The 72,089-nt window shown below is 35.4% G+C and overlaps 8 non-coding genes across 8 annotated transcripts; all 8 read left to right on the plus strand.

Moving 5' to 3' along the window:
- Positions 1–40,966: 40,966 nt before the first annotated feature.
- Positions 40,967–41,040, plus strand: TRNAI-AAU (transfer RNA isoleucine (anticodon AAU)). The gene has a single exon. It is a non-coding gene; the product is annotated as a tRNA-Ile (tRNA).
- A 2,432-nt stretch (positions 41,041–43,472) lies between these two features.
- On the plus strand, positions 43,473–43,546 carry TRNAI-AAU (transfer RNA isoleucine (anticodon AAU)). The gene has a single exon. It is a non-coding gene; the product is annotated as a tRNA-Ile (tRNA).
- A 2,358-nt stretch (positions 43,547–45,904) lies between these two features.
- Positions 45,905–45,978, plus strand: TRNAI-AAU (transfer RNA isoleucine (anticodon AAU)). The gene has a single exon. It is a non-coding gene; the product is annotated as a tRNA-Ile (tRNA).
- Positions 45,979–48,336: 2,358 nt separating this feature from the next.
- On the plus strand, positions 48,337–48,410 carry TRNAI-AAU (transfer RNA isoleucine (anticodon AAU)). The gene has a single exon. It is a non-coding gene; the product is annotated as a tRNA-Ile (tRNA).
- Positions 48,411–59,726: 11,316 nt separating this feature from the next.
- TRNAI-AAU (transfer RNA isoleucine (anticodon AAU)) lies at positions 59,727–59,804 on the plus strand. The gene has a single exon. It is a non-coding gene; the product is annotated as a tRNA-Ile (tRNA).
- A 2,336-nt stretch (positions 59,805–62,140) lies between these two features.
- TRNAI-AAU (transfer RNA isoleucine (anticodon AAU)) lies at positions 62,141–62,218 on the plus strand. Its single transcript has one exon. It is a non-coding gene; the product is annotated as a tRNA-Ile (tRNA).
- Positions 62,219–66,937: 4,719 nt separating this feature from the next.
- On the plus strand, positions 66,938–67,011 carry TRNAI-AAU (transfer RNA isoleucine (anticodon AAU)). Its single transcript has one exon. It is a non-coding gene; the product is annotated as a tRNA-Ile (tRNA).
- Positions 67,012–69,348: 2,337 nt separating this feature from the next.
- On the plus strand, positions 69,349–69,422 carry TRNAI-AAU (transfer RNA isoleucine (anticodon AAU)). Its single transcript has one exon. It is a non-coding gene; the product is annotated as a tRNA-Ile (tRNA).
- The last annotated feature ends 2,667 nt before the right edge of the window (positions 69,423–72,089 follow it).

The raw sequence follows: 72,089 nt of genomic DNA on the forward strand, positions 1-72,089 counted from the left end.
TCTTCAGATACGTTGATGCGACTTTTAGCTTTCTTTGGAATTACTGGGGAATTAATTTCCTCAGAGTTCTGAGTGGCATTTGCTTCTGGAGCTTTATCAGATCCTGCAAGAGTGATTTCTAAATCTGCAAAATTTTCAACTAGCTTTGACTTTTCAGGGTCAAGCTTATCGTCAAATCTGACATGAATTGATTCTTCCACAATTTTGGTTTCTGTATTGTATACTATGTAGCCTTTAGAGCGTTCTGAGTATCCTAACATAATACCTTTTTGTGCTTTGGAATCAAACTTGTTCAGATGTTCTTTAGTGTTTAAAATAAAGCAAGAACATCCAAATGGATGGAAATATGAAATGTTTGGTTTTTTTCCTTTACACAGTTCATAGGGAGTCTTTTTCAGAATAGGTCTTATGGAGATTCTATTCTGAATATAACACGCTGTATTTACAGCTTCGGCCCAAAAGTGCTTAGCCACATTTGTTTCATTGATCATGGTTCTGGCCATCTCTTGGAGTGTCCTATTCTTCCTCTCTACAACTCCATTTTGTTGTGGAGTCCTAGGGCAGGAGAAATCATGGGATATTCCATTAGAGTCAAATAATTCCTCAAAATTTTTGTTTTCAAATTCCCCACCATGATCACTTCTGACTCTAATAATTTTAGAGTCAAATTCTTTTTGCACTTTGGAGCAGAAACTAGTGAATACATAGTGTGACTCACTCTTGTGCTTTAGGAATTTCACCCATGTCCAGCGACTGAAATCATCAACAATGACTAGTCCATACTTCTTTCCATTGACTGATGCTGTTTTCACAGGACCAGATAAATCAATGTGAAGAAGTTCCAGAGGCTTAGAGGTGGTAACAATAGTTTTCTTTTTGAAAGGGGTTTTTGAAAATTTTCCTTTCTGACATGCTTCACATAGAGCATCTGAAGAAAACTTCAGTTTAGGTAGGCCTCTTACTAACTCGAGTTTATTTAGTTGAGATAGTTTTCTCATGCTAATGTGGCCCAAGCGTCTATGCCATACCCATTGCTCTTCGTGAACAGACATCAGACATTTCACATTTTGTTCTTTTAAATCAGAAAGATTAATTTTATAAATATTGTTTTTCCTCTTGCCTGTGAATAGGACAGAACCATTGTTTTGATTTATGGCTTTACATGTTTTTTGATTAAAGATCACGTCATAACCGTTATCACTTAATTGACTTATGGATAACAAATTATGCATTAATCCTTCCACGTAAAGGACATCAGATATAGAGGGAAGAGTACCATTACCAATAGTTCCGGAGCCTCTGATCCTTCCTTTCTGATCTCCTCCGAAGCCTACGAATCCAGCGTCTTTAAGTTCCAGGCTTTGGAACATAGACTTTCTTCCCGTCATGTGTCGCGAGCATCCAGAGTCTAGGTACCATGACTGGTGTTTGAACTTTGCTGCATAGGATATCTACAACATAAACAATCTTATCTTTTGGTACCCAGAGTCTCTTGGGTCCTTTCTGATTAGTTTTCCCAGAGTTTTTTATAACTTTGGGTTTTCTAGCATTTTCAAATTTTTGTTCTTGTGTGTGTGTGTAGTGATATGAAAATGGAGATTTGAGTTGGTCACTAGTAGAAGTTTTATCTTCCTTAGGATCATACCCAATTCCCTTTTTATTGTTTTGACTGACTCCATAAATCATGGATGCCATAACACTCCTTCCTATCCCATTTTTCAGAAATTCTTGAAAGGCTTCTTCATATTTATAAATTATCGTATTTGAAGTCTGTGGAGCTTGAGATAACGCTTCTTCCAGTTCTAAACGATTTTTATTTACTGCATCTCTTTGTAATGTTAAAGATCTGATTTCATCTTCTCGTTTTAGAATTGTCATCTCAAGTTTGCCACATTCTTCAAATTTTTCTTCAAGACAGCCTTTTATTGCTTTAAACTTTTGTTTTAATTTCTGATATGAGTTAAGAGTTTCTGACAAGCATGATTCTAGATCAGATCGAGAGAGTTCAGAAAATACCTCTTCAGATTCTTCATCTGAACTGTTCCTGGATGTGGTAGCCATGAATGCCACATTGGCCTGTTCATCAGAATCAGATTCTGATGAGTCAGATTCGCTATCATCCCAGGTAGCCATTAATCCTTTCTTTGTTCTGAAGGTATTTTTCTTGAAACTTTCTTTTCTGGAACTATCTTTCTTTAGCTTGGGGCATTCATTCCTGTAGTGACCTGTTTCTTTACATTCATAACAAGTAATATCTTTGTTAGTTTTACCTTTTGAGGTTGATTCTGATCGATCCCCTCTGGGTTTTGGTCTTCTGAAGTTGTTGTTCCTCTTTTTCCAGAGTTGTTTAACTCTTCTGGTTAGGAGAGACAACTCTTCTTCCTCATCAGAATCTTCTTGTTCAGAGTCATCTGCATCTTCTGTCTCGGCCTGGAATGCTTTTGTTCTGTCAGATTTGCATCTTTCAGATCTGGACTTTAATGCTACAGACTTGTTCTTCTTCTGAGGTTCGTCTTCCTCTAGTTCTATCTCATGGCTTCTGAGAGAACTGACAAGCTCTTCAAGACTGATATTGTTCATATCCTTAGACAGCTTCAGAGCAGTGACCATGGGTCTCCACTTCTTTGGCAAGCTTCTGACTATCTTTTTGACGTGGTCTGCAGTTGTGTACCCTTTGTCTAGAACTTTGAGACCTGCAATAAGAGTTTGGAATCTGAAGAACATTACCTCTATGGCTTCGTCATCCTCCATTTTGAAGGCTTCATATTTCTGGATATGCGCCAGAGCCTTTGTCTCTTTGATCTGAGAGTTTCCTTCATGAGTCATCCTCAGAGAGTCAAGTATGTCTTTGGCTGTTTCTCTGTTGGTGATCTTTTCATACTCGTTGTAAGATATAGCGTTGAGAAGTATGGTTCTGGCCTTGTGATGATTTTTGAAAACTCGCTTCTGATCATCTGACATCATACTTCTGGGAACTTCAACTCCATCCTCTGTGACAGGAGGTTTGTATCCATCTGTGACAATGTCCCAGAGATCAGCATCATAGCCTAGAAAGAAGCTCTCAATCCTATCTTTCCAGTAGTCGAATTTTTCTCCATCAAAGACAGGAGGCTTAGCATTGTAACTGTCTCTTTCATTTGTGTGGGCCATGGTTTTTCTCATTCTGGATCTCTCTACATTGTTAAGTGTTTGATTAGAAAATCAATAACAGAGCCGAAGCTCTGATACCAATTGAAGGTGAGAAAAACAAGAAAGGGGGGGTTTGAATTGTTTTTGGAAAATAAGTGCTTTTTCAGACAAAGACCACACAAGGAATTTATACTGGTTCGCTTATAACACAAAGCTACTCCAGTCCACCCGGCCAAGGTGATTTCGCCTTCAATAAGGACTTAATCCACTAATCTTGAAAGATTATTACAACCAACGTCTAAGAGAAAGATCTCTTAGTCCTCTCAAGTATACAGACTGCGCAGAGTCACTTGAGGAAATAAAGTAATAGATAAAAAAGACTTTGTAATATAGAGTGCTTCTAGGATAAAGCAAATATTACAATAGTAAGAACAAAAGAATGTTTCACGTTCTAAGCAAAAGCTTCGTGAAAGATTGAGAGAGAGAGAAGAATGAGTTTATGCGTGTTGGTGTGTCTCTCAATGCTGATTGCTGTCCTTTATATAGAGGTGAAAGGAGCGTTGACATTGATGGCAGATAATTTAGTCTTGAATAGGAATTAATGCCATAACTTCTGTTGTTTCTTGCCAAAACAACTTTGTCTCCCTGAATAACTTCTTTCCAATAATAGTTCCTTTCCATTTAAATTCGAAGTTGACGTTACTCTTTCTGATTTAGGAAATCCATAATCAAGGTCTATGTGACTCTGTTAATCTGAGATCTTGTTATGTGGATTTGGAGCTTCTGATGTTTTGATCTCTTAGGGTTCTGATGATGTCTTTGGATGACGCTGAAAGCTTCTAGAATTTAGATATACCTTTGTTCAGAGTCAGAACTTCTAGAGCGAACTCCTTGTTCAGATGCCTCTGATGTTTTTGCTGTTTTGCTCAGAGTTAGAACATCTTGAGCGCGTTACTACTTCAGATGCTTCTGATAATTTGTATCTGATATGATTCTGTGTCTGATGACGTAATCAGATTCCTTTCTTTTTGTTTAGATTCCTGCACACTTAGAAACTTTATGTTAGAGTGCCATTTTTGGTTTCGTCTTTTGTTATCATCAAAATCTTGGAATCTGTTGTAGAACAATTTTTGTTCTTACAAGTATATGGCGTGCTCTTTTCGACCAGACTCGTCATGTTGCCCCAACACACACCCCATTGAACTTTCTAACACGGTCAAATACATGATTAGAGGTCTTCCTTCAACTGGTGGCATCAAAATCGGAGGTTCTTGGAGATACTTCTTGATTTTGTCAAAAGCTTCTTGACATTCATCATTCCATATCATCTCTTGATTCTTCCTCAGTAATTTGAAGATGGGTTTGCAGGTAGCAGTCAAATGGGAGATAAACCGGGCAATGTAATTCAAACGTCCCAAGAAACCTCTGACTTCTTTATCTGTACGAGGAACTGGCATTTCTTGAATAGCTCTCACCTTAGCCGGGTCAACCTCAATTCCTTTACTACTGACAACAAAGCCCAAGAGTTTACCGGATCTTACTCCAAAGGTGCATTTGTTCGGGTTCAATCTCAACTTGTATTTCTTCAACCTCTCAAACAGTTTGTATAAATGATCGAGATGTTCTTCTTCAGTATGAGGTCTGGCTATCATGTCATCCACATATACCTCTATTTCATGATGGATCATATCATGGAACAAAACCACCATAGCACGCTGGTACGTTGCCCCTGCATTCTTTAAACCGAATGGCATTACTTTGTAACAGAAAGTGCCCCATTGCATCACAAACGTAGTTTTCTCCATGTCCTCAGGCGCCATCTTAATCTGGTTATAACCTGAGAATCCATCCATGAATGAGAATACCTTGTGTTGAGCAGTGTTATCTACCAGAACATCAATGTGCGAAAGTGGAAAGTCATCTTTGGGACTCGCTTTATTCAAATCTCTGTAATCTACACACATTCACACCTTACCATCCTTCTTTGGCACTGGTACCACATTAGCAACCCATTAAGGATAAGAAGTAACAGCCAGAAAACCTGCATCAAATTGTTTCATAACCTCGGCTTTGATTTTCTCGGACATTTCAGGACGCATGCGACGAACCTTTTGCTTAACAGGATGACAATCTTCCTTCATTGGCAAACGATGCACTACTATATCAGTATCCAGTCCTGGCATGTCTTCATAAGACCAAGCAAAAATCTCTATACAGTCATGTAACATCTGAATCAATCTTTCTTTGACGCTGTTTTCCAAGCCTGCTCCTATTTTGACTTCTTTCTTGTCTACTTCGGTACCCAGATTTACAGTCTCAATTGATTCCTCATGCGGCTGTATAGTCTTTTCCTCTTGCAGTAACAGTCTGGCAAGCTCTCCAGGTACTTCACAATCTTCCTCACTTCCATCCTCGGCTTGGTAGATCGGATTTTCAATGTCATAATGAACAGTAGCAGAATTATTATCAACAGGATCCAGAGTGGATATGGATCTGCAATTTGTTACGTGAGTGTGTGTAAGAATACATAGCTTATTTAAAAGATGACAGGAAAGATAAAGAGCACAATATTTGAATGCAAAAAGTCCATTGATTCATTGAATGTGAATATGCTTATGAAAATGACAAAACCCTTAACAAATTAGCTATTGTGCCCCGGGCATAGACACAATGCTTTAAGAAGTTCAACTGTAAAAATTAAAAAATTTGCAACACTAGAATAGACAATAACAATTACTCCTGACTAAAGGAAATCGGGATAGTGTCTTCAGCCTTCCAATTATTGAGTCCGTCACCAATTGTTGGGAAAATCCAGCTATCCAGGTCGCAATCGCTATCAGCATCTTCTACAGCATTAATCTGATCTTTGACTATGTTTTCAGAGCTAAACCCCAGGCCAAATCTATCAGACTTGTACGGTACATTGATCAGTTGACCCCAGCCAGTACGACCACCATCTTCAACCACGGTTTGAGCGTCTTTCAGAGAAATCATAGCAGGAGGAGCACGAATGACCTTGGGCACACGGGAAGTTGGCTTAAGGACAGGACTAGTCGGAGGAACTACTTCAAATGACTGAGAAGGAATCTCAAAGAATTCAACGTCCATCTCGACGTATCTGAAGGTGTGCACACTACTGACAATATACTCTTCTTCCCCACACACAGTGACGATCTTACCCTCTATTGGATACCTCAGCTTTTGATGGAGAGATGACGCTACAACACTTGCCCCATGAATCCAAGGGCGTCCCAGCAAGCAGGAATAGGCAGGACGAATGTTCATTACGTGAAAGATAGTGTTGAAAACTTGAGGTCCTATCTTGATAGGTGTTGCACCCCAAAATTTGCCCTCTATTTTTAACTCTAACCAATTTTTTGTTTCACATTCATTTGCATCATCTTCATAGCATAACATTTTTTTTCTGTCTTAATATTAGCCGGAATAATTTCTCGGAATTTACAAACAGACTGGTCAAATTAACTTTTTAACTGTGCCTAAAATTAGTCAATGAAAAAATGTCAAGTTTAAGTTTGCAAATGTCGGTAACATTAATCTGCGGTTCACGTGGTTTAATTTGACATGCTAAAAATATTTTTACGACTATTTTTGGTTATATGTTGATCAGTCTGAGCAGTTTAAACGGTCATAATTTTTATTTCAAAATCCGACCAAACGCTGTATTTTTCCGAGTCATTTATTTCGCGCTGATTATTTTGACGTGTTCATTTTATTTTTTTTCGAGCTTTTTGGTGCCCGACTTTTATTTTTTTTGAGTCTATTTATTTTTATATTGGGTCTAGAATAAATAAATAGGTTAATTAGTTTTTATTTTAATTATTTAACTTTATTCAGTTTTTAATTTAATATTGGGTTTCAAAATAAACTTAGGCCCATTATCATTAACCTAATTTGTTCCTATATATATTTACTAGCATGACTGATAGAGGGAGGCCGAAAGACAGAACAAAAAAGAGAAACTGAGAGTGGCTGATCTATACTACCGTACACACAGTTTGGTAATAGTTTATATATGATATATATTTTATCTATTTTGTTGATATATTTGATTATGTTTTCGGATCGGATCGTGTCAATACGCTGTTTTCACATATACGTGTATGAGGCGTGACATTTGTGTTATCCGATCCAGTTGCGATGATCGCAATTTTGCGCTAGCAACGCCGTTGTTTTTTTTAATTCATATTTTTTTATATATATACATATATTTAGATCTGCACATTTTTTCATAACTAACTACCCTGATTTTTCCTAAACCCTGACAATTTCGCCACAAACTCTAAATTTCAAACCTAAAACTTTAACCGTGTTGTTTCCTCTAAACCATAAACCTTTTCTTAAACCTTAACAAACCTTATTATTATTTCCTATTTTCGCTCATATTTATGTTATTCATACACTGTAACTGCTTCGCCCTTGTAATATTTTAAGTTTTAACTTATAATATTTTCAGTTTTACTTTTCGCCATCTTTATTATGTAACTGCACCAAAGCGTTGTAATAATTAGGGTTTTATTTTCTGCCATTGATTTTCTGCCATTTTATTTTTCTGCCATTTATTTTTTCTGCCATTTAAATTCCTGTCATTGATCCTATATAAACTGCGTGGTTTAGTAATGTAGGGCGTGAAAACCTACTAAATTAATTATTTAATATTTTTCTATAACCTTTATATTTTTTGTAAATAAATAACAAATACTAACTATTTTAATAACTTTTTTTTCTTACTTACTTATAATAATAAATCCTTATATATTTTGTAAATAAAATCTAATTGACCATTTTTCTAATTGAATAATAATAATAAACCTATTAATCTAATAATTTGATATTTTCTATAATCTTTATTTATTTTGTAAATAACTAACTTAATATTTTTCATATAACTCTTTTACTTTATAATTTGTACATTAATGTATTTTAAATTCTTTTATTATTACTAATTTATTTTAAACTCATATTTTTCTAAGAACTTCTAAAAAAATCTAACTTATTTAACCTAAAATAATTTCTTTTATAATTCTAACCTTTTTATTATCACTTTATTATTATTGTTATTTTATTATTGCTTTATTACCATTGTTTATTTATTATTTTATTATTATTTGCTTTTATCTATTCTTTGCTTCATTATTTTCCTTATTTTAATTTTGTTTTATTTATAATATTAGGAACAAATGTATAGGTTGTAAATTTATTCTTTCTCGCCTGATTATTATGTATTTGTCCCATAGCCATGTAATAGTTTAGGAATTTATTTTTCTTGCTTTTATTTTTGTAAATATTTATTGCGTGGTTAGTAATTTAGGGAGTGCAAAAAACTAACTGTAAATAATTGAACTTAGAAAATTAAATTCAAGACAAATATCTGAAAAATAACACTCACACACGTAAGTCGATCTTTGATTGCCATCTGTACTTCCTAGGGTATTCCTCTTGGTTGCCTTCTTTAAATGGTCAAGTCCCTCGAAAATAGGGGTGTCTTAAGCAAAGTCCCTTCAAATAGAAAAATCATCAAGTCCCTATAAACTTAAAAGATCAAGTCCCTACGAGGTTGCCTACGATATAATGATCTTGTCCCTTCGGTAAATATGATGATAGTCCCTACGAGTTGCTAAAGACACCCCTTATGTTGCCTTCATTGACCATACGATGACCCTACGCCCGTCCCTTAAACACATCTAAGGTAATGACTACCTATTCCTTAATAATAGGGACAGTCTTACCATTGAAAGAATATACGAGAACACGAAAGAATTAATCTAGGGTAGGTATCTCATAGTTACTTGCTCACACTTTCCAAAATTACTTTTACACCTCACAATTTCTAAACTAGGCTTTGTATACACCCATACGAGGGTCATTACAAAGTACTTAAAGAAATTTTTCTAATCACACACTACACTCTTGCAAACAAACAAAGTGAGCTAAGTAACTAAGAGCCCATGGATAACCATGGATATAAAGGGTGCTAATACCTTCCCTTTGTGTAACCTACCCCCCGAACTCAAAATCTTTTTTAAGGTCTTTCCTGTTCTTTTATGTCCTTTCCTTTTGGATAAAATAAAAGTCGGTGGCGATTCTTGCTATCCGCAACATTTAACTAAAGTCAGTTCTCCCACCGTGTTACAGAACTGGCGACTCTGTTGGGGATTTAATAAAAGAGGGGTACCCTTAGGAATTAGATCACTTTAAAATTGTTTGCCTTGTTTGCTTTATACTTATCTGTTGGGTGCTCTTATGTGTGAAAGACCCTAACCCGGATCTAGTGTACCTTAGGTAAATGGCAATAGACCAAGGAAACTGTACGGCGTATATCGATATGGTTGATCTGGTGGCCATAGTTAGTGTGACTTCTTGGTTGGTGCTTATGTTCCTTAAGCAAGTTGAGGATAATATGAGGCTGCCATATGTTGTCAATACACTAACTGACTTTTAGAACCCTAGTCATCCCATCTTGGCCTTTAGAAAGTAGTGAGATAACCGGCTTTGGTGAAGACTGAAGTTGGTTGATACTCGATACTACACTCATTGAGATCCTAAACTTGGAGGGTTTTGGTTGGCAAGTAAGTTGCCTACTGAACAACCACCCTTGTGAAGGATCAATGATTTTGAGATCCCTTAGAACCTGGTTACTTTTGTAGAACAGGATGAATCAACTAAACTTCAGGGGAGGGTACTTACCTTTAAACCTCATGCAAGCCTTCAAACCTAGGGCTATTGTGTGACTTGTTTGTGTGTGCCACATGTTTGTGATTGAGCATAACATCATAGCATCATCATGCATCATAAGCATAGCATTTTCACTAACCATTTCAAGGACCAAAGGATTTATCTTTGTTCTTTGTTGCAGGTCATGGCTTCTACTCGTAGGAATACTATCCGGATCAACTTTGTAGGAATACCTCCTAAGCTTAAGGAATTGGTCTCTCAAGTTTCTGAAAACTCCCAGTTCATCAAGAGGCATGGTCACCTACTGGATCTAGTCACTTCAGGGTTCAATGAAGACATGATGAGTGTCCTGTTTCAGTTCTTTGACCCTAAACATCATTGCTTCACATTTCCCGACTATCAGCTGGTTCCTACAATGGAAGAGTTCTCCAAGCTTCTGGGTATACCTATTCTTGATCAGAAACCCTTCACAGGCTTGGAAAAAGAGCCTAAACCTGAAGTCATTGTTGCAGCCTTACATTTAAAGAAATCAGACATTGTCCTAGAAACAAGAAGTGGAGTTAAGGGTATTCTTGCTAAGGTATTGATGGAGAAAGCTCAAGTATTCCTGAAGGCTATGAGTTATGATGCTTTTGAGGAGATCTTAGTCCTATTGATTTATGGCTTAGTACTATTCCCCAATCCAGACCAGTTCATAGACATACACGCCATCAACATATTTCTGACTCGCAATCCAGTGCCTACATTACTTGGAGACATCTTACACTCTCTTCATACCCGTACTACGAAGGCACGAGGAACTTTGATGTGTTGCATACCTCTATTATCTAGGTGGTTTATTTCTCACCTTCCTCGATCAGTGATGAAGAATGAACAAGGGTTCAGGTGGTCCAAGAGGATTATGTCACTTTCTCATTCAGATATTCATTGGTGCTCTAGATCTATGGAGAATGTTACCATCATTGACCGTTGTGGGGAGTTCCCTAATGTGCCACTCCTTGGCATAAGAGGGGACATTACCTACAACCCTTCTTTAGCTCTACGTCAGTTTGGTTACGCTCGGACTGATGGTCCTCATGACATGCTTATTCAGGGTATTGTGTTCGACTACGACAACGATCTTCAAAGTTACCGTCAAAGGTTCATACGAGCATGGGGTAAAGTGAACAAGGTTGACAGCAAGACTCTGGAACCCAAGTACACTATTCCTATGGAACCATATCTCAGATGGGTACGATCTCGTGCTCAGACTCTTATGATGCCATATCCTGCTATCCTGCCAGTTACCATGGAGCCTGTTGCTGAAGGAGATACTTCTTACATCATTCTTCATCCAGACATGCCCACTAACATGGAAGAGTTACAGAGGTCCTGGATCCAGTTGAAGGAGCAAAGAGATACTTTTGAGACTCATTACAAGGCAAGTCAGGAAAGAATCCTGGAGCTAACAAAACAACTTCACGAGGAGCGGAATCTCAACTCATACCTCAACACAAAGAGGAAACGTCCATGGGAGACTTAAAACCCCATTTTTTGTATTCATTTCATTTTTATTGTAAGCCCAAGGGGCAAACAAGTTTATTACTAATAAAAGTTTACTTTTTGGTGGTTTAAACAAATTTAAATCCTACGGTCCTTGAAAACATTGCATAAGCATCTACATACCATATTATTGCATCACAGGTTTCTTATGAACAGGTATCTTATCTTCTCGCTGTTTATTTCAGCAGAAATGGCTCTTGAATAGACTGTCAAGATCACTTCCAAGGGTCCTATCAAAATTACTGCTGAAGGCCTGGTGAAGACTGTTGCTGAAGTTAGAGTGCCTCCCATGATTATTACCACTCCTGACCCTATTCCTTATACTTTTGATAAAGCTATACCCTGGAATTACGGTTCTGATGTTTATATCCATGGTGTTAAGCAGGAACCTTTGACTGATACACCTGTTACTGATGATAACCTTGATGTTGATAATATTGCTGGATCTAGTAAGATCACCAGAAGTGGAAGAATTTTCTCTCCTCCAGCTACCTCAAAAAATACAGTTCTTCCAACTACTACCTCCACTTCTGAGCCAAGTACTGATGCTCGAGGCAAAGGTCCTGTGGTTGAACCTGTGCAAGCTGAAGCACCGACTGCTGAAAATCTCTCTAAACGGATGGAAGAAGTGTTGAAGATCATTCGTAAGAGTGATTATGATATTGTTGACCAGTTGGGGCATACTCCCTCCAAAATTTCCATGTTGTCTTTGTTGCTGTGTTCTGAGGCTCATGCTAAAGCCTTGATCAAATTCTTAAGGACTGCTCATGTACCAAATGAAATTTCTATGGATCAATTTGAAAATTGTGTTGCACATCTGACTTATGATAATGGGTTAGGTTTTTCTGATGCTGACTTGACTCCTGCCAAAAGAAACCATAACAGAGCTTTACATATCTCCATTGAATGTAAGGGCAATACCTTGTCTCATGTGTTGATAGACAATGGCTCTTCATTGAATGTACTTCCCAAAGAGGTTCTGAACAAGCTCAGTCCTGAAGATGCTGTGTTAAGATCAAGTAATATAGTGGTGAGAGCCTTTGATGGTTCAAGAAGAGTGGTGCATGGAGAAATAGATATCCCGATCAAAGTAGGCTCTCAAGTCTTCGATTCTACCTTCTATGTAATGGATATTCGTCTTGCGTACTCTTGTTTGTTTGGGCGCCCCTGGATCCACGGGGCAGGTGCTGTGACCTCCACTCTACATCAGAAGTTGAGATATCCAGTGAAGGGAAAGATCGTAACTGTTTATGGAGAGGAAGAATATATGGTCAGTCATGTGAATACATTTAAGTATGTTGAAGCGGAAGGTGAATATGTTGAGACTCCTTGCCAGACATTTGAAGTAGTTCCTTGGGTCGTTCCCGCTACTGAAGCTCCTCCTGTGGTTAAAAGAGTTCCTGTGGTTACCAGAGTACCTCCTACAATGGCTTCCCTCAAAGATGCTAGAACTGTGGTTGAAGAAGGTGGTTTTACTATTTGGGGTCAGCTTCCCGACATTCCTTACAAGTCTGACAAGTTTGGTTTGGGTTTCACTGCAGAGTCCCAGAAGGCTGTTCGTCGTTCTCGTGCTGTTCGTATCACCAATCCAGGGAACATGAAAGATCAAATCAATGTTGTGGGTGACTATAATGAAGACTACAATCTGGATAACTGGATTTTTCCTACTATGGGTGATGGGCTCAACAATTGGAAGACTGAAGACGTTATTCCTATCTCCTTTAGTCAGGAGTAAATACTATTACTGAGTTGTTATTTTTAAGCCTTGTGCCTTACCCGGGGCACAATGGTATGCTTGTTTCGGGATGTCATTTCATTTGCATACTTCATTCAATAAAAATCAATGGACGTTTCGTTTTCGTAAATATTGGGCTCTTTATTTTTCTTTTATTTTATTTTCATCAGCTATGTGTTCTTACACACACCCACATCACTAAACTGCAGATCCTCATCCACTCTGGATCCTGTTGATAACAGTTCTACTATTGCCAATTATAATTTCGAGAATCCGATCTATCAAGCTGAAGATGGAAAGGATGAAGATTGTGAAGTACCTGTAGAGCTTGCTAGGTTATTACAACAAGAAGAGAAAGTTACACAGCCGCATGAGGAATCAATTGAGGTTGTAAATCTGGGTACTGAAGTAGACAAGAAAGAAGTCAAAATAGGAGCAGGCTTGGAAAACAGTGTCAAAGAAAGATTGAGTCGGATGTTACGTGACTATGTAGAGGTTTTCGCTGGAAAAATCAAGAGATGATATGGAATGATGAATGTCAAGAAGCTTTTGACAAAATCAAGAAGTATCTCCAAGAACCTATAAATCTGATGCCACCAGTTGAAGGAAGACCTCTAATCATGTATTTGACCGTGTTAGAAAATTCAATAGGGTGTGTGTTGGAGCAACATGACGAGTCTGGTCGAAAAGAGCATGCAATATACTACCTTAGCAAAAGGTACCGACTGTGAAACAAGATACTCCCAGCTCGAGAAAGCTTGCTATGCTTTGGCTTAGGCTGCTCGCCGACTAAGACAGTATATGTTGAATCATACCACTTTATTGATTTCTAAGATGGATCTTATCAAATATACATCTGAGAAACCTGCTCTCTCCGGAAGAACAACAAGATGATTGTTGAACTCTGCACGCAGTTCAAAATAAAACACCATAACTCTTCTCCGTACCGGCCAAAGATGAATGGCGCCGTGGAGGCTGCTAATAAGAATATTAAGAAGATCATACAGAAGATGACAGTAACATACAAAGGCTGGCATGAGATGTTACCATTTGCTCTTCATGGTTATCGTACTACAATACGTACTTCAACAGGGGCAACCCCATTCTCCTTAGTCTATGGTATGGAAGCAGTTCTGCCCATTGAAGTTCAGATCCCTTCCTTAAGAATCATGAAGGATGCAGGCTTGGATGAAGATGAATGGATTCAGACTCGACTCGACCAGATAAATTTGATTGATGAGAAGAGGTTGGCAGCTGTTTGTCATGGTCAGATGTACCAGAAACGGATGATCAAAGCTTTCAATAAGAAGGTTAAGCCAAAGGTATATCAGGCTGGTGACTTGGTAATCAAGCGTATCATACTACCACAGGGTGATCCTAGGGGCAAGTGGACTCCTACATATGAAGGACCATTTGTGGTCAAAAGAGTATTCTCAGGAGGTGCCATGATGCTTACTACTATGGATGGTGAAGACTTTCCAGAGCCTGTAAACGCAGACATAGTTAAAAAATACTACGCATAAAAAGAGACCCGCTAGGTTGACTGGCCTAGGCAAAAATAAGGGCATCCCGGCAAACCAAAAGGGTTCGGGAAAAAATTAGGGATATATATATAAAAAATGTACACCCGGCAAGTCGAAAACTTGAAAAGGCGGCTTGGGCCAAAAAGGGCATCCCGGTGGATTGAAAACCTGAAAGGGAAATCCAGGCAAAAGTTAGGGATTAAAGCGTATCTCGTTTGGATCACTCATGTAACTTCAACTGATGGTGCTACCTAAATCAAGTTCAAACAGATAAAGATCAATCCAATCGTTTCTGTCTCAACAGCAGAAGATGAGATATTTGAAGATAATGGCAATAGTAGAATTGAAACTCAATAGGATCATTTTTCACATAGCTGTTTTCTTTGTTTTATAAAAAATTTACGACGAATTCCTCTTACTAGGATTTCTGTCTCCTTGTACAAACTTGCCTATGTATAGGTCACTTTGTGATATAAATAAAATTTCATCTTTGAATCCAGATTTACTTTTACTCTATTTACATAAGCGAAAACGTCCATTGGTTGTGTTTGAATGTATGTATGCTTTTGAATACGATTGATGTCTACCAGAAATGCATAAAATGCAGTAATAGTATTTACTAAGGACGAACGAGGGTAGTAGTTCAACGAAGCTTCGCCGGTTCATCCCCACTACAAATCCCCAGTAGAGCAAATCTATCTTTATAGATGCTTCGAATTACGTCTCCCCTTGAATTTATGTCCATCTCGTTTATCCTCAGTCGGGATACTCAGGAACTTATTCCTTCAATAGAAGTACGACGAACGAATACGGGAAGTGACAAATACTATACTATCAAACAAGACGAGAACGAGTTCCTCATATTCTTCAGCAACGAATCGGGATTTATTTTCCCTAGCCAGCAGTTGTTATACAAAGATATCCGGACGCTTCAGGCCGCATGATTCATACATACATCATTTACATCATACCATGGCATATCCATAAGTGCATAATACATTTACTTAGATGCACCATGCCATGCATGCATACATATTGCATAAACTAACCTTTTCCTTGCAGGATGGTTATATACAGATAAAATACTATCAACAATTCACAACAGGTCAGAAACGATCTATACGAAGATCTAGTGCTGATACTTAATTATTACTCAAGGTGTCCTTGGATAGTAGGCAAACGGTCTATACGAAGATCTATTCCCTAGTCCAGGATGTTTTCAGGAGAGTTAATCCTGATACTCTTTTGTCCTCGGATAGTAGGCAAACGGTTTATACGAAGATCTATTCCCTAGTCCAGGATATTTTCAGAAGATTTAATCCTGATATTCTTTTGTTCTTGGATAGTAGGCAAACGGTCTATACGAAGATCTATTCCCTAATCCAGGATATTTCCAGAAGAGATAATCATCACGAAGATTTACTTCTACTGGTCTATTCAACAATTCAAAACAGTTCAGAGACGATCTATACGAAGGTCTAGTGTTGATACTTAATTCAGAAAGAAATCGCCACGAAGATTTGGTTCTGACACTTAAATTAAAAGTATGTTCTTAGATACGATTCAGAGACGGCCTATACGAAGACCTAGTACTGATATCCAGTATCAACATCAAGATATTATCACCTCCTGATATTATGGATGGCATCTATAAGCCCATCTCCAGTTCTTCCAAGTGGCATCTTCAAGCCCACTTAAGCATATACAACCAGTCATCAGTGTTACTTTACGCACCGGCGAGTGCAAATTTTTGGGCTTTTGTGTTCAATCCTCTTCAACCTTCCAAGTCACGAATGGCACACAAGCCAATCTAACTCCTCAGGTTTCAGAAAATTGAACAGGGGCAGCTGTTGCACCCCAAAATTTGCCCTCTATTTTTAACTCTAACCAATTTTTTGTTTCACATTCATTTGCATCATCTTCATAGCATAACATTTTTTTTCTGTCTTAATATTAGCCGGAATAATTTCTCGGAATTTACAAACAGACTGGTCAAATTAACTTTTTAACTGTGCCTAAAATTAGTCAACGAAAAAATGTCAAGTTTAAGTTTGCAAATGTCGGTAACATTAATCTGCGGTTCACGTGGTTTAATTTGACATGCTAAAAATATTTTTACGACTATTTTTGGTTATATGTTGATCAGTCTGAGCAGTTTAAACGGTCATAATTTTTATTTCAAAATCCGACCAAACGCTGTATTTTTCCGAGTCATTTATTTCGCGCTGATTATTTTGACGTGTTCATTTTATTTTTTTTCGAGCATTTTGGTGCCCGACTTTTATTTTTTTTTAGTCTATTTATTTTTATATTGGGTCTAGAATAAATAAATAGGTTAATTAGTTTTTATTTTAATTTTAACTATTTTAATTATTTAACTTTATTCAGTTTTTAATTTAATATTGGGTTTTAAAATAAACTTAGGCCCATTATCATTAACCTAATTTGTTCCTATATATATTTACTAGCATGACTGATAGAGGGAGGCCGAAAGACAGAACAAAAAAGAGAAACTGTGAGTGGTTGATCTATACTATCGTACACACAGTTTGGTAATAGTTTATATATGATATATACTTTATCTATTTTGTTGATATATTTGATTATGTTTTCGTCGGATCGTGTCAATACGCCGTTTTCACATATACGTGTATGAGGCGTGACATTTGTGTTATCCGATCCAGTTGCGATGATCGCAATTTTGCGCTAGCAACGCCATTGTTTTTTTTAATTCATATATTTTTTTATATATACATATATTTAGATCTGCACATTTTTTCATAACTAACTACCCTGATTTTTCCTAAACCCTGACAATTTCGCCACAAACTCTAAATTTCAAACCTAAAACTTTAACCGTGTTGTTTCCTCTAAACCATAAACCTTTTCTTAAACCTTAACAAACCTTATTATTATTTCCTATTTTCGCTCATATTTATGTTATTCATACACTGTAACTGCTTCGCCCTTGTAATATTTTAAGTTTTAACTTATAATATTTTCAGTTTTACTTTTCGCCATCTTTATTATGTAACTGCACCAAAGCGTTGTAATAATTAGGGTTTTATTTTCTGCCATTTTATTTTTCTGCCATTTATTTTTCTGCCATTTAAATTCCTGCCATTGATCCTATATTAACTGCGTGGTTTAGTAATGTAGGGCGTGAAAACCTACTAAATTAATTATTTAATATTTTTTTATAACCTTTATATTTTTTGTAAATAAATAATAAATACTAACTATTTTAATAACTTTTTCTTCTTACTTACTTATAATAATAAATCCTTATATATTTTGTAAATAAAATCTAATTGACCATTTTTCTAATTGAATAATAATAATAAACCTATTAATCTAATAATTTGATTGTTTCTATAATCTTTATTTATTTTGTAAATAACTAACTTAATATTTTTCATATAACTCTTTTATTTTATAATTTGTACATTAATGTATTTTAAATTCTTTTATTATTACTAATTTATTTTAAACTCATATTTTTCTAATAACTTCTAAAAAAATCTAACTTATTTAACCTAAAATAATTTCTTTTAAAATTCTAACCTTTTTATTATCACTTTATTATTATTGTTATTTTATTATTGCTTTATTACCATTGTTTATTTATTATTTTATTATTATTTGCTTTTATCTATTCTATTTTTGCTTCATTATTTTCCTTATTTTAATTTTGTTTTATTTATAATATTAGGAACAAATGTATAGGTTGTAAATTTATTCTTTCTCGCCTGATTATTATGTATCTGTCCTATAGCCATGTAATAGTTTAGGAATTTATTTTTCTTGCTTTTATTTTTGTAAATATTTATTGCGTGGTTAGTAATTTAGGGAGTGCAAAAAACTAACTGTAAATAATTGAACTTAGAAAATTAAATTCAAGACAAATATCTGAAAAATAACACTCACACACGTAAGTCGATCTTTGATCGCCATCTGTACTTCCTAGGGTATTCCTCTTGGTTGCCTTCTTTAAATGGTCAAGTCCCTCGAAAATAGGGGTGTCTTAAGCAAAGTCCCTTCAAACAAAAAAATCATCAAGTCCCTATAAACTTAAAAGATCAAGTCCCTACGAGGTTGCCTACGATATAATGATCTTGTCCCTTCGGTAAATATGATGATAGTCCCTACGAGTTACTAAAGACACCCCTTATGTTGCCTTCATTGACCATACGATGACCCTACGCCCGTCCCTTAAACACATCCAAGGTAATGACTACCTATTCCTTAATAATAGGGACAGTCTCACCATTGAAAGAATATACGAGAACACGAAAGACTTAATCTAGGGTAGGTATTTCATAGTTACTTGCTCACACTTTCCAAAATTACTTTTACACCTCACAATTTCTAAACTAGGCTTTGTATACACCCATACGAGGGTCATTACAAAGTACTTAAAGAAATTTTTCTAATCACACACTACACTCTTGCAAACAAACAAAGTGAGCTAAGTAACTAAGAGCCCATGGATAACCATGGATATAAAGGGTGTTAATACCTTCCCTTTGTATAACCTACCCCCCGAACTCAAAATCTTTTTTAAGGTCTTTCCTGTTCTTTTATGTCCTTTCCTTTTGGATAAAATAAAAGTCGGTGGCGACTCTTGTTATCCGCAACATTTAACTAAAGTCAGTTCTCCCACTGTGTTACAATAGGGAGAACAACTTCACCATGGACAACACTCTTCGCACCATCGTAAGCACGCACCACAACGTCACTAGGATTCAGTTCAATGCTTTTACAGTCAAGCTTATCGAGTACAGCTTTCGGTAGCACATTCAAAGAAGAGCCATTATCGATCAACACATGAGCTAAGGTGATCCCCTTACACTCAATGGAGATGTGCAGAGCTTTGTTATGATTCTTTCCTGCTGGTGTCAGGTCAGCATCGGAAAAGCCTAGGCCATTGTCAACAGCCAGGTTAGCAACATAGTTTTCGAACTGATCGACAGATGTCTCCTGAGGTACATGAGCGGTCTTCAGGAATTTTATCAATGCATTGGCATGAGATTCAGAAGATAACAACAAGGATAACATCGAAATTTTAGACGGAGTATGCCCCAAATGTTCTACCACATCAAAATCACTCTTGCGGATGATTTTCAGCATTTCTTCCATTTCCCGTTTGGCAACATCTTCGGTAGTAACTTCGACCGATGTCCTTGACTGAGAAGGATTGGTTACTGGTTCCTTTCCTCGAGTTTCAGGGGCGGGAGGTGAGATTTCTGGAGAGAAGATCCTTCCACTTCGAGTAATTTTACTAGTCCCAACAATGTCATTAGGATTAGCAGAATTATCAACTTGCTTTATGCCGTGGATGTAAACATCACCTCCATAATCCCATGGAATAGCTTTGCTTGAGGAATACGGTATTGGGCCAGGTGCAGTAATAATTAGGGGAGCTACCTTGGGATCAGCAGTAATCTTCACAGGCACTCTAGTAGCGGTAATCTTCACCGGAACTTTGGACCTAGCAATCACAGATATTTCTTCCATAGGGTTTTCCACCTTAGGAATCTTTTCGAAGAGAATTGTGCGATCATCCATCAGCCGTTGAATACCACTCCTCAACTTCAAGCAATCATTGGGTCGGGGTATACAGAGATCGCAATTTTCAGCACAACCTGGAAATAAACCAGCTTGCAACAACTTCTTCTTGATGGTCCGGAGAGGAGATGCTAAGTCAGCTACATTAGAAATGTGAGAATTGTCATCCACAGCATTAACAGTCTTGTCATGATTAGGCATAGGAGCAGTGATGACATTAAGAGTCTCTGGAGGATCAAATTCAATTTCTCCAGCGTCGATCATATCCTGAATCTTATTCTTCAACAACCAACAATCGTTTGTATCATGCCCGGGGCTATCGGAGTGATATGCACACCTGGCATTGGGATTATAACGAGGAGAAGTAGTGTTGGGATTTGCAGTAGGATCTCTGAGGGTAATCAAATTTGCTTTTAGCATACCCTGCAGTGCTTGTGCTAAAGTCATATTGATCTTGGTAAACTTCCTTCTTGGTTTGTCTTGTCTATGTTGGAAGTTTTGAGATGGCGGTGCTGCAATCGTAACTGCTCCAATAGTATGGTCACGATTTTTCTTGTTATGACCCCTTTGACCGTACACAGCATTTGACTCGTTCCTCCCCTGGTAGGACTTTTTGGTGCTTGCAGAGGTAGCCACCTGTATCTTTCCACTTCGAATGCCGCTTTCAACACGTTCACCCGTCAATATAAGTTCAGTGAAACCCGATGAGGAACTTCCCAATAGATGGCTGTAGAATGGGCCAGTCAGTGTACCCATGAACATGTCCACTAATTCTCGATCAGTCATAGGGGGTTTGACTCTGCCAGCCAAATCTCTCCATTTTTGAGCATATTATTTGAAGCCTTCTTTAGATCCCATAGTCATATTCTGCAACTATAGCCGAGTAGGTGCTAGTTCAAAATTATACTGGTAGTGCTTGTAGAAAGTTGTCGCTAAATCAGTCCAGGTGCGGATGTTAGAGCTCTCGAGCTGATAATACCATTCTAACTGTGTGCCAGACAGACTCTCTTGGAAGAAATGGATCCATAGCTTCCTATCAGTGGTATACGGCTGAATCTTTCTCACATAAGCTCTCAGATGCATCTGAGGACAAGACGCACCATCATACTTAGTGAAAGCGGGGACCTTGAATTTGCGGGGAATGACCACATCAGAGACCAGTCCTAAGCCTTCGAAATCCAGACCGGGCGCCTTCTGACCCTCCATGGCTAGCATGCGTTCTTCCAGCAACTTATACTTATCATCTTTTGGAGAGTACTGTTCATTCTCATAATCTTCATCATCGTTTTCAGGGTTGAAGGGATCAACATTCTCCTCTTCCGAATCATTCTCTGTCTCCTCTTCTTGATCCTTCGGAATTCTAATCTTGACTCCTGCGGCCTGTCCTTTAAGCCTTCTTCCCGGGTTAATGTAACTCACAGCTTTCTTGTCTTTCTTCTTCTCGAGCAAGAGAGCCTTCAGCTCCTCCTGCCCCTTGGATAAGTTCATGATCATCTCCTGGAATTGAGCATTTTGAGCCTGGAGATCTTTGACAGTTTGTTCGAGAGCCATCTTTCTGTTTAGAAGGAGGACCGTGAGAATATTGATCTTTTAGAATACCTGTTATGCAATGTTATGTTATGCTATGCAATGTATGAAATGTTTTCAAGGACCTTGGAATTTAATTTTGCGTAAACCACCGAGAAAGGAACTTTTATTAATAACTTTTTTTTTAATCAAAGTTTATTACAACAAAATAATAAAATACAATGAAAGCTCAAGTCTCCCAGGGACGGCTTCTTTTTGGGTGAAGATATGCATTGAGTCTTCGTTCCTCATTAAGCTGGCTGGTGAGCTCTAACACTTTCTTCCTTTCTGCACCGAACTGAGTTTCAAAAGTATCCCTTTCTTCTCTCAAATGGATCCAGGATTTCTTCAATTCTTCAACATTGGTAGGGATATCTGGATAAGGAATGATCTGAGGGGCACCTCCTTCAACTTCTGGTTCGACAATCAGAGGTCCGATTGCAAGATATGGCATGACAAGTTCAGGAGCTCTTGTGCGTACCCATCTGAGATAAGGTTCCATAGGAATAGAGTTTTTCTGTCCTAAAGTACTTCTTTTAACCATGCCCCAAGCTCGTACAAATCTTTGACGGAGACCTTGGGAATCGTTGTCATAGTCAAACACAGTGCCTTGGATAATTATTTCATGTGGACCATCTCTTCGAGCACAACCGAACTGACGTAGGGCTAAAGCAGGATTATAAGTAATACCTCCCCTCCTCCCCAGGAGTGGTACGTTAGAGAATTCTCCATAACGGTCAATGAGGATAACATTTTCTTTGATATGAGGACACCAACGGATGTCTGAATGGGAGAGCGACATTATCCTTTGAGACCATTTCAAATTCTGCTCGTTCTTCAAGACTGATTGAGGAAGGTGTGAAATAAACCACCTAGACAATAAAGGCACGCAACACATGAGAGTCCCTTGCCTCTTCATAGTACAAGTGTGAAGGGAATGCAAAATGTCTCCAAGCAAGGTAGGCACAGGGTTATGAGTGAGAAATATCTTAATAGCATTCATGTCTATGAATTGGTCTGGATTAGGAAATAACACCAAACCATAGATTAGTAATGCTATGACATCTTCGAAAGCATGGACATCCATAACTTTGAGGAATTCTCGGGCCTTATTTATCAAAAATTTGGCAAGTAAACCCTTCGTTCCACTTCTTGTTACCCAATTGGTTTCAATGTCGGACTTTGTCATGTGTAAAGCTGCGGCAACTTTTTCGGACTTCTGACTCTTTTCTAAACCACTGAAAGGTGTTTGATCAAGGATAGGTATCCCAAGCAGCCTGGAGAATTCTTCTAATGTGGGTACCAACTGATAATCTGGGAAGGTGAAGCAATGATGTTTAGGATCGAAGAACTGGAATAGAACTCTCATCATATCTTCTTTGAAACCAGTGGTAACCAAATTGAGGAGATAACCATGTTTCTTGATGAACTGAGCCTGATCGGGAAGTTCTAACACTAAATCCTTTAGTTGAGGAGAGATTGCTACAAAATTGATCCGGATGGTCTTCCTGGAAGCCATAGCCTTACAAAACAGAGCAAAGTTAAATCCCTAAGTCCTTGAAATGGTTAGTACAATGCCATGATGTTATGATGTTATGATGTTATGATGTTAAGTAAATAACAAGCACAAGCAAGTCACACAACAATCATTCCTAAGTTTTAAGGCTTGCATGAGTTCCATAGGTAAGTACCCTCCCCACTGAAGTTTGGTTGGTTCAACCTGTCCTAGAATAGTAACCGGGTTCTAAAAGGATCTCCAATCATTGACCTTCCCTTAAGTCCACTTCAGTGCAACACCAAGTGGTTGACCAAAGCTTCCCTAAAGTCCAATCTCAAAGAGTGTAGTATCGAGTCTCAACCAACCCCAGTCGGAACCGAAGTCAGTTATCTCACTACTTTCTAATGGCTAGGATGAGTCAATTAGGGTTCTAAAGGTCTGGTTAATGCTTTGATGACACCACGCAGACGCCAAATTTCTCCTCAAGTAAACATGAGGAACATCACGACATCCAAAGTGTCACATTAACCGTAGCCATCATTTTAACCATTCCAGTATACGCCGGATAGTCGCGATGATCTCTTGCTACTTACCTAAGGTACACTAGATCCGGGTGTAGGATCCTTCACTCAAGCATAAAATACCCAAGCAATCCCTTAAAAGTAAATCAGACAATTCAAATAAGTGATCTTTTTTTTTAAGGCAACCTCTCTTTTTAAGTTAGTCCCCAGCAGAGTCGCCAGTTCTGTCATACGGTGAACTGACTTTGTGTATTTTTGCTTTGGAAAGCAAATGTCACGGATAGCAAGAGTCGCCACCGACTTTTCTTTTATCCAATAAGGAAAGGCGGAAAAGAACAGGAAAGACCTTGATTAGATTTTGGGTTCGGGAGGTACATTATACAAAGGGAAGGTGTTAGAACCCTTTGTATCCATGGTTATCCATGGGCTCTTAATTGCTTAATCACTTATGTTTTTCTTGTCTGAAAAAGTGTTTGAGAATTGTTTAGAAAATGTTTTGAAAAGAGAGTTTAACTTTGTAATGATTCTTGTACGAATGTATACAAAGTATTTATCTCGTTTAATTTTGAAAGCTGTTTAGAAAAATATAACTTGGTAATGGTTCTAGTATGAGTGTATACCAAGTGGTGATTTTCTAATAGATGTTTTGCAAAGTGTGAGGTGTGAAAAGTATTTTAAGTTGTGAGTCAGCCTTTAAGAGTTATACCTACCCCAGGTCTTTATGGGTATTTCCTATCCTTATGAGGGTAAAACTGTCCTCACTATTGAGAAGTAAGTAGTCTTGTCCTTTGGATGTAAAGGGACATCGTAGGGTCGTCGATTGGTCATCGAAGGCAACATTTGTAAGGATACCTTAGCATTCGAAGGGACGATCATCATTTAACCGTAGGCTACAACGACGGGCCATCGAGGGACAAAATAATATATTCGTAGGCGACATCCGAGGGACTATGATTTATCTTATAGGGACATGATGATTTAATCGAAGGGTCTTTGCTAAGTGTATCCCCACATTCATGGGACATGACCGCAATACCGTAAGGCAACAAAGAGAGGGTCAAGATCATATATTCAAAGTCAACATTTGTAATCAGTTAGGTAATTAGGATGAATCTCCACAAGGGTATCCCACAAATAAAGTGGAATACCTAGAAAGCTACCTTCTTCGGGAGTATGTGAGCCCTCACAAAATTTGGCAAACAGGTCAGAATACCAAATGGGGTGCGGTCAATAGTTGCACCGAACAAAGGAATCGCAACAGTAATAATGTCAGGCAAATAATTCACAGCTATGATAGAACATGTCAGATAAGCACAGAACAGAACAGAACCAAAAAATCAGCGACTGTCATGTTCGCTACTGCCTCGCCTAGCGAAGGCTTGGCGAACGCTCGCTACATGTTCGCTTAGCGATGTGCTAGCGAACGACTGCAGGTTTTGAGTCTAATAACAGTACGATTTCAGCAAGCTCCAAACCCTATGGCATCCCTTACAGAAATTACATGGTTAAACATTCAAGACATCCATGCATACTTAAATCCACATGCAAAACCTAAGATATATTTATAAATTCAATCATAATATCACATGTAAATTGGGAGCATAAAGCGGTAGTGGTAGTGCACACCTGTTTGCAATTGAATTGCAACGTTGAATTGGCAGATCACTCTTAGGGTTGGTGTCGGGTTGAGTTGGGCGGAGGTAACCTTTGTGCAGATGAGTTTCCTTCAGGGTTTCCTTTAGGGTTGCTCTGAATTCTCTTGGTTAGCCTCCAGGGTTTGCTGTCTGTATTTGTGTTTCCTTGCTAGGGTTTCTGTCCATCGGTCCTCTTCCGTTTGTGAATGAAGCTCTGTTATTTATAATAATTGCGTCTTGGTGGGCTCAGAATGAAGCCCAAAATTTCTGGTATTCGCAAGCTTCGCTAGGCGAGTGGTGCAGCGAAGGGTTCGCTAGGCGAAGGATTTTGCTCGCCTAGCGAGAAAGCTATTTTAAGTCATTTGTTGGATTTGGCCACCTGTGTGCTGGGTCTTTGTTCTTTTAAGATCAATGTCTTAAAAAATGAGTTGGAGTGCCTTGAAAAATGTCTTGCAAGATTAACGGGCAAATTTTGGGGTATGACACAACCCTACCGCAAAATCCATTGAAATACTATCCCATTTTCAAACTGGAATTTCTAAAGGCTGTAATAACGCACCCAGTTATCGATGTCGCAATCACTATCTTCATTGTTGACCGCAGAGACTAATTTGACTTCTCCTTCAACCATGTTAGCATTGGCTCCACCATGCTGGGGCATGGGATTGTTGACGACATTAGGAGCTGGTGCAAAGTTAACGGCCTTTGAATCAATGAGGTCCTGAACTACGTGCTTAAAAGCTTTGCAGTTCTCAATATTATGGCCAGGTGCCCTAGAGTGGAAGCTACTCCTAGCGTTGGCGTCATAACCCACCGGAAGCCTACCAACGGGAGGAGCTAGAGTGCGCAACTGCACAAGTTGTAGTTGTTGAAGACTAGAAAGCAACTGAGCATACGACATTAGAAGAGTGTCGAAACGCCGGTCCATCGTCCTTGGCCTCGGTTGATAGGCGGGTCTGTTACCCGGTTGTTGTGGTTGGTACTGAGCTGGTTGACGCTGTGGTTGTTGTTGTTGTAGTGGTGCTGCAGCTAGAATGGTCACAGCCGCAACATACGGTTGCTGATGATAGTTCTGAAAGTTATTCCTCCGGTTATCCCTGTTCTGATAAGAAGATATGGCACTTGCATCCCCTTCTCTCCTCTTCTGTCCCTGAATGAACGGCTTCTTCACCCCTGATGAAGATCCATCTCCGCTCTGGGTCTTGTATGTCTTCAGGTAATTCTCCACCCTCTCTCCGGTAGAGACTACATTAGCAAAATTGGAGGCATTGCAACCCATCAGGCGCTCCAAATAAGGTCCTGGCAGAGTGTTCATGAACATGTTAGCCATTTCCTTCTCCAACATAGGAGGTTGAACACGGGAAGTTGTTTCTCTCCAGCGTTGAGCGTATTCTCTGAAGCACTCATTGCTTTTAAGAGACAGATTTTGAAGTTGAGTTCTGTCCGGAGCCATGTCTGCATTATACTGATACTACTTCACGAAAGCCTCAGCCAAATCCCTCCAGCAACGGATGTGGGCTCTGTCCAGCCTCATATACCATTCCAGGGATGCCCCAGCTAGGTTGTCTTGGAAAAAGTACATAAGAAACTTTTCGTCATCGGAGTATGCAACCATTTTACGGAAATAGGCTTGCACATGGGTCTTCGGGCAAGAGTTGCCATTGTATTTGTCAAATATCTGGACCTTGAATTTCGGTGGCACTCTCACACCTGGGACCAACCCCAAGTCAGCAACATCTACTCCCAGAGGATTCTGTCCTTCCACTGCCTTCAACCTCTCTTCCAATCTTCTAAACATGGGGTCCACACCATGACCCATACCAACGTCTTTCTGCAGCAGGGGGAACTGATCGTCCTGATCATCATGAACTGGCTGTTGACCGGAGGTGACATGTAGGATTGGGATAGGCCCCGGTCCATTGGGTCCATTATCCTCTCCCGCTGGAGGATCAGTCACCGTCTCTGGTTGAGTAGGGGGATTCCTCTGTATCATCTGCCTGAGCTCTTGTTATCCCTGAGCCACCCCTTGAACCACATCCATGAATTGATTCATGCGGATTTTCATCTCGGCGAACTCTTCCTGTAGGCTTTCCATTACTCTCTGTTGGTTTCTGCGGGTACCGTACCGGTGAATTCCTGGGTCAGTTATCCTGCTGATGGAACACTAAACAAAACTGAGAACACTGTGGCGGTACCTGTTATGCAAGACATGCTAATGAATATGTAAATGCAATGACATGTTTATCAATTCCAAAGGTATTCTACCCCCTTGATTACAGTCTCTCAATAGATAAACGATGTAAAAAAAAGACTAAGCCGTTGATGAGAACCAAGAAAATTCTGACTAGAATCAAGTAGAAGATATAAACCCCACAGAAATGGATAAACATGTGTGAATGATTATGAATGCAAAATGATGTGAATGCAGTGCAGTGGCATGGGAATCAGGATCGTTGTATCTGCTTGAACATCTGTCAGGTTGCACTGTCTGGAGAGAAATTAAGAGCACACCAAACAAAGGTCATGGGATGGATCATGTTATCCTTAATATCAACCACCCATTCTGGTGGATTATGGTTTACACCTTATCAACACCCAAGTTTCATTGATATTAAGGATACCTGATCGGATGAACCATGAATCAAGGGTTTGTTGCAAGTCACTGTAACACCTCAAAATTTGCCCTCCTCTCTTGGGACTAGCTTAGCATATTGCATTTCATCTTTAGGGCATTAGTCATTGCATATTGCATATCATGTGGAAACATAAGCAAGTCACCCTCCTAGGTCTTTCTCAGAAGTTGAAGAGGTTAGAAGATTCAAGCCTGAGGGTCCTATTGAATTGATCACTAGCCATCTGAGGGTTTGTGCTTCAATTAGGGTTTCTTGGTTCCTCAAGGAGATTGATCTTTATCTTGGTTGAAGTGGTACATCACCATCATCATTGGTCTTATCATCACCAAGAGGTTCATTATTCCTGTTTAGATTCCTTGGGATTAGGGTTTTGACCTCTAGTCAACCTTAATCAGTTGAATTATACCAGTCAGGGTTTCTTCAAGGAGATGGGGGTTTCATGGAGATGGGGATCATCATATGCTTTTAATGAGCTTGTATAAGCTAGGGTTTCATTTTGGAGCCATTTCATCAAGAGATTGAGGCTCAAATTCATCTGTGCATGACCAAGTCATCTATCAACTGAAAAAGTCAACCACAAGTCAACTGTTGGATTTGGAGGTGGGAAGTGGTTAGAAATACTTCATTCATGTTCAAACAAGTCTCATTTTACATTTCAAACATCAACATTGAAGAAAATAAAGTCAGGACAAAACTTTCCAAAAATAGAAAGTGACTTGTAATTTGAAATTGCCAAAAATGGAAAGGTTTTCTCCTCAAGATTACATCATCAAAAATGCTTCAAATGAAATTTTGTTGAACATGAAAGTTATAGATATTGTTCTCCCATTTCCAAAAAGTCCAAGATCATGAATTTCTCATGTGTGGTTGAAGAGATATGGTCAAATCTTGGTCAAATGAACATGGAACTTCAAAGGGGCATAACTTTCAAACCATAAGTCCAATTCATGTGGCTCTTTTTGCAACATTCTTGTTTCAACTTCTAGTTTCCAAAATTGGAATTACATGGCATGCATTCCATTCACATAAATATTTGAAAATTCAATTCATTTTGGAGGGAAAAAATCAAGTTCAAAAATAATGCATTGTTTTCACATTTTAACATTTCCATTGGTCTTAAAATGATATTTTGAGAGAAAATGAATGCAAAAACATGCACTATTCACATGCCATGCCATGCATAAGGTGAAAAAATAATTTTTGCAAAACACCTCCAAAATTAACCATTTTTCATTAGCATTTGATTAGAACTTAATTAATCATGATTAGTGAAGCATATAAATAGAAAATCATAACAGAATTTTCACAACTCCCAATTCTAGATCTAGAATTTCCAAAGTCTCTCAAAATTCTCTCACTTTTTCTCAAAATTTCTTCAAACACTTTGCATTTTTCTTGGTTGATTCATCATCTAGCATCATTGTGGAGCAAGATTGAAGCTAGAATCACAGCAATTCGTGTAGTTTGAAGCATATCCATAGCTTGAGGTCATCAATGGTGGAATCAAAATTTTGTTGAATCAAGTGCAATCAAGCATCAAGACTTCATCCATACACTTATACAAGCTTGCTAGAACACATTGGAAGCATTGCAAGGCGCTGGAACACGTGAATCCAAGAGTTGCACTTCAAGAGGTCAAAATTTCGATCTCTTTAATTCATGAAATTGTTGTGTGATTCTTGTAGATCTTTTAATGGTGATAATTCTGCAATTTGAATCGAGTGATTTGGTGGAATATTCATGAAGTTACATGTGTTTAAAGTTTCACTCATGAAACTTATTCCTTTCGATTCGTGTTTGTTTGTGTGTTAATTGATGAAATGTTGATTGATTCTTGATGTACTATGAAAGATCTACACGCTCATATGTTCAATTTTAAGTTCTGAGAAATTTGTTCTTGGAGTTCTTGGTGAGTACTGTTCATAACCGTGCGTGTTCTTGAAGAGGATGAAGTGTAGTACTTTTGGCCACGGTTTTTTCCATATGATTCCGTTCCCTTAGACTTCGCTCATGATGCGCTCTCATTGGCTGCATGGATATCCCATGCAGCGCGCCTAATGCTCATTCAAAATGGTGCTGGGTTCGATACTAGGCAGTGGAGATTTTCATGATTCATTTCAATTGTTCCTCATATGTTCATGTATATACCACATGCATTTTTTTATTTTTTTTCTCACTTCATAAAATCATAACAAATTAAATAATGGTCCAAAAAATATGGTTGTTTTTGCATTATGTCACACTTCTTATCTAGTTTTTTTGTATTATTTTTCCAGAAATTTTGCATGGATAGAAATTTATTTTGACTAGGGTTTGTGTACATGTGTGCATTTTGAACATTGCCTTGCTAAATCATTTGTGAAATGCTCAATTCTTATCCAATGCTCATGAAATTTTACATTCTTAAACTAGACATCTTGCTGGACATTTCGGTGTTAAGTTTGCATTTTTATCAATTGCCATTGCTGAGTTATGATTTTTTTAAGTTAGGTGTGACAATTTGTGTCACACCTTGTGATGTTCATCTTGTGCTATGTGTTTACCCTATCAAATGAATTCCAATTGCCATGATTTTTTGTATGATGTTCATCTTGTGCTATGTGTTTACCCTATCAAATGAATCATTTCTGATTTGATTGGGATTTTTCATTCTGGATGATCATTTGTGAACTTTTGAATAGTCATGATTTTCATTTGTTTGTGAAATGATGGTTGTTTATCCTATGGATGTGAAATTTTGCACATTGATTCTAGACATATTGAAGCTTGTTTTGGCTTTGGTTTGAAGTTTTTATCATTTTCCAATTCTGTTTTAGGCTTGTGCTAAGTTGATGTACCAAATTGTGCCCATTTGTGCTTGATTTTGCTTACCTTGACTTGATGAATTTGATTACCCTGCTTAATCATGTCCAAATGCCTTGATTTTTGGTGTGCTGATCATGTTATGTGTTCTGTTTAGCCATGATTTTTCTTGAAATTAATTGAATCATTTTTGATTTATTGTGAATTTGTTCATTCTGTTATCACAATGTGGTTTCAATGTGCATACCTTGTCATGTTTAGTTCATGAAATGAAATTGGTGAATGATATTGATGTGGGATCTTTTGGATGATGTTCTTAATTGATTGAAGTTGATTCATGTTAATTTTCAGCTTCTGTTTTGGATTTTTTCCTTATCTTTGACCCTAGGCTTTGACCTAGTGGTTTGCCTCTCATGTTTGAAGCTTTGTTTCAGGTTACACATTCAAGTTACACAATTGATGATGCCTCATCTTGAGAGCATTTGATATTTGCTTTTGATTACTAATGTGTGTTTTGTAGGATTGTTAACTCATTTGAGTTTGACTTGTTGGCTTATGCCTTTGCCCATTGGGTTTGACTGTTGATATTCATGTTGTCTCTTTGTATGTACAGTTGAACTGATTTGTTTGATGTTTTAACAGGTACATAAGTTGCTTAAGTTCAATTTGAACTTGCTTTTGCTTGGTTGCTTAACCACATAGGTATAACTCTCTGACTTCATGTAGTCTGGAAGACCTGTCCTGTTACTTGGGCAGGCACCTGTCTGAAGCCCTCCTTAAGAGGCAATGCTTGTGAATGTTTATCTTTGTGCCAAGCAGGGAAAGTCCTTTGACAAGGCAATTGGCAGATAAAAGAGATGTGCAATCCATCTCCTGCTATTCTGTGTGTCATCCACTTTGCTCACACACTTTGTGTTGATGCATTATGGATATTAACCCAAGATCTTTGTTGTGTCAGTCATATATGGAGAAGAGTTCTAACTTTCTGAACTCCCACTTTAATTTGTCTGAAGCTCTCCCAGGCCAGGGATAAGAGCTGTGAGGTCCTACCTGTCGCATCCGCGAAAAACAACCGGCGGGCTAAAACAAAACAACACAGAGCCGCCACCGTGCGTTATTTATCCCAAAAGAGGGAAAGGAAACGCTCGAAGTAAACCTGGAAAAACCATGGTCTCGCGACCAAAGAGAATGGGATCGGGAGTCGGTTATGCGAAGGGAAGGTATTAGCACCCCTACGCATCCGTCGTACTCGACGGGATCCACGCTCTAAAAGATAGGTTAAGGTTGCTAAAACAAACATCACACACACACACTGAAGACAACACAGGTGGGGGAAAAGAGATGAGGGCTCGCTAGGATATCGCATCCTATGCCTACGTATCTCGTCTGGAACGAGAATCAGAGCTGCCGTAGTTCGGCTCACGTACGCCGAAACAAAACACACACAAACACAGGCAAACTTGGAACCCGAACGCCAATCGCTGGACTTACATCGGCTTCCGAACCAAACAAACACAACCAGGATACGGACAGCCAATCGCTGGTCTTACATCCATATCCAGACACACAAGAAGAAACAAGCAACAAGTTACTAAGGAGTCAGGCACTCGAGCCTAGCAACTGTCAAGCAAACGCACACAAAAAGAAAAAAAGTGCCCGGAGAGACCTCGCACGGTCTCCTGCCTACGTACCTCATCTGGTATGAGGATCAGGGCGACGTAGTTCCCCTGAACGGAAAAGAATTTCTCACCTAACCAGATACAAAGGGAGACACACTACTAGGGAGCTGGACTCGAGCCTAGATGTTATCATGCATCATTGCCCTATGTTATGGTTTCTATCCTAACATGCACAAGCAGCAAGCTAATCCTAAACAGGCAAAGCAATCAAAGCAAACAATCACAAATAGCACACACTATATCCAAACAGAGGTGGCTCAAACAAGGGTTAGACTGCCAAAGCAAGTCAACTGTATCAGGGTGATGTTAGCTCTTAAACCTGACATTGAGAGTCAAGGTGAAGCCAGATGAAATGGGAGTGAGGGGTGTGCCTCACAGCTCTTATCCCTGGCCAGGGAGAGCTTCAGACAAAGGAAGTGTGGGTCCAGAAAGTGGGAACCCTTCTACACTTATGACACTGACTCAACTGTACAACTGTACATGGATCTTGGGTTAGGATCCACAAGGCATCAACATGTAATGTGAGCCAAGGGACGACTCAACAGATTAGCAGGAGGTGGACTACACACCTCTTGTGTCTGCCAATTGCCTTAACAAAGGTCTTTTCCTGCTTGGGGACAAAAATAAACAAGCACAAACATCGCCTCTTAAGAAGGACTTCAGACAGGTGTCTGGCCAAGTAACAGGCCAGGTCTTCCAGACTACATGGAGAAAAGAAATTCTACCTCAATTGGTTTACACAACCAAGCAGCAACACAAGCAAGTTCAAAATGAACTAGAGCAACTAAGGTACCTGAAATCAATCTAGCATGATCAATACACAGCTCAAACAGTCGAACAAACAATTACAAGTTAAACAATTAACTGTACACGGGCAATGCATCAAGCAAAGCATAAGCCAATGCTCAACACAAATGAATTATAAACCACCTAAAAAACAAAATTAATGTTAATCAACATCATTCAAATGAGCAACTTAAGCCAAGTGCATTAATTCCTCCATGCCATTTGCCTTTTGTCCGGAAAACACACTTCAAACATGAGAAGCAAAACCCTAGGACAAAGCCTAGGGTCCAATAGGGATCAAAAACCCAAAACAGAACATGAAAATTATCAAAAATCAAGTTCAATCAATTTAGAATCAAATCCAATTGGTCTCATGTTCATATCATCAACCATTATCATTTCATGAGGCAAAGAGTACAAAACATGCAATTTAGAACCTCAAAGGACCAAACAGAAAGATCCAATCCAAACTCAATCCAAAACAATTCAATAAATCCTCAAATAAATCACAGCTAAATAGCATTCACTACATGTCAATGACACCAAATTTCAAGCCAATTGGTCAATGGGAAGCAAGTCAATTAAATTCATCAAGTTAAGTCATGCTCATACAAGTCCAAACAAGGCACACTATCATGTATCAACTTCAAGCAAGCATAAAACAGTGTAGGAACAGGATAAATGCACCAAACCAAAACCATGACAAACTTTAATGTGTCTATAATCACTCCACAAAATTTCAAGTCCATCCAATGCATATCCAGAATTTCACAAATCAATTAAAAACATGTCTCACAAGAAGTCAACAATTGGTCAAACAGAAAGGAAATTCTCAATCAAATTGGAAACACATCTAAAAATTCTACAAACATTCACATGTGAACCTAACATCCAGACGTATCAACATGCAAAATTTCAGCTCATTTCAAATTCATATGGCATGGTAACAAAATTCATGAAGTCAAGCAAGAAATGGTGTGACACAAATTGTCACACCTCTAAAGATCATGTCATATCTCTCAATCCAGGAACTCAAAAATCACATATCATATACCAAAATGACCAGGAATGAGTCTAGATTAAGCATGCAAAATTTCAAGAATTTCTAATTAAGCATCATCATTTTATGAGCAAAATATCAAGCAAGGTGCAAGCAAACACATGTTCATACAAACCCTAGGCCATTCCAAAAATTACACGTGCACAATTTCCACAAAAATCACCAAAAAAACTAGAGATTACAAGGATCATGGTGAAAAAAAATTTCATGCAATTTGGACAATTATTGAATGAGTTATGAATTTATTAACATGGAGAAAATTAAAAAAATGATGAACAAGGCAAGGTGAAACAAGTAAGCATGTGGAAATTAAATGGAAAAGCAAAAAGCGGAACTGCCATCACACGGAATCGAGCCTGGCTCCTTTTTGAACAGTGGCGCGCAAAAACACAACCAGGATGAACAGTAACACGGAATTTGGATCAAAACACTTTCTGAAAAAAAAATTTGAATGTTCATCAATGTTCTTCACACATTCATAGGTCCAAGAACAAATCTCCACCAAATTGGACAAACTTTATATCAATGGAAAGGTCTTTCAACGTACATCATGAATCCATAATTATTTTGTCCTAATTCTTACTAATTAAAAAGATTCGATAGCAAACATAAACATGCATGAAACTTCAAATCATCATAACTTCCTTATTTCTCAACCAAATTTAGTGGTTCAAAGTGCAGAATTCTCTACTAAACAAGATCTATCCAAAGCATCAAACAATTTCAAGAATCATTGAAGTCGAAAACTCACCTTAATTTGATGACAGTTGTTAAATCGTGCGTATCAAGCTTTGTAACGCCAAAACAGATGCTCCTTGATGTTTGTAGAAGTGAATGGAACAAGTCTTGGATGTTAATTGTACACGATTTTGATGAAATCTCAAATTGCCATGGATGCACCTCACTTGAACAGTTCCAAAATCAGCTTCAATTCCACTGGTTCTTGCTCCAATTAGCTTCCTCAATGCTCAAGAATGAAGGATTGATGAAGAACAATGCTAGGTTTGTGAAGAAAATTGCAAAAAAGTGAAGATGAAAAGTTGAGAGAATTGTGCAATTTTGGATCTAGATCTGAAATTCTGTTATGATTATTGTGAAAACAGTTACAATTATCCTTTTATATGTTATGTTAATGATGTTAGTAATCACAATTAGTGCTAATGTGATGGATTAGTGAAAATGCAATTTCATGCTAAATGGCAATTTGGTCAATTCACCCACACTTATGCAAAACCAATGTAACAGTGGAATTTTCTGGTTTGAGCAAGTTTCAAGTGGCATTTGTGAGCTAGTGCAAAAGGAATGGAGTGAAAATAATGAATATTTCTCAAAAACACCTTTTTCCCTCCACTTTTTAAAATTGGTCCACTTGAAAAATGGACTTTTTATGTGATGAGTTTTGATGAAATGTAATGATGGATCATGATAGCTCATGTCAAATGAATTTTGCTCAAAGAAACTTCACTCAATTTGGCCTTGTGAATCAAAAGTTATGCCACTTTGAAATTCAACTTTTTTGGACAATGATCAATCCATATCTTGCCAACCACAAATGAGAAATTCATGTTCTTGGACTTTTCGGAAAGGTGAGAGCAAGATATACAAATTTCATGTTGAACAAATTTTCATTTGAAGCATTTTTGGACACGTAATTTTGAGGAGAAAAACTTTCCATTTTTGGCAATTTTCAATTACAAGTCACTTTCTATTTTTGGAAAGTTTCCATCTGACTTTATTTTCTTCATTCTTGATGTTTGAAATGTCAAATGAAACTTGTTTGGACATGAATGAAGTGTCTCTCACCCTCTCCCTCTTCCAAATCCATGAATTCAGGCACAGTTGACCACAGTTGACTTTTTCTGACTGGTAGATGAATTTCAGCTTGACTGATCAAATTGAGCTTCAAACTCCTGATGAAATGGCTCAATGATGAAACCCTAGCTTCCATAAGCTCAATATAACCATATGATGATCCCCATATCCACTGAAAACCTCATCCCCTTGCTAAGCCCTGATTGGCCCAATACAACTGATTAAGGTTGACCAGTGGTCAAAACCCTAATTTGAATCACACATCCTCAGATGATTAATGATCAGTCCATGAAACCTTAGCTTGCATCTTAACCTCTTTATCTTCTGATCAAGACTTAGGAGGATGACTTGCTCCATGTAACCACATGATATGCAAATATGCAATGCCTAATGACCTAAAAAATGATATGCAATATGTTAAGCTAGTCCCCAGAGAGGAGGGCAAATTTTGAGGTGTTACACTACCCTCACTTCCCATTTCATCTGCTTCACCCTAACTCTCAATGTTAGGGTTAAGAGCTAATATCACCCTGATACAGTGGCTTGTTTGTTGAGGTTGACATGACCCCTCGACTAAAGCTTAACCTTGTGTGAGCCCACTTTGTTTGTATATAGTGTGTGCTAATTGTGTGTATGTTTGCTTTGCTTGTGCTGTTTAAGATAGCTTGCTGCCTGTGCAAGTTGGATAGAAACCTCAACCTAGGGCCATTGTGGATTACATGATAACTATTGGGCTCGAGTCAGTCTCCCTTCTAGTTTGTCATTTAACCAGTCTCTGGTTAAGAGAAAGTTTCTCCCCTGTTAAGGGGAACTACGTTGCCCTGATCCTCATACCAGATGAGGTACGTAGGCAGGAGGTCGTACGAGATCTCTCCGGGCACCCTTTTTCTTTTTGAGTGTGTTGGCTTGACAGTTATTAGGCTCGAGTTCCAGACTCCTTAGTAACTTATTCGTTGTTAATCCTTCTTGTGTGTTAGGAGATGGATGTAAGACCACCGATTGGCATTACGTATCCTATTGGTGTTTGTTTGTGTGGAGTCTGACGTAAGTCCAGCGATTGGCAGTCGGTTTCCCGTGTGTGTTTTGTTTGGCGTGCGTGAGCCGAACTACGGTAGCTCTGATTCTCATTCCAGATGAGATACGTAGGCATAGGATGCGATATCCTAGCGAGCCCTTTCCCCTCTTATTCCACCTGTGTTGTTTCCAGTGTGTGTGTGTGATGTTTGTGAGCAGCGTTTAGCAACCTTATCCTATCTTTCTGAGCGTGGATCTCGTCGAGTACGACGGATGCGTAGGGGTGCTAATACCTTCCCTTCGCATAACCGACTCCCGATCCCATCTCTCTTTGGTCGCGAGACCATGTCTTTTCCAGGTTTACTTCGAGCGTTTCCTTTCCCTCTTTTGGGATAAATAACGCACGGTGGCGGCTCTGTTTGTTTTGTTTTTGCCCGCCGGTTGTTTTTCGCGGATGCGACAATCACGAGCATGGAGTTTAGGTTAAGAACCACCCAAAAGGAGTGTACTAAGGTTTAAACCTGCCAAACATGTTCTACAAAAGGTTCCCATAGTCATAATCCCATCTTTCGGATATTATCGGAGGAACGACTACTCGTATTCCAAAAATATTCTTAAGAGAGACTCTTATGAGTGTAGTATCGCGTAACAATCATATCAAATCTTACACTTGAACAACTTTCGCACTACGTCCTACGAATAGGCCAAGATGGGTTTGGTAAACTAAGGTCCACGGCTTCTAAGGTCTATATTGGAAAAAGTAATGTCAAACCACAACTTACTTGTGTGACATTATTGATCTCAACATGACCTCCACCGAGTGAATGGGCTTGCAAGTCAACTTGCTAAGGAATAACTCCACACAAGTCGACAAGACTATGCCATTCTCCTATCCTAAGTGCACTCGAGTTCGGGTATAGAACTCATCTCACAAAGATCACCAAGCAGCCATAGCCAGCCAACAGATACAGCAATGATATGTACACAATGCAATAAGGTAAAGCAGGTAAATAAATAACTGTACAAAAGCATGAACACCCAATAAACAAACAAACTACAAAAGCTAGGAGGGACTCGCTTAGGGAAACCGGGTCCCCAGTGGAGTCTCCAGTTGTCGCAACCTGAAAAATACAGTGTGCGAAAAAACAACCGGCGAAATAAAATGACAGAAGAGTCGCCACCGTGCGTTATTTATCCAAAAGGAGGGAAAGGAAACGCTCGAAGTAAACCTAAAAAGAGGAAAGGAAAAGACAAGGTCTCGCAACCAAATCTTGGGTTCGGGAGTCGGTTATGCGAAGGGAAGGTATTAGCACCCCTACGCATCCGTAGTACTCTACGGGATCCACTTTTGTAGTTCTTGTCTAAAGGGTGTGAGTTTATCTTGTGCTGTTTACTAAAAAAGGGGTTAAATAAAATTGACTCGCGCGGATGTCGCATCCACTGCATACGTATCTCATCTGAATATGGAAATCAGAGTCTTCATAGCTCGACTGACCTATGGGTTGGGGGGATGTGTGCTCGCTAAGACATCGCATCTTATGCCTACGTATCTCATCTGGAATGAGAATCAGAGCAAGCCGTAGTTCGGCTAACTACGGGGTTAAGGATTATGTTTTGGGGAGGACGACGTTACTACGCAATCTACCGGATGCTCGACCTTTGGAGACTTACTCACCTGTAGTAGAAGTAGTAAACGTGTGTTTAGGAGAAGAAAAATCAATGAAGGGTTAGGGTTTGGGATGCTCATGCAAAAAGGCAGTCCTTGACGAAGGAACCGTGCTACCTGCGAGGATACGAACACATACAAAACAAACATGTATAAATTAAATGTGCCAACAAGGCAATCAGAATAAATCTCCCAAATGGTATCCCACAAGCAAAGTGGAATATCCAGCGAGCTATCCCTGCAAAAGTCATGTGAGCCTTCACAAAAACTCAACAAAAGGGTTAGTGAAACAAGATAAGGATTAGGAGAAAACATGCTATGACAAACGTAAGTCAGATTAGAGCAAAACAGTATGGTTTCAGAAACCTCAAACCCTGTGGCATACACTTCAGAAATTAAACGATTAAGCATTCAAGGCATTATTTATACATTCATACATAATTATGAACCCGTGGGAAAAAACCTAATGAAATTCATTCATCATACCTCAAACATTCAGAGTATTCAACTTCAAAGCACAAAGGTAATGGGAATAAGGGCAAACCTGATTGGAGAGGTCGGTTGAAATCAAATGGCACGGCTGGATTTGCAAACCAATGTTAGGGTTTGCTTGAGTTGAAAGTGTGTGAGTCAGAATGAACCTTTCAGAGTTGCCTGGAGGTTGCTCTGAACTCTGTTAGCTCTTCTCTCACTATCTTTTTCCCCAGGGTTCTTCTCTCACTATCTTTTTCCCAGACAGGGTAATAGGAATAGAATGCCTTTTGTTTCACTGAAACTCTGAATTTATAACCTGATTTTTGTGGACCTGTGGGCTCAAATGAGAGAGGTCCAAGTCCAAGATTTTTTCTTTTATTTATTTATTTACTTATTATTATTATTATTATTATTTATTTTTATTTATTTTCGTTTTTTTTCAAAACACGCGGGCTTCGCCTAGCGAGCAAGACAACTCATGAACAAAACTTTGCTCCTTCAAGATTAACGTTTTGACTGACGAATAGACCCCTGTTGGAAGTAACCCAAGTCTTTCCCTTGTGTTGACTGATCATCTAAATAGAGCCCACAAAGTGTCCTGGATGATGTTCAAGCTTCTTGGATCCGATTCCGATTTCCATGATGAAATGCAAATGCTAAATGACCTAAAAATGAATGCATGCATGAGGTGTAAAGCGTATGCTTCCAGGAAAAATGAAGGGTAAATTTTGGGGTATTACACATGTAAGACCTTTCTATTAAATTCCCATAAATCCATTAGGGTGTTTTCTCCAATTCTATCACGACATGTTTCCTTTGGCATGTCATCTATATGGAACTTAGAAAGACCTTATTTAATAACATCTTTGTCAAATAACACTCATTTGATATTGAAACTTGACACATACCGTGATTCACATGTCATAATAGTTTAATTTTATCGTTAACAAAATATGATTACACGAAACAATATTTTCAAACATAACACTAATATCGAGATTAATCAAGCTTTATCTTAAATGACTTAATTATTATATACATCCATTAACTAACCTAATTAAGTCTAATTACACTTCATTATTTATCACCCATTTATTCTTAAGTGTTACTATTATCTCATGCTCACCTAAAAATAAATGTCTTACAACCTAAAAATTGATTTCTATAATGCTTCGAAAATTTATGACTTTTACATCCCTAAAACAATTTCTAATGCCTCATAAATCGATTTTTAGCTACCAAATAGCCTAATCAGTTCTAATACCTTATAAATTAATCTCCACATAACAACCACACCCTAGTATTTTCATATTTTCAGCGCCTGACTAACCTCACTCATATGACTGAACCTAACAAATACATTGTTGTTGTTGAAATTCAAGTACTTGCTTTCCTATTATAGTGTATTTTCAACCTATTGTGAGATTTTCTCATTGTTTCCTCTATCACCTTAGCTTTCTTTGCATCCTTCTAGGCCACATTCAATTCTAACATAAGATTGAAATTATGAAAAGTTAGATATTGTAGAAGAAGACGATAAGGGTAACACATCAATACAGTTGTATAAATATTTTCTACTTCTTTCTTTAAAAGAAACTATTAAATTAGTATTTTAGACAATATACACGCATGGCCCATTAGCTCAGTTGGTTAGAGCGTCGTGCTAATAACGCGAAGGTCGCAGGTTCGAGACCTGCATGGGCCAATGATTGTTTTATTTTTGGTTAAATCTGAAATCATTTGAGAAACATACCTAGTAGCTTAATTTCTATAATACTTTTTATTTCTCCTTGTTCAAATATATCATATAAATTACTTTACAAAAAGAAGTATATGATAGAAAAATGTTCACACACAATCGTTGTGCTGATGGTTGTCTTTGAAGGCATGCATCGCCTTGTAAAATATTTCTCATGGTTAAACCCTGGCAAATTAGGGTTTCTATTTATTTTTCCACATATAAACCGCGGCTAACCTACATAGGACTTCTACAAATTTTGGCAAATTAGGGTTTCTATTTATTTTTCCACATATAAACCGCGGCTAACCTACATAGGACTTCTACAAATTTAACACAGTCATGATTATGCTTATAGGTATCTGAAAACTAATTCCATCATATGCATATTCTTAAATTTCATTTCCTTTTGTTGGTTTATATGGTCACAATTGATACACCATGACCGAGCAACCCTATATTTAATTCAGAAAAGATTTAAGATGAACAATTATTGCTAGCTCAAGAAAGAAGTACCTATACGAAGGATGTGATAATTTGTTATGTACACTAGGAAAATACATACTCCCTCCGACCTTATTTATCAGAAAAAAAAATCTTCTAATATGTTTAGTCTTAAATATAAGTCAGTGACAAAGAAAATCTAGGCACGTTTCATTCTTTTAATAAAAAAAAAATTAATCTTGCACTAGTTACTTAACACTACCTCTTTTTTTTATTAGAAGTCGTTTTGACATTTTCGTTTATATTAAAAAAATGTAATCATTGTTGTATGATAAAGAGAAATTATGAAATATTATAAAATTATCTTTTATTAATGGTATTATAAAGATAAACTTAAAGAAAGGGAAGAAGAGAGAGTAATAAATTCTCAAGCGTATAATAAGAAAAATAATATTAATGATTTATTGGTATTGTGAAATGACTTATAAATGGGTACATTTATTTTCTCAAAGCGAATTATAATAAAAAAATAGAGGGAGTATTGTTAGGGGATGACAATTTAATTAAGGGTAAATTAGTAATTATGTTTGTTCTTGTTAGTGGAATCAAGAAAATTAAATATATTAACTACCATTCTTAATAAACGTGAAAGTTGTATTTTCTTTATTTATAATTATGGCCGAAGTACTATTTGATTAGGATGAACAATGTTATTATGATATAATAATTAGCGCCCGTACATGAAAGAAGGCCTTTATAGGCTATCACATGGCCAACCAAGAACATGATTTGATCAACCCTTCAAAATAGTCAATGACTAGAAAATGGTCATTTGAATATGTTTTTATTATCATTTCCTCAAGAGAATGACATAATAAAATGAATTGTATAATTAGTGTTTCTTATGTTATGTCTTCATCAGATTCATTCATTAATATGATGACCCTTCTTATTCGTCTCATTGAACTTTACAAAAGGTAATGACAGTGAAAACTAGTTAATTGTGGATAACAGTTGGGAAGTTGAAGAGTACGCCTCTAAACTCCTTAGCGATGCCCCTTATTTCATGTAAGACCTTTCTACTAAATTCCCATAAGTCCATTAGGGTGTTTTCTTCAATTCTATCCCGACATGTTTCCTTTGGCATGTCATCTATATGGAACTTAGAAAGACCTTATTTAATAACATCATTGTCAAATAACACTCATCTGATATTGAAACTTGACACATACCGTGATTCACATGTCATAATAGTTTAATTTTATCGTTAACAAAATATGATTACACGAAACAATATTTTCAAACATAACACTAATATCGAGATTAATCAAGCTTTATCTTAAATGACTTAATTATTATATACATCCATTAACTAACCTAATTAAGTCTAATTACACTTCATTATTTATCACCCATTTATTCTTAAGTGTTACTATTATCTCATGCTCACCTAAAAATAAATGTCGTACAACCTAAAAATTGATTTCTATAACGCTTCAAAAATTTATGACTTTTACATCCCTAAAACAATTTCTAATGCCTCATAAATCGATTTTTAGCTACCAAATTGCCTAATGAGTTCTAATACCTTATAAATTAATCTCCACATAACAACCACACCCTAATATTTTCATATTTTCAGCGCCTGACTAACCTCACTCATATGACTGAACCTAACAAATACATTGTTGTTGTTGAAATTCAAGTACTTGCTTTCCTATTATAGTGTATTTTCAACCTATTGTGAGATTTTCTCATTGTTTCCTCTGTCACCTTAGCTTTCTTTGCATCCTTCTAGGCCACATTCAATTCTAACATAAGATTGAAATTATGAAAAGTTAGATATTGTAGAAGAAGACAATAAGGGTAACACATCAATACACTTGTATAAATATTTTCTACTTCTTTCTTTAAAAGAAACTATTAAATTAGTATTTTAGACAATATACACGCATGGCCCATTAGCTCAGTTGGTTAGAGCGTCATGCTAATAACGCGAAGGTCGCAGGTTCGAGACCTGCATGGGCCAATGATTGTTTTATTTTGTGTTAAATCTGAAATCATTTGAGAAACATACCTAGTAGCTTAATTTCTATAATACTTTTTATTTCTCCTTGTTCAAATATATCATATAAATTACTTTACAAAAAGAAGTATATGATAGAAAAATGTTCACACGCAATCGTTGTGCTGATGGTTGTCTTTGAAGGCATGCATCGCCTTGTAAAATATTTCTCATGGTTAAACCCTGGCAAATTAGGGTTTCTATTTATTTTTCCACATATAAACCGCGGCTAACCTACATAGGACTTCTACAAATTTAACACAGTCATGATTATGCTTATAGGTATCTGAAAACTAATTCCATCATATGCATATTCTTAAATTTCATTTCCTTTTGTTGGTTTATATGGTCACAATTGATACACCATGACCGAGCAACCCTATATTTAATTCAGAAAAGATTTAAGATGAACAATTATTGCTAGCTCAAGAAAGAAGTACCTATACGAAGGATGTGATAATTTGTTATGTACACTAGGAAAATACATACTCCCTCCGACCTTATTTATCAGAAAAAAAATCTTCTAATATGTTTAGTCTTAAATATAAGTCAGTGACAAAGAAAATCTAGGCACGTTTCATTCTTTTAATAAAATAAAAATTAATCTTGCACTAGTTACTTAATACTACCTCTCTTTTTTATTAGAAGTCGTTTTGACATTTTCGTTTATATTAAAAAAATGTAATCATTGTTGTATGATAAAGAGAAATTATGAAATATTATAAAATTATCTTTTATTAATGGTATTATAAAGATAAACTTAAAGAAAGGGAAGAAGAGAGAGTAATAAATTCTCAAGCGTATAATAAGAAAAATAATATTAATGATTTATTGGTATTGTGAAATGACTTATAATTGGGTACATTTATTTTCTCAAAGCGAATTATAATAAAAAAATAGAGGGAGTATTGTTAGGGGATGACAATTTAATTAAGGGTAAATTAGTAATTATGTTTGTTCTTGTTAATGGAATCAAGAAAATTAAATATATTAAGTACCATTCTTAATAAACGTGAAAGTTGTATTTTCTTTGTTTATAATTATGGCCGAAGTACTATTTGATTAGGATGAACAATGTTATTATGATATAATAATTAGCAGCCGTACATGAAAGAAGGTCTTTATAGGCTATCACAAGGCCAACCAAGAACATGATTTGATCAACCCTTCAAAAAAGTCAATGACTAGAAAATGGTCATTTGAATATGTTTTTATTATCATTTCCTCAAGAGAATGACATAATAAAATGAATTGTATAATTAGTGTTTCTTATGTTATGTCTTCATCAGATTCATTCATTAATATGATGACCCTTCTTATTCGTCTCATTGAACTTTACAAAAGGTAATGACAGTGAAAACTAGTTAATTGTGGATAACAGTTGGGAAGTTGAAGAGTACGCCTCTAAACTCCTTAGCGATGCCCCTTATTTCATGTAAGACCTTTCTACTAAATTCCCATAAGTCCATTAGGGTGTTTTCTCAAATTCTATCCCGACATGTTTCCTTTGGCATGTCATCTATATGGAACTTAGAAAGACCTTATTTAATAACATCATTGTCAAATAACACTCATCTGATATTGAAACTTGACACATACCGTGATTCACATGTCATAATAGTTTAATTTTATCGTTAACAAAATATGATTACACGAAACAATATTTTCAAACATAACACTAATATCGAGATTAATCAAGCTTTATCTTAAATGACTTAATTATTATATACATCCATTAACTAACCTAATTAAGTCTAATTACACTTCATTATTTATCACCCATTTATTCTTAAGTGTTACTATTATCTCATGCTCACCTAAAAATAAATGTCTTACAACCTAAAAATTGATTTCTATAACGCTTCGAAAATTTATGACTTTTACATCCCTAAAACAATTTCTAATGCCTCATAAATCGATTTTTAGCTACCAAATAGCCTAATCAGTTCTAATACCTTATAAATTAATCTCCACATAACAACCACACCCTAGTATTTTCATATTTTCAGCGCCTGACTAACCTCACTCATATGACTGAACCTAACAAATACATTGTTGTTGTTGAAATTCAAGTACTTGCTTTCCTATTATAGTGTATTTTCAACCTATTGTGAGATTTTCTCATTGTTTCCTCTGTCACCTTAGCTTTCTTTGCATCCTTCTAAGCCACATTCAATTCTAACATAAGATTGAAATTATGAAAAGTTAGATATTGTAGAAGAAGACGATAAGGGTAACACATCAATACACTTGTATAAATATTTTCTACTTCTTTCTTTAAAAGAAACTATTAAATTAGTATTTTAGACAATATAAACGCATGGCCCATTAGCTCAGTTGGTTAGAGCGTTGTGCTAATAACGCGAAGGTCGCAGGTTCGAGACTTGCATGGGCCAATGATTGTTTTATTTTTGGTTAAATCTGAAATCATTTGAGAAACATACCTAGTAGCTTAATTTCTATAATACTTTTTATTTCTCCTTGTTCAAATATATCATATAAATTACTTTACAAAAAGAAGTATATGATAGAAAAATGTTCACACGCAATCGTTGTGCTGATGGTTGTCTTTGAAGGCATGCATCGCCTTGTAAAATATTTCTCATGGTTAAACCCTGGCAAATTAGGGTTTCTATTTATTTTTCCACATATAAACCGCGGCTAACCTACATAGGACTTCTACAAATTTAACACAATCATGATTATGCTTATAGGTATCTGAAAACTAATTCCATCATATGCATATTCTTAAATTTCATTTCCTTTTGTTGGTTTATATGGTCACAATTGATACACCATGACCGAGCAACCCTATATTTAATTCAGAAAAGATTTAAGATGAACAATTATTGCTAGCTCAAGAAAGAAGTACCTATACGAAGGATGTGATAATTTGTTATGTACACTAGGAAAATACATACTCCCTCCGACCTTATTTATCAGAAAAAAAATCTTCTAATATGTTTAGTCTTAAATATAAGTCAGTGACAAAGAAAATCTAGGCACGTTTCATTCTTTTAATAAAATAAAAATTAATCTTGCACTAGTTACTTAATACTACCTCTCTTTTTTATTAGAAGTTGTTTTGACATTTTCGTTTATATTAAAAAAATGTAATCATTGTTGTATGATAAAGAGAAATTATGAAATATTATAAAATTATCTTTTATTAATGGTATTATAAAGATAAACTTAAAGAAAGGGAAGAAGAGAGAGTAATAAATTCTCAAGCGTATAATAAGAAAAATAATATTAATGATTTATTGGTACTGTGAAATGACTTATAATTGGGTACATTTATTTTCTCAAAGCGAATTATAATAAAAAAATAGAGGGAGTATTGTTAGGGGATGACAATTTAATTAAGGGTAAATTAGTAATTATGTTTATTCTTGTTAGTGGAATCAAGAAAATTAAATATATTAACTACCATTCTAAATAAACGTGAAAGTTGTATTTTCTTTGTTTATAATTATGGCCGAAGTACTATTTGATTAGGATGAACAATGTTATTATGATATAATAATTAGCGGCCGTACATGAAAGAAGGTCTTTATAGGCTATCACATGGCCAACCAAGAACATGATTTGATCAACCCTTCAAAAAAGTCAATGACTAGAAAATGGTCATTTGAATATATTTTTATTATCATTTCCTCAAGAGAATGACATAATAAAATGAATTGTATAATTAGTGTTTCTTATGTTATGTCTTCATCAGATTCATTCGTTAATATGATAACCCTTCTTATTCGTCTCATTCAACTTTACAAAAGGTAATGACAGTGAAAACTAGTTAATTGTGGATAACAGTTGGGAAGTTGAAGAGTACGCCTCTAAACTCCTTAGCGATGCCCCTAATTTCATGTAAGACCTTTCTACTAAATTCCCATAAGTCCATTAGGGTGTTTTCTTCAATTCTATCCTGACATGTTTCCTTTGGCATGTCATCTATATGGAACTTAGAAAGACCTTATTTAATAACATCATTGTCAAATAACACTCATCTGATATTGAAACTTGACACATACCGTGATTCACATGTCATAATAGTTTAATTTTATCGTTAACAAAATATGATTACACGAAACAATATTTTCAAACATAACACTAATATCGAGATTAATCAAGCTTTATCTTAAATGACTTAATTATTATATACATCCATTAACTAACCTAATTAAGTCTAATTACACTTCATTATTTATCACCCATTTATTCTTAAGTGTTACTATTATCTCATGCTCACCTAAAAATAAATGTCTTACAACCTAAAAATTGATTTCTATAACGCTTCGAAAATTTATGACTTTTACATCCCTAAAACAATTTCTAATGCCTCATAAATCGATTTTTAGCTACCAAATAGCCTAATCAGTTCTAATACCTTATAAATTAATCTCCACATAACAACCACACCCTAGTATTTTCATATTTTCAGCGCCTGACTAACCTCACTCATATGACTGAACCTAACAAATACATTGTTGTTGTTGAAATTCAAGTACTTGCTTTCCTATTATAGTGTATTTTCAACCTATTGTGAGATTTTCTCATTGTTTCCTCTGTCACCTTAGCTTTCTTCGCATCCTTCTAGGCCACATTCAATTCTAACATAAGATTAAAATTATGAAAAGTTAGATATTGTAGAAGAAGACGATAAGGGTAACACATCAATACACTTGTATAAATATTTTCTACTTCTTTCTTTAAAAGAAACTATTAAATTAGTATTTTAGACAATATACACGCATGGCCCATTAGCTCAGTTGGTTAGAGCGTCGTGCTAATAACGCGAAGGTCGCAGGTTCGAGACCTGCATGGGCCAATGATTGTTTTATTTTTGGTTAAATCTGATGTAACAACCCGTATAATATATATCTAGAATAATATCATACAAGTGTTAAATTTTGGTACTGTCACAACATAAGTGCCTAATGGCATCAATATATATACATGTCCAAACTAAAACATCAATGGAACATGTCATACAATAATGCCTAAACAATAAAAATCTAAGAACTATGTACAACATCTTCATTGCACACCACTCCACAGCGGAAGATCATAATGAACAACAACCCTTGAAACATCCATAACAGTTTCTCTTAGATTCAACCTGTAAAGAATACCTGAAAAATAACAACAATAATGGGATGAGATAATAATCTCAGTGAGTTCTCCTATCCTATGGGTCCACTCGGCTCTACAGGGTTCTAATCAATATTCAACTCATATCCAACTCAAGTCAACAAGGAAAAGAAGACTTGAGCGATGGGGAAACTATCTCGCAATTGTATGGCAACATGCATCTGAGTTCTCATAACTCAACCACAATCATTATTCAGATTCACGCAACATCGATCCCCAACCGGACCTACGTCTAGGCCAAGGCTTGGTTCACGCATGTCCGTATGATTCGACTTTCGCGGTGGATATCCGGTTCCCCTATGGGACTTAAACCCACTTTTAAGAACCATCACCCGTACGGGACTCTAACCCACCTAGGGTATCTTTCACCGTATGGGACTCTAACCCACATAGGTGTCCACCTTTCCCCCATGTCCGCCATGGTTGGGGCTCAAACCCATTTGAGGCTCGAATCATTGGTCCCACATCCCAATGCTTACTCATCTAAGCATACCACAAGAGATGTGTACCACCACAGAAAACACACATTCTGAATACATGATCGGTTTCGCAAATCATTGGTTCCACGAACCATAACAAATTCATAAATCACAGGTGACTTCATTCACCATAATACACAATTAATAACATGGCATGTTCCATAATCATAGGTGACTTCATTCACCATGATACACAAATAATAACATGGCATGTTCCATACAATGCGTCTCATTCTCAATCATGGCAACAATTCGTCCACGACCTAACATAAGCGTCGTACGAATGAATACCGTATTCTCATACATATATCACATATGTTCCATAACCTAGATCATATTTCTAAGTTATTAATCACATTATTCTCCTAGGTTTCCTCACTCATCTTTGTAAAGTTTTTAATCATATTACTTCACTTTCCACATAACAACAATATTTAATTTTCATCATGATAAAATTCATGGCATTTATAAATCATATAATATTTTATAACATGGAACAATAATAATAGCCCTTTACGTTATCTTTCTAACGCATCCGGCCGTGTCCAAAACGGAGGTATAATACTCAATTAATTCATTAATCTATCTTAATGAAGATTTAGATTAATATTTATTCATTGCATAAGCATTCAACAACAACCTCTCTAGCCTAGTGGTAAGGCATGTACAGTTTTAAAGGAGGTCCTGGGTTCAAACCCCACTGCAGACAAATTCCAATTTCCAATTAATTCTCAGTAACTCCTTTCCTTAAATAAGTCCACTTCTTTTCCTTAAATAACTCCTCTTTTATTTTCCTTTCCATCTACCATTTTTAACTACCATTTTCACATAACACGATTTTTCAACACATAACATGGATAGGGAGTATCCACACAACAAGTTTACCACAATTGACACAAATCCTAACCCCAAAAATATAGATTATTTTCCCCCAAATGCTAAAACTATCTAAGAACTCACCTAGTAGAAGAAGAAGATGAAGTTGGTGATGATTAAGATGAGGTGATGGCGTTGATGAACATGATCTTCTTCCTTCCTCTTCTTCCTCTTTCTCTTTTCTTCTTTCTTTCTCCTTATCTTTTCCTCTTTCTTTCTCTTTCTCTTCTTTTCCCTTTTCTGATAACTCTCTTCTTCTATCTTTATCCTTTCTTCTTATCCTTTCTCTTCTTCTTTCTCTTACTACCACATAATATATATATAACATATAATACATATATATATTATAATATTAGGTAGTAACAAAGTATCCCAATTGATATTTCTTCTTCCAGTACCAATTGACCAATTATTAATGTTACCAAAGATGCCCTCTCTTGTACTTATTAATATTGGTCTGTCTCTTTTATTAATAATTAATCCCTTCAGAGTTTACCGGTTACTCTATTGGTCCCAATTGACAACATTTAGAGCACATAGGAGCTCTAATCGTTACAAATGATAATAGATAATTTACATAGGAATTCAATTGATCTCAACTGACAACTAATTGAGCATTTAAGGGAATATGGGATATTACATTCTCCCCCCCTTAAATTGAAATTCGCCCCCGAATTTCCTTCACTCAACGAACAAACAAATTTTGAATCAACATCTTAGTCCAACGCTTGACCTCTCTTCAATTCTAAGTCTCTGACATACTTATTCTTCTACTTATCTTTGCTGACAAATTTTACTTCTTCCCTGAACTTTCGAAACTTCTTGATTTCCATCACAATCTCATTCTGATGTTGGATTAACAATTAAACTTGCTCTCACTTAATTCCTCTTATATACCGCTCAACCTCAGTGGGTCACTTTCTTCCCGGAAACCACGACTTCCCTTCCTTGTACTAAGTTACACAAAACATAATTACAACATCTTATCTTGACTTGGTTAATCAATACTCATTAATTCTTCATAAGAAAATTTATTGATTCCTTAACCACACGATATTGACTACTCTTCCCTTATTATTCCTTCAACAAATGCGACAACTTTGTAATCCATTTATTGATAATCTCATAAACTTCACTTGATTTATTACTGTATGCTACAAGCCCTTACTCCTACTGCTTCACTTCTCTCGTACTACTCCAATGAGATAGAACCATTAGCACGAGATTGTCTTACTCTCATCCTTACCTCCATTCTTATGAGTTACTATCTCCATGATCCCCATAGACTTGATTGAGCTCTTTCATCCATCACCTTCAATTATGCTACTCTGACTCCAATAGTGGAACACTTGGGGTTCCTAGGCACTACTGTTTAGCTAACAATCTTCAAAGAAACACACTTACCCTCAGAGTGCCTACTGTCCAAAATGGTACTAGAACTTTACCGACTTCCATTAGTAGAATAACTTCCTTAATGACTCACAAAAGTGTAGAATAAGACCAACACTCTTCAGAAGATAGGTATCCAGGGGTTACATTACTACAACCATAAAACATAAAACATCAAAATTCATCATGTGTTCGATGCAGCTAAACCAAATTAGTTTGACAACATCCGGTTCTGGTTAATATATTCCATATCAAATCCTCTCATAGGGTTTTGATTCATTCAATATTTCTCCCGACACATAATCTCGGCCAATAACAAGGTAACACCGTCAAGGACTTTAAATCATCAACAAAACACCACTTTTAAGGAACTTAAGCAATCTAGAACATAACTATGAGTGTCCATACACCTCATAGAGTCACACACAATACTTCACACATATCTAGAGACACAATTTCACTTCGTATCCAAAATCATTCATCTCAATCGTCTTGTCCCGTCTTCCATAATCTTAGCTCATGCTCTTACTAACATACCACCCGAGTTACTTGTTTAACTTTAGGAATAACTGGTTCTCGTTCCTCCTGGGAAGTATAACTCATGAACCCTTCCAATAGGGTAGAGTATCATCGTACACATCCATTACCACTCTCAGGGAGTCTACATCTAAGGCTATGAATCCAAATGAATCAGTCAATTTCATACCATGACCAACCACTTCACACCTTATCAATTTATACCACATACCTAGCTAATCTCTTTCAGATCATCGCTTAGTAGGTCTCTTCCAAGTCTGTTCCTTATAGTGATTCATAATCATAATAGTGGTACTTCCCAAACTTACTTAAATTGAGCATGGTCTACTAGGTTCGTTTCCCACGCGTCTGACTTCCATGATATCTCCTCAGATGACCAACTACGCACTACACCTTCAGAAATCCCAATCTCAAAACTACCAATCTGACTTGTGGTGACTTGCAACTCCATCCTCAATTTGTACATCCACAACGGTACACTTATGACATTTAGGACATCCTTAGCTCCAACACGGTGTGAACGTCTATACTCCGCGACTAACCAACCAACCAAATACTTCTCAAGAAGATAAATAACAACCAGACTTCCAATAAGCCAATATTACTCTTTCAATCCAAATAAAATGCACTTAAGATGAACCTTATCATTGCCACACAATTATGGCGAGAATTTTCTTTTAAACCAATACCTACTACACACTGCATTATACCGGGGTCACTTGTCTCTATAACTTCCCACGAATAATCCTCATTGCCTCCCAATAAACTCTTGCAACATAAAATATTCCACATTCTACACTTAGTCCACATGCTCCAGCTTAGCTTATCTTTTGTTGGCTATCATCAACTAAACTTATTAGAATACAAGACTCACTGCTCAAAAAAATGTATGTTACTTTACATCCATCTCAAGACAAGGAATCCATTACACTTACTTGTGACCATAATACTGCTATCACATACTTCTCTTAACACCAAGGTTTAACTTCCTCTATTCGACTATGTAACACCCCAGACTGCTTTCAGGATTATCAACTAACCCCACAAATCAACACGGGTCTTTTCAACATGTTTTGTCCTCACTCGCACGCTTTCCAAGAAACTTCCCAGAAGGTCACCCATCCCAATACTACTCCAAGTTAAGCACGCTTAACTATGGAGTTCTTATTGATTAGGATACCGAAAAGAAGATGCATCTTGTTGATATAGGTAGTACCAATTAATCCTTATAAGCCTTCTTTCAACCATGTAGTCTCATACCTGCACAGCCTCAGGACCCCTCTCATTCCGATGTGAATTCGGTTTTTCTCTTAGAAGCTGCTAGGAGTGTCTCATTGTCATGCATCATGCATCGACAACCACTCCATCGCCCTCGGATGTTACATGTAACCACTCTTCGGCCTCTCCGACCTCGTGTGCCACACACTACATACTCTAGAAATCCTCGATGTGAATAATCATCAACTACACGCCCATAACTTTGTCTTAATGAATCTTAATGGTCCCATTGTGCCTCTATCTAAAATGTGCCCCATTACAATAGTTGTATTGCAACATCCACACTACTTCCGCACTCGGTGTTGACTTGTCTCCCTATGGTAATTCTCTCCGTTCCAATTACAAAACCATTCTACTAGAAGTCCTTAAATCCAACTTAATTGCTCTTATCCTTAACCAGTTCTCATACAACCAAAGCCCACTGGAGCTTCCATTACTATATAATGTGCGACATCGGCCTCCAACACAAACTCTTATAATTGATCTTTAGGTAACTCATCATTCCAAAATGGTCTCTTACTAACACTGAACCGCTGACGAGCTATCTCAAATCCGATCTCCCTTCTAAAACTGAACATACTTGGTTTATCTTCTAACCTCCATTTGGTCCATACACGTTTCACTTGGAATAGGCAACCATGTCCTCGAGTCTCTTCTTAGACTTCACCACTACCTTAGGCTCCCAACAAAACTGAACGTCCTTATCCCTCAAGTCTTCAACCACTTGCAAGGTACCATTCCAAATATATATATATTCCATTAAGTACTCTTGTCCTTCCAAAATATTTTAGTGGCCTTAGAAACTGAAACACTAATACACGACCTCACTTCCAGACCTTATGACATAGGCGCAACATAACCATCCCTTCTCCTTTACCATACGGAATCACTCGCAATACTTATTCCATATTAGTGAGTGTATCTTATTCCACTATCAAATTCACTCATTCCTCAAAATTCTGACAATTTATCCAATAGAAATCCTTAACTTCTTAACGCTGTTAACACCGCAGAATCGCTTGGATGATACACTACTCTTCAATTCCATAATACCCAATCATAACTCCTACGAAACTTCAACTGGGCCATCTAGTTCTCCTTACTTCCTAACTCTTGGCTTGAGCCTACTCTCAAAGCACAAGTTCCACCCACACTTCGGAGTCCTCGTGGTCGCTCAACCATGATCCTACCTACCATGCACATAGCATTAGGTTGATCAGGCCCAATACTACATACAATGATATTAAGAATCATGTTGGCTAAATACACATATGAGGCAGGAATAGATTTACTTATGATGTTTCAAGGCTAGGTCGAGAATCGACCTGCTCTGATACCAACTGTAACAACCCGTATAATATATATCTAGAATAATATCATACAAGTGTTAAATTTTGGTACTGTCACAACATAAGTGCCTAATGGCATCAATATATATACATGTCCAAACTAAAACATCAATGGAACATGTCATACAATAATGCCTAAACAATAAAAATCTAAGAACTATGTACAACATCTTCATTGCACACCACTCCACAGCGGAAGATCATAATGAACAGCAACCCTTGAAACATCCATAACAATTTCTCTTAGATTCAACCTGTAAAGAATACCTGAAAAATAACAACAATAATGGGATGAGATAATAATCTCAGTGAGTTCTCCTATCCTATGGGTCCACTCGGCTCTACAGGGTTCTAATCAATATTCAACTCATATCCAACTCAAGTCAACAAGGAAAAGAAGACTTGAGCGATGGGGAAACTATCTCGCAATTGTATGGCAACATGCATCTGAGTTCTCATAACTCAACCACGATCATTATTCAGATTCACGCAACATCGATCCCCAACCGGACCTACGTCTAGGCCAAGGCTTGGTTCACGCATGTCCGTATGATTCGACTTTCGCGGTGGATATCCGGTTCCCCTATGGGACTTAAACCCACTTTTAAGAACCATCACCCGTACGGGACTCTAACCCACCTAGGGTATCTTTCACCGTATGGGACTCTAACCCACATAGGTGTCCACCTTTCCCCCATGTCCGCCATGGTTGGGGCTCAAACCCATTTGAGGCTCGAATCATTGGTCCCACATCCCAATGCTTACTCATCTAAGCATACCACAAGAGATGTGTACCACCACAGAAAACACACATTCTGAATACATGATCGGTTTCGCAAATCATTGGTTCCACGAACCATAACAAATTCATAAATCACAGGTGACTTCATTCACCATAATACACAATTAATAACATGGCATGTTCCATAATCATAGGTGACTTCATTCACCATGATACACAAATAATAACATGGCATGTTCCATACAATGCGTCTCATTCTCAATCATGGCAACAATTCGTCCACGACCTAACATAAGCGTCGTACGAATGAATATCGTATTCTCATACATATATCACATATGTTCCATAACCTAGATCATATTTCTAAGTTATTAATCACATTATTCTCCTAGGTTTCCTCACTCATCTTTGTAAAGTTTTTAATCATATTACTTCACTTTCCACATAACAACAATATTTAATTTTCATCATGATAAAATTCATGGCATTTATAAATCATATAATATTTTATAACATGGAACAATAATAATAGCCCTTTACGTTATCTTTCTAACGCATCCGGCCGTGTCCAAAACGGAGGTATAATACTCAATTAATTCATTAATCTATCTTAATCAAGATTTAGATTAATATTTATTCATTGCATAAGCATTCAACAACAACCTCTCTAGCCTAGTGGTAAGGCATGTATAGTTTTAAAGGAGGTCCTGGGTTCAAACCCCACTGCAGATAAATTCCAATTTCCAATTAATTCTCAATAACTCCTTTCCTTAAATAAGTCCACTTCTTTTCCTTAAATAACTCCTCTTTTATTTTCCTTTCCATCTACCATTTTTAACTACCATTTTCACATAACACGATTTTTCAACACATAACATGGATAGGGAGTATCCACACAACAAGTTTACCACAATTGACACAAATCCTAACCCCAAAAATATAGATTATTTTCCCCCAAATGCTAAAACTATCTAAGAACTCACCTAGTAGAAGAAGAAGATGAAGTTGGTGATGATTAAGATGAGGTGATGGCGTTGATGAACATGATCTTCTTCCTTCCTCTTCTTCCTCTTTCTCTTTTCTTCTTTCTTTCTCCTTCTCTTTTCCTCTTTCTTTCTCTTTCTCTTCTTTTCCCTTTTCTGATAACTCTCTTCTTCTATCTTTATCCTTTCTTCTTATCCTTTCTCTTCTTCTTTCTCTTCCAATTAATTCTCAGTAACTCCTTTCCTTAAATAAGTCCACTTCTTTTCCTTAAATAACTCCTCTTTTATTTTCCTTTCCATCTACCATTTTTAACTACCATTTTCACATAACACGATTTTTCAACACATAACATGGATAGGGAGTATCCACACAACAAGTTTACCACAATTGACACAAATCCTAACCCCAAAAATATAGATTATTTTCCCCCAAATGCTAAAACTATCTAAGAACTCACCTAGTAGAAGAAGAAGATGAAGTTGGTGATGATTAAGATGAGGTGATGGCGTTGATGAACATGATCTTCTTCCTTCCTCTTCTTCCTCTTTCTCTTTTCTTCTTTCTTTCTCCTTCTCTTTTCCTCTTTCTTTCTCTTTCTCTTCTTTTCCCTTTTCTGATAACTCTCTTCTTCTATCTTTATCCTTTCTTCTTATCCTTTCTCTTCTTCTTTCTCTTACTACCACATAATATATATATAACATATAATACATATATATATATATATATATATTATAATATTAGGTAGTAACAAAGTATCCCAATTGATATTTCTTCTTCCAGTACCAATTGACCAATTATTAATGTTACCAAAGATGCCCTCTCTTGTACTTATTAATATTGGTCTGTCTCTTTTATTAATAATTAATCCCTTCAGAGTTTACCGGTTACTCTATTGGTCCCAATTGACAACATTTAGAGCACATAGGAGCTCTAATCGTTACAAATGATAATAGATAATTTACATAGGAATTCAATTGATCTCAACTGACAACTAATTGAGCATTTAAGGGAATATGGGATATTACATCTGAAATCATTTGAGAAACATACCTAGTAGCTTAATTTCTATAATACTTTTTATTTCTCCTTATTCAAATATATCATATAAATTACTTTACAAAAAGAAGTATATGATAGAAAAATGTTCACACGCAATCGTTGTGCTGATGGTTGTCTTTGAAGGCATGCATCGCCTTGTAAAATATTTCTCATGGTTAAACCCTGGCAAATTAGGGTTTCTATTTATTTTTCCACACATAAATCACGGCTAACCTACATAGGACTTCTACAAATTTAACACAGTCATGATTATGCTTATAGGTATCTGAAAACTAATTCCATCATATGCATATTCTTAAATTTCATTTCCTTTTGTTGGTTTATATGGTCACAATTGATACACCATGACCGAGCAACCCTATATTTAATTCAGAAAAGATTTAAGATGAACAATTATTGCTAGCTCAAGAAAGAAGTATCTATACGAAGGATGTGATAATTTGTTATGTACACTAGGAAAATACATACTCCCTCCGACCTTATTTATCAGAAAAAAAATCTTCTAATATGTTTAGTCTTAAATATAAGTCAGTGACAAATAAAATCTAGGCACGTTTCATTCTTTTAATAAAAAAAAATTAATCTTGCACTAGTTACTTAATACTACCTCTTTTTTTTATTAGTAGTCGTTTTGACATTTTCGTTTATATTAAAAAAATGTAATCATTGTTGTATGATAAAGAGAAATTATGAAATATTATAAAATTATCTTTTATTAATGGTATTATAAAGATAAACTTAAAGAAAGGGAAGAAGAGAGAGTAATAAATTCTCAAGCGTATAATAAGAAAAATAATATTAATGATTTATTGGTACTGTGAAATGACTTATAATTGGGTACATTTATTTTCTCAAAGTGAATTATAATAAAAAAATAGAGGGAGTATTGTTAGGGGATGACAATTTAATTAAGGGTAAATTAGTAATTATGTTTATTCTTGTTAATGGAATCAAGAAAATTAAATAAATTAAGTACCATTCTTAATAAACGTGAAAGTTGTATTTTCTTTGTTTATAATTATGGCCGAAGTACTATTTGATTAGGATGAACAATGTTATTATGATATAATAATTATCGGCCGTACATGAAAGAAGGTCTTTATAGGCTATCACATGGCCAACCAAGAACATGATTTGATCAACCCTTCAAAAAAGTCAATGACTAGAAAATGGTCATTTGAATATGTTTTTATTATCATTTCCTCAAGAGAATGACATAATAAAATGAATTGTATAATTAGTGTTTCTTATGTTATGTCTTCATCAGATTCATTCATTAATATGATGACCCTTCTTATTCGTCTCATTGAACTTTACAAAAGGTAATGACAGTGAAAACTAGTTAATTGTGGATAACAGTTGGGAAGTTGAAGAGTACGCCTCTAAACTCCTTAGCGATGCCCCTTATTTCATGTAAGACCTTTCTACTAAATTCCCATAAGTCCATTAGGGTGTTTTCTCCAATTCTATCCCGACATGTTTCCTTTGGCATGTCATCTATATGGAACTTAGAAAGACCTTATTTAATAACATCATTGTCAAATAACACTCATCTGATATTGAAACTTGACACATACCGTGATTCACATGTCATAATAGTTTAATTTTATCGTTAACAAAATATGATTACACGAAACAATATTTTCAAACATAACACTAATATCGAGATTAATCAAGCTTTATCTTAAATGACTTAATTATTATATACATCCATTAACTAACCTAATTAAGTCTAATTACACTTCATTATTTATCACCCATTTATTCTTAAGTGTTACTATTATCTCATGCTCACCTAAAAATAAATGTCTTACAACCTAAAAATTGATTTCTATAACGCTTCGAAAATTTATGACTTTTACATCCCTAAAACAATTTCTAATGCCTCATAAATCGATTTTTAGCTACCAAATAGCCTAATCAGTTCTAATACCTTATCAATTAATCTCCACATAACAACCACACCCTAGTATTTTCATATTTTCAGCGCCTGACTAACCTCACTCATATGACTGAACCTAACAAATACATTGTTGTTGTTGAAATTCAAGTACTTGCTTTCCTATTATAGTGTATTTTCAACCTATTGTGAGATTTTCTCATTGTTTCCTCTGTCACCTTAGCTTTCTTTGCATCCTTCTAGGCCACATTCAATTCTAACATAAGATTGAAATTATGAAAAGTTAGATATTGTAGAAGAAGACGATAAGGGTAACACATCAATACAGTTGTATAAATATTTTCTACTTCTTTCTTTAAAAGAAACTATTAAATTAGTATTTTAGACAATATACACGCATGGCCCATTAGCTCAGTTGGTTAGAGCGTCGTGCTAATAATGCGAAGTTCTGTCGCAGGTTCGAGACCTGCATGGGCCAATGATTGTTTTATTTTTGGTTAAATCTGAAATCATTTGAGAAACATACCTAGTAGCTTAATTTCTATAATACTTTTTATTTCTCCTTGTTCAAATATATCATATAAATTACTTTACAAAAAGAAGTATATGATAGAAAAATGTTCACACGCAATCGTTGTGCTGATGGTTGTCTTTGAAGGCATGCATCGCCTTGTAAAATATTTCTCATGGTTAAACCCTGGCAAATTAGGGTTTCTATTTATTTCTCCACATATAAACCGCGGCTAACCTACATAGGACTTCTACAAATTTAACACAGTCATGATTATGCTTATAGGTATCTGAAAACTAATTCCATCATATGCATATTCTTAAATTTCATTTCCTTTTGGTGGTTTATATGGTCACAATTGATACACCATGACCGAGCAACCCTATATTTAATTCAGAAAAGATTTAAGATGAACAATTATTGCTAGCTCAAGAAAGAAGTACCTATACGAAGGATGTGATAATTTGTTATGTACACTAGGAAAATACATACTCCCTCCGACCTTATTTATCAGAAAAAAAATCTTCTAATATCTTTAGTCTTAAATATAAGTCAGTGACAAATAAAATCTAGGCACGTTTCATTCTTTTAATAAAAAAAAATTAATCTTGCACTAGTTACTTAATACTACCTCTTTTTTTTTATTAGAAGTCGTTTTGACATTTTCGTTTATATTAAAAAAATGTAATCATTGTTGTATGATAAACAGAAATTATGAAATATTATAAAATTATCTTTTATTAATGGTATTATAAAGATAAACTTAAAGAAAGGGAAGAAGAGAGAGTAATAAATTCTCAAGCGTATAATAAGAAAAATAATATTAATGATTTATTGGTACTGTGAAATGACTTATAATTGGGTACATTTATTTTCTCAAAGCGAATTATAATAAAAAAATAGAGGGAGTATTGTTAGGGGATGACAATTTAATTAAGGGTAAATTAGTAATTATGTTTATTCTTGTTAGTGGAATCAAGAAAATTAAATATATTAACTACCATTCTAATTAAACGTGAAAGTTGTATTTTCTTTGTTTATAATTATGGCCGAAGTACTATTTGATTAGGATGAACAATGTTATTATGATATAATAATTAGCGGCCGTACATGAAAGAAGGTCTTTATAGGCTATCACATGGCCAACCAAGAACATGATTTGATCAACCCTTCAAAAAAGTCAATGACTAGAAAATGGTCATTTGAATATGTTTTTATTATCATTTCCTCAAGAGAATGACATAATAAAATGAATTGTATAATTAGTGTTTCTTATGTTATGTCTTCATCAGATTCATTCATTAATATGATGACCCTTCTTATTCGTCTCATTGAACTTTACAAAAGGTAATGACAGTGAAAACTAGTTAATTGTGGATAACAGTTGGGAAGTTGAAGAGTACGCCTCGAAACTCCTTAGCGATGCCCCTTATTTCATGTAAGACCTTTCTACTAAATTCCCATAAGTCCATTAGGGTGTTTTCTCCAATTCTATCCCGACATGTTTCCTTTGGCATGTCATCTATATGGAACTTAGAAAGACCTTATTTAATAACATCATTGTCAAATAACACTCATCTGATATTGAAACTTGGCACATACTGTGATTCACATGTCATAATAGTTTAATTTTATCGTTAACAAAATATGATTACACGAAACAATATTTTCAAACATAACACTAATATCGAGATTAATCAAGCTTTATCTTAAATGACTTAATTATTATATACATCCATTAACTAACCTAATTAAGTCTAATTACACTTCATTATTTATCACCCATTTATTCTTAAGTGTTACTATTATCTAATGCTCACCTAAAAATTGATTTCTATAACGCTTCGAAAATTTATGACTTTTACATCCCTAAAACAATTTCTAATGCCTCATAAATCGATTTTTAGCTACCAAATAGCCTAATCAGTTCTAATACCTTATAAATTAATCTCCACATAACAACCACACCCTAGTATTTTCATATTTTCAACGCCTGACTAACCTCACTCATATGACTGAACCTAACAAATACATTGTTGTTGTTGAAATTCAAGTACTTGCTTTCCTATTATAGTGTATTTTCAACCTATTGTGAGATTTTCTCATTGTTTCCTCTATCACCTTAGCTTTCTTTGCATCCTTCTAGGCCACATTCAATTCTAACATAAGATTGAAATTATGAAAAGCTAGATATTGTAGAAGAAGACGATAAGGGTAACACATCAATACACTTGTATAAATATTTTCTACTTCTTTCTTTAAAAGAAACTATTAAATTAGTATTTTAGACAATATACACGCATGGCCCATTAGCTCAGTTGGTTAGAGCGTCGTGCTAATAATGCGAAGTTCTCTCGCAGGTTCGAGACCTGCATGGGCCAATGATTGTTTTATTTTTGGTTAAATCTGAAATCATTTGAGAAATATACCTAGTAGCTTAATTTCTATAATACTTTTTATTTCTCCTTGTTCAAATATATCATATAAATTACTTTACAAAAAGAAGTATATGATAGAAAAATATTCACACGCACTCGTTGTGCTGATGGTTGTCTTTGAAGGCATGCATCGCCTTGTAAAATATTTCTCATGGTTAAACCCTGGCAAATTAGGGTTTCTATTTATTTTTCCACATATAAACCGCGGCTAACCTACATAGGACTTCTAAAAATTTAACACAGTCATGATTATGCTTATAGGTATCTGAAAACTAATTCCATCATATGCATATTCTTAAATTTCATTTCCTTTTGTTGGTTTATATGGTCACAATTGATACACCATGACCGAGCAACCCTATATTTAATTCAGAAAAGATTTAAGATGAACAATTATTGCTAGCTCAAGAAAGAAGTACCTATACGAAGGATGTGATAATTTGTTATGTACACTAGGAAAATACATACTCCCTCCGACCTTATTTATCAGAAAAAAAATCTTCTAATATGTTTAGTCTTAAATATAAGTCAGTGACAAAGAAAATCTAGGCACGTTTCATTCTTTTAATAAAAAAAAATTAATCTTGCACTAGTTACTTAATACTACCTCTTTTTTTATTAGAAGTCGTTTTGACTTTTCGTTTATATTAAAAAATGTAATCATTGTTGTATGATAAAGAGAAATTATGAAATAATATAAAATTATATTTTATTAATGGTATTATAAAGATAAACTTAAAGAAAGGGAAGAAGAGAGAGTAATAAATTCTCAAGCGTATAATAAGAAAAATAATATTAATGATTTATTGGTATTGTGAAATGACTTATAATTGGGTACATTTATTTTCTCAAAGCGAATTATAATAAAAAAAATAGAGGGAGTATTGTTAGGGGATGACAATTTAATTAAGGGTAAATTAGTAATTATGTTTGTTCTTGTTAATGGAATCAAGAAAATTAAATATATTAACTACCATTCTTAATAAACGTGAAAGTTGTATTTTCTTTGTTTATATTTATGGCCGAAGTACTATTTGATTAGGATGAACAATGTTATTATGATATAATAATTAGCGGCCGTACATGAAAGAAGGTCTTTATAGGCTATCACATGGCCAACCAAGAACATGATTTGATCAACCCTTCAAAAAAGTCAATGACTAGAAAATGGTCATTTGAATATGTTTTTATTATCATTTCCTCAAGAGAATGACATAATAAAATGAATTGTATAATTAGTGTTTCTTATGTTATGTCTTCATCAGATTCATTCATTAATATGATGACCCTTCTTATTCGTCTCATTGAACTTTACAAAAGGTAATGACAGTGAAAACTAGTTAATTGTGGATAACAGTTGGGAAGTTGAAGAGTACGCCTCGAAACTCCTTAGCGATGCCCCTTATTTCATGTAAGACCTTTCTACTAAATTCACATAAGTCCATTAGGGTGTTTTCTCCAATTCTATCCCGACATGTTTCCTTTGGCATGTCATCTATATGGAACTTAGAAAGACCTTATTTGATAACATCATTGTCAAATAACACTCATCTGATATTGAAACTTGGCACATACCGTGATTCACATGTCATAATAGTTTAATTTTATCGTTAACAAAATATGATTACACGAAACAATATTTTCAAACATAACACTAATATCGAGATTAATCAAGCTTTATCTTAAATGACTTAATTATTATATACATCCATTAACTAACCTAATTAAGTCTAATTACACTTCATTATTTATCACCCATTTATTCTTAAGTGTTACTATTATTTTAATGCTCACCTAAAAATTGATTTCTATAACGCTTCGAAAATTTATGACTTTTACATCCCTAAAACAATTTCTAATGCCTCATAAATCGATTTTTAGCTACCAAATAGCCTAATCAGTTCTAATACCTTATAAATTAATCTCCACATAACAACCACACCCTAGTATTTTCATATTTTCAGCGCCTGACTAACCTCACTCATATGACTGAACCTAACAAATACATTGTTGTTGTTGAAATTCAAGTACTTGCTTTCCTATTATAGTGTATTTTCAACCTATTTTGAGATTTTCTCATTGTTTCCTCTATCACCTTAGCTTTCTTTGCATCCTTCTAGGCCACATTCAATTATAACATAAGATTGAAATTATGAAAAGTTAGATATTATAGAAGAAGACGATAAGGGTAACACATCAATACACTTGTATAAATATTTTCTACTTCTTTCTTTAAAAGAAACTATTAAATTAGTATTTTAGACAATATACACGCATGGCCCATTAGCTCAGTTGGTTAGAGCGTCGTGCAAGGTCGCAGGTTCGAGACCTGCATGGGCCAATGATTGTTTTATTTTTGGTTAAATCTGAAATCATTTGAGAAACATACCTAGTAGCTTAATTTTTATAATACTTTTTATTTCTCCTTGTTCAAATATATCATATAAATTTTGTTCAAATATATCATATAAATTACTTTACAAAAAGAAGTATATGATAGAAAAATGTTCACACACAATCGTTGTGCTGATGGTTGTCTTTGAAAGCATGCATCGCCTTGTAAAATATTTCTCATGGTTAAACCTTGGCAAATTAGGGTTTCTATTTATTTTTCCACATATAAACCGCGGCTAACCTACATAGGACTTCTACAAATTTAACACAGTCATGATTATGCTTATAGGTATCTGAAAACTAATTCCATCATATGCATATTCTTAAATTTCATTTCCTTTTGTTGGTTTATATGGTCACAATTGATACACCATGACCGAGCAACCCTATATTTAATTCAGAAAAGATTTAAGATGAACAATTATTGCTAGCTCAAGAAAGAAGTACATATACGAAGGATGTGATAATTTGTTATGTACACTAGGAAAATACATACTCCCTCCGACCTTATTTATCAGAAAAAAAATCTTCTAATATGTTTAGTCTTAAATATAAGTCAGTGACAAAGAAAATTCTAGGCACGTTTCATTCTTTTAATAAAAAAAAATTAATCTTGCACTAGTTACTTAATACTACCTCTTTTTTTTATTACAAGTTGTTTTGACTTTTTCGTTTATATTAAAAAAATGTAATCATTGTTGTATGATAAAGAGAAATTATGAAATATTATAAAATTATCTTTTATTAATGGTATTATAAAGATAAACTTAAAGAAAGGGAAGAAGAGAGAGTAATAAATTCTCAAGCGTATAATAAGAAAAATAATATTAATGATTTATTGGTATTGTGAAATGACTTATAATTTGGTACATTTATTTTCTCAAAGCGAATTATAATAAAAAAAATAGAGGGAGTATTGTTAGCGGATGACAATTTAATTAAGGGTAAATTAGTAATTATGTTTATTCTTGTTAGTGGAATCAAGAAAGTTAAATATATTAACTACCATTCTAAATAAACGTGAAAGTTGTATTTTCTTTGTTTATAATTATGGCCGAAATACTATTTGATTAGGATGAACAATGTTATTATGATATAATAATTAGCGGCCGTACATGAAAGAAGGTCTTTATAGGCTATCACATGGCCAACCAAGAACATGGTCCTTTGAATATGTTTTTATTATCATTTCCTCAAGAGAATGACATAATAAAATGAATTGTATAATTAGTGTTTCTTATCTTATGTCTTCATCAGATTCATTCATTAATATGATGACCCTTCTTATCCGTCTCATTGAACTTTACAAAAGGTAATGACAGTGACAACTAGTTAATTGTGGATAACAGTTGGGAAGTTGAATGGTACGCCTCTAAACTCCTTAGCAATGCCCCTTATTTCATGTAAGACCTTTCTACTAAATTCCCATAAGTCCATTAGGGTGTTTTCTCCAATTCTATCACGACATGTTTCCTTTGGCATGTCATCTATATGGAACTTAGAAAGACCTTATTTAATAACATCATTGTCAAATAACACTCATCTGATATTGAAACTTGACACATACCGTGATTCACATGTCATAATAGTTTAATTTTATCGTTAACAAAATATGATTACACGAAACAATATTTTCAAACATAACACTAATATCGAGATTAATCAAGCTTTATCTTAAATGACTTAATTATTATATACATCCATTAACTAACCTAATTAAGTCTAATTACACTTCATTATTTATCACCCATTTATTCTTAAGTGTTACTATTATCTAATGCTCACCTAAAAATTGATTTCTATAACGCTTCGAAAATTTATGACTTTTACATCCCTAAAACAATTTCTAATGCCTCATAAATCGATTTTTAGCTACCAAATAGCCTAATCAGTTCTAATACCTTATAAATTAATCTCCACATAACAACCACACCCTAGTATTTTCATATTTTCAACGCCTGACTAACCTCACTCATATGACTGAACCTAACAAATACATTGTTGTTGTTGAAATTCAAGTACTTGCTTTCCTATTATAGTGTATTTTAAACCTATTGTGAGATTTTCTCATTGTTTCCTCTATCACCTTAGCTTTCTTTGCATCCTTCTAGGCCACATTCAATTCTAACATAAGATTGAAATTATGAAAAGCTAGATATTGTAGAAGAAGACGATAAGGGTAACACATCAATACACTTGTATAAATATATTCTACTTCTTTCTTTAAAAGAAACTATTAAATTAGTATTTTAGACAATATACATGCATGGCCCATTAGCTCAGTTGGTTAGAGCGTCGTGCTAATATCGCGAAGGTCGCAGATTCGAGACCTGCATGGGCCAATGATTGTTTTATTTTTGGTTAAATCTGAAATCATTTGAGAAATATACCTAGTAGCTTAATTTCTATAATACTTTTTATTTCTCCTTGTTCAAATATATCATATAAATTACTTTACAAAAAGAAGTATATGATAGAAAAATATTCACACGCAATCGTTGTGCTGATGGTTGTCTTTGAAGGCATGCATCGCCTTGTAAAATATTTCTCATGGTTAAACCCTGGCAAATTAGGGTTTCTATTTATTTTTCCACATATAAACCGCGGCTAACCTACATAGGACTTCTAAAAATTTAACACAGTCATGATTATGCTTATAGGTATCTGAAAACTAATTCCATCATATGCATATTCTTAAATTTCATTTCCTTTTGTTGGTTTATATGGTCACAATTGATACACCATGACTGAGCAACCCTATATTTAATTCAGAAAAGATTTAAGATGAACAATTATTGCTAGCTCAAGAAAGAAGTACCTATACGAAGGATGTGATAATTTGTTATGTACACTAGGAAAATACATACTCCCTCCGACCTTATTTATCAGAAAAAAAATCTTCTAATATGTTTAGTCTTAAATATAAGTCAGTGACAAAGAAAATCTAGGCACGTTTCATTCTTTTAATAAAAAAAAATTAATCTTGCACTAGTTACTTAATACTACCTCTTTTTTTTATTAGAAGTCGTTTTGACTTTTTCGTTTATATTAGAAAAATGTAATCATTGTTGTATGATAAAGAGAAATTATGAAATAATATAAAATTATCTTTTATTAATGGTATTATAAAGATAAACTTAAAGAAAGGGAAGAAGAGAGAGTAATAAATTCTCAAGCGTATAATAAGAAAAATAATATTAATGATTTATTGGTATTGTGAAATGACTTATAATTGGGTACATTTATTTTCTCAAAGCGAATTATAATAAAAAAAATAGAGGGAGTATTGTTAGGGGATGACAATTTAATTAAGGGTAAATTAGTAATTATGTTTGTTCTTGTTAATGGAATCAAGAAAATTAAATATATTAACTACCATTCTTAATAAACGTGAAAGTTGTATTTTCTTTGTTTATATTTATGGCCGAAGTACTATTTGATTAGGATGAACAATGTTATTATGATATAATAATTAGCGGCCGTACATGAAAGAAGGTCTTTATAGGCTATCACATGGCCAACCAAGAACATGATTTGATCAACCCTTCAAAAAAGTCAATGACTAGAAAATGGTCATTTGAATATGTTTTTATTATCATTTCCTCAAGAGAATGACATAATAAAATGAATTGTATAATTAGTGTTTCTTATGTTATGTCTTCATCAGATTCATTCATTAATATGATGACCCTTCTTATTCGTCTCATTGAACTTTACAAAAGGTAATGACAGTGAAAACTAGTTAATTGTGGATAACAGTTGGGAAGTTGAAGAGTACGCCTCGAAACTCCTTAGCGATGCCCCTTATTTCATGTAAGACCTTTCTACTAAATTCACATAAGTCCATTAGGGTGTTTTCTCCAATTCTATCCCGACATGTTTCCTTTGGCATGTCATCTATATGGAACTTAGAAAGACCTTATTTAATAACATCATTGTCAAATAACACTCATCTGATATTGAAACTTGGCACATACTGTGATTCACATGTCATAATAGTTTAATTTTATCGTTAACAAAATATGATTACACGAAACAATATTTTCAAACATAACACTAATATCGAGATTAATCAAGCTTTATCTTAAATGACTTAATTATTATATACATCCATTAACTAACCTAATTAAGTCTAATTACACTTCATTATTTATCACCCATTTATTCTTAAGTGTTACTATTATTTTAATGCTCACCTAAAAATTGATTTCTATAACGCTTCGAAAATTTATGACTTTTACATCCCTAAAACAATTTCTAATGCCTCATAAATCGATTTTTAGCTACCAAATAGCCTAATCAGTTCTAATACCTTATAAATTAATCTCCACATAACAACCACACCCTAGTATTTTCATATTTTCAGCGCCTGACTAACCTCACTCATATGACTGAACCTAACAAATACATTGTTGTTGTTGAAATTCAAGTACTTGCTTTCCTATTATAGTGTATTTTCAACCTATTGTGAGATTTTCTCATTGTTTCCTCTATCACCTTAGCTTTCTTTGCATCCTTCTAGGCCACATTCAATTCTAACATAAGATTGAAATTATAAAAAGTTAGATATTGTAGAAGAAGACGATAAGGGTAACACATCAATACACTTGTATAAATATTTTCTACTTCTTTCTTTAAAAGAAACTATTAAATTAGTATTTTAGACAATATACACGCATGGCCCATTAGCTCAGTTGGTTAGAGCGTCGTGCTAATAACGCGAAGGTCGCAAGTTTGAGACCTGCATGGGCCAATGATTGTTTTATTTTTGGTTAAATCTGAAATCATTTGAGAAACATACCTAGTAGCTTAATTTCTATAATACTTTTTATTTCTCCTTGTTCAAATATATCATATAAATTACTTTACAAAAAGAAGTATATGATAGAAAAATGTTCACACGTAATCGTTGTGCTGATGGTTGTCTTTGAAGGCATGCATCGCCTTGTAAAATATTTCTCATGGTTAAACCCTGACAAATTAGGGTTTCTATTTATTTTTCCACATATAAACCGCGGCTAACCTACATAGGACTTCTACAAATTTAACACAGTCATGATTATGCTTATAGGTATCTGAAAACTAATTCCATCATATGCATATTCTTAAATTTTATTTCCTTTTGTTGGTTTATATGGTCACAATTGATACACCATGACCGAGCAACCCTATATTTAATTCAGAAAAGATTTAAGATGAACAATTATTGCTAGCTCAAGAAAGAAGTACCTATACGAAGGATGTGATAATTTGTTATGTACACTAGAAAAATACATACTCCCTCCGACCTTATTTATCAGAAAAAAAATCTTCTAATATGTTTAGTCTTAAATATAAGTCAGTGACAAAGAAAATTTAGGCACGTTTCATTCTTTTAATAAAAAAAAATTAATCTTGCACTAGTTACTTAATACTACCTTTTTTTTTTATTAGAAGTCGTTTTGACTTTTTCGTTTATATTAAAAATATGTAATCATTGTTGTATGATAAAGAGAAATTATGAAATATTATAAAATTATCTTTTATTAATGGTATTATAAAGATAAACTTAAAGAAAGGGAAGAAGAGAGAGTAATAAATTCTCAAGCGTATAATAAGAAAAATAATATTAATGATTTATTGGTATTGTGAAATGACTTATAATTGGGTACATTTATTTTCTCAAAGCGAATTATAATAAAAAAATAGAGGGAGTATTTTTAGGGGATGACAATTTAATTAAGGGTAAATTAGTAATTATGTTTATTCTTGTTAGTGGAATCAAGAAAATTAAATATATTAACTACCATTCTAAATAAACGTGAAAGTTGTATTTTCTTTGTTTATAATTATGGCCGAAGTACTATTTGATTAGGATGAACAATGTTATTATGATATAATAATTAGCGGCCGTACATGAAAGAAGGTTTTTATAGGCTATCACATGGCCAACCAAGAACATGATTTGATCAACCCTTCAAAAAAGTCAATGACTAGAAAATGGTCATTTGACAATGTTTTTATTATCATTTCCTCAAGAGAATGACATAATAAAATGAATTGTATAATTAGTGTTTCTTATGTTATGTCTTCATCAGATTCATTCATTAATATGATGACCCTTCTTATTCGTCTCATTGAACTTTACAAAAGGTAATGACAGTGAAAACTAGTTAATTGTGGATAACAGTTGGGAAGTTGAAGAGTACGCCTCTAAACTCCTTAGCGATGCCCCTTATTTCATGTAAGACCTTTCTACTAAATTCCCATAAGTCCATTAGGGTGTTTTCTCCAATTCTATCCCGACATGTTTCCTTTGGCATGTCATCTATATGGAACTTAGAAAGACCTTATTTAATAACATCATTGTCAAATAACACTCATCTGATATTGAAACTTGACACATACCGTGATTCACATGTCATAATAGTTTAATTTTATCGTTAACAAAATATGATTACACGAAACAATATTTTCAAACATAACACTAATATCGAGATTAATCAAGCTTTATCTTAAATGACTTAATTATTATATACATCCATTAACTAACCTAATTATGTCTAATTACACTTCATTATTTATCACCCATTTATTCTTAAGTGTTACTATTATCTAATGCTCACCTAAAAATTGATTTCTATAACGCTTCGAAAATTTATGACTTTTACATCCCTAAAACAATTTCTAATGCCTCATAAATCGATTTTTAGCTACCAAATAGCCTAATCAGTTCTAATACCTTATAAATTAATCTCCACATAACAACCACACCCTAGTATTTTCTTATTTTCAGCGCCTGACTAACCTCACTCATATGACTGAACCTAACAAATACATTGTTGTTGTTGAAATTCAAGTACTTGCTTTCCTATTATAGTGTATTTTCAACCTATTTTGAGATTTTCTCATTGTTTCCTCTATCACCTTAGCTTTCTTTGCATCCTTCTAGGCCACATTCAATTCTAACATAAGATTGAAATTATGAAAAGTTAGATACTGTAGAAGAAGACGATAAGGGTAACACATCAATACACTTGTATAAATATTTTCTACTTCTTTCTTTAAAAGAAACTATTAAATTAGTATTTTAGACAATATACACGCATGGCCCATTAGCTCAGTTGGTTAGAGCGTCGTGCTAATAACGCGAAGGTCGCAGGTTCGATTTCTCCTTGTTCAAATATATCATATAAATTACTTTACAAAAAGAAGTATATGATAGAAAAATGTTCACACGCAATCGTTGTGCTGATGGTTGTCTTTGAAGGCATGCATCGCCTTGTAAAATATTTCTCATGGTTAAACCCTGGCAAATTAGGGTTTCTATTTATTTTTCCACATATACACCGCGGCTAACCTACATAGGACTTCTACAAATTTAACACAGTCATGATTATGCTTATAGGTATCTGAAAACTAATTCCATCATATGCATATT

This window comes from Lathyrus oleraceus, chromosome 7, assembly GCF_024323335.1.
Source record: "Lathyrus oleraceus cultivar Zhongwan6 chromosome 7, CAAS_Psat_ZW6_1.0, whole genome shotgun sequence".
NCBI lineage: Eukaryota > Viridiplantae > Streptophyta > Magnoliopsida > Fabales > Fabaceae > Lathyrus > Lathyrus oleraceus.